The sequence below is a fragment of the Rosa rugosa genome, chromosome 4 (genome assembly GCF_958449725.1).
Source record: "Rosa rugosa chromosome 4, drRosRugo1.1, whole genome shotgun sequence".
Classification (NCBI taxonomy): domain Eukaryota; kingdom Viridiplantae; phylum Streptophyta; class Magnoliopsida; order Rosales; family Rosaceae; genus Rosa; species Rosa rugosa.
In genome coordinates this window covers 39194177-39264848 of record NC_084823.1, presented here as the reverse complement: position 1 = coordinate 39264848, position 70672 = coordinate 39194177, and the positions used below count along the sequence as shown (strand labels likewise).

Sequence of the window (70672 nt, the reverse complement as noted above, 5' to 3'; positions counted from 1 at the left end):
TCTTTTAAAAAAAAAAAAAAAAAATTATATTCACAAAGTGCTTTTTGTTTCTTATATATGTGAGCTATTTGATTGCCTCAAAATATTTTCTCTCACATATAATTGAGTGATTATAAGCTTTTAAGCATGAGCCTTGAATCTTAGAGAAGAAAGAGTGATATATCCATGTGAGGTTTGAATCATGACTTGTTTGAAATATGTTGAGCTCCACTCACCACCATTGTTTACTCCCAAGTCTTACATGCTTATATGTGGATTATATTTTGTAATTACCTCTTGAATATCTTGATGATGTGATTCTTGGTTAAGTGCTAATCTTGGTGTCTTGAAAGTATGAGATTTCTGAGACAATATGTTAAAGGGCAATAGAGGTCTTTGTGATGTCAACATCATGGTCTTTGTCTTTGAATTTACTCTTTTATGTGTGACGTTTTTTTTTTTTTTTTTTTTTTTTCTTTGTGTTTTGCTTTGTGTTTTACGTTTTTGGTTTCTTTGAGTCTTTGTGTTTTTGTTTCCATACTTAGTCAATTTTTTCGTTGGTTTCTTTGTTTTGTGTCATAGTCTTTTTGGTTTGTTAGTTTTTGATTTTGCTAAGGGACTAGCAAAAGCTAAGTGTGGGGGAATTTGATAGGAGCATTTTAATGTGGTATTTTAATAGTTAATTCCTCACATTTTGCTTAGTTAATTCCTTAACGAATCGATTTTTAATTCAATTTTTATTTTTAGGTACATTGGAGTAGATGATGATGAAATAAGTGTTAGGTCCATAAAATGATGGAGAAAAATGGAAATGCACTAAAAAGGTCAACTTTACACATTTTCCTACTCCGGCTAGGAGAAACCAAGCCAAGCAAGGAAGAAGGAGCGACCACCTGACCAAATGAACTTCAAATGAGCTGAAACCTTCCAGATCCATTCTAGACATCCTAAGAAACATTTCTTATGAAGAGTGCAAGAGCCAAAAAGAAGTGGAAGGCCTTCAAACAGTCAGCCCAATTTTCTGCAGAAGCAAAACTGGAAAACTGGACCTGTAAGGAGTCCAGCAGAAATTCCGGCCCAAACACATGGAGATAAATTCTGAAAATTTTACAGAATGATCTACACTCATGATGGATCATTTCATATGAAGAAGTCACGGGCAAAATCTGAAGTCTTGGTGGAGAATTAATTGAAGGAAAAATGAGTAGAAAGTGACTCAAACCTAACAAATTCCATTAGTGTTTAAATATTCAAACCTAACAAATTCCATTAGTGTTTAAATATTCAAACCTAATAAATTCCATTAATGTTTAAATGCTCAAACCTAACATATCATCATTTGTTTAAATCCAAATAGTTTTGCTTGGTAGCCTATAAATAGAGGCTACAACAAAGAAGAAAGGACATTCCTTCATCCATTCCATTTTCTTTGTCTCTCCATTTCCTTTCCATTTTCCTTTCCATCCTCTAGTTTCAAGTTTAGTCATCTCCACGAGTTCAAGCAAGGCCAAAGAAGAAGAAGAGAAGCCGTGAGCACTTCCATCCATAGCCATCCTTGAAGCTTGCTTTCGAGTTTCAAGAATCCACAACGTGAATCATCCATCTCATCTTCATCCACGGTGTAATCCTATTCTCCTTTGTAACCTTTGCTTTGAATTTCGTTGGTTATGAACTAGTTGACATATATGTTTGAACAAAGTATTATTTCTGGAATTTTTATGATTAATTGAGAATTTTCAGATTCATATATTGTGATTCGAGAGTTGCTTATGTGGGTTTGTTTAATTAAATTTGCGTTATAGATAACTTTTGTATTTTAATCTTATGTGGTTGCAAACACTTAGGGTTTCGATATGAATGGTGCTAGGTTTAAGAACATGAAATCGACTTTTCGTTTTGTGTAAACTTGAATCAAAGTAGTAAAGGTTTTGTACAAAGATCGAATTTAATTAAAGAGAATTGCAATTAGGTGGACTTTTCCATACTAAGTTGTACACTTGAGTTGATAGCCTTTCTCTATGTGTAATGCGTTAAACATGACATGATTGACTAGCTTTCTAGGGTTTGATTGCATGTTTGATAGGATTAATCTAGGTGCTTTCGCTTAGGTTAATTAGCATTGAAAAGTAAAAAATGGGAATTCATTTGCTTTCGAATGTTTCACATGATCAACTCCTTTCTCATGACTTAGATGAACAATATTAGGGTTTGAATCAATTTTAATCATAAGTTTCGGTTTTGATCTTTGTTCCTTCATTCCATTCGTATTTTTATGTTTTTGCATTTTAATTGTTTTTGTTAACTTAGTTTCATTTTCGAAAAAACCAAAAACAAAATCCCCCCTTTTCGTGTAAAATGTTTATATTTTGTGAATACATTTGTGAATATTATACTTTGTTTTAATTTTAATTGTTTAATTGTTTGACAATGACAGGTGTACCCTCAATCCCCGGAATAGAACGATCCCTATTTGCTTATACTACTAACGATCTTTTCAGGGTTAAATTATGCGCTTGCTTTGAGCGTATCATCTATCAATTTTAAAGGATTAAAAAGTTATAAAAAAACTCGGACTGGTTTTGGTCTAGGGTTTGCAAACTTCAGTTCTTGTCCGGCGGCTCCCATGGGTGGCGAGGCTTGCCTCACCGGCCAGTGGCTGCTGCTGGACGGGAATTTGATGACTAGAGGATTGGTGCTTCTTAGAGAGAGTTGCTGACTTTGGTGCGAACTGGGTGGTTGTTGGTGGCAAGCTCTAGACGAGGTCTTCGACTCGGTGGGCGGCGGTACAACGCGGGGTGAGCGTCGTCGAGGCACATCCACGATCGGCGACATGCTGGAGGGACTAGACGGTGGCGGTGGCGTGATGAATCCGACTGCTTCGGACTGGTTTCGGTTTCGGCGTGACTTGCTGGGATTTTGCTGAGGGTTTTGTGGCAGCGAGGTTTTCGGCGGGGCGTTGAGGCGGCAAGTTCTGGCGGTAGGTGGCAGCGACGGGGCTGGCGTCAGTTTTTGCAGCGGCGGCAGCAAGTTCCGGGTTGTGGCGATTGCACAGTTGAGGCTGGAGATGGGCTGGGCTTGGGTCAAGCCACCCTTTGTTGGGCCGGAGTTGGTTTCTTTCTTGGGGCTGCTAGACTACTTCTTTGGGCTAGGTTGTTTTGACTTTGGCCCAACTCTATGTTAGTAGCTTTGTTTACTTTCACTATTTCCTTTGTTTTAGGGTAACTATAGGTTTTTGGGGCTTGCTTATTTACTATGTTTTTTTCATAGTCTGTAGGCTTGGTTGAATAAGTGAGCATGGGTACCGTCAAATGATCGGACCTAATCTATGTATCGCTGTGATTTTTCACAAACTCTTTATCTACCTAGAGATGGTAGAGGGAGGATATGTAATGGTCCTTTCTGGCCTGAGTATTAATATATCCTTAAACAATTAAAAGGCTAAGTACACCTTCTTAATTTTACCAAAACACCCTTAAACAATTAAATCTATATCTCAATAATTTGTTGTTTTTTTTTTTTATCTATATCAATTCAACCACCAATAATTTTGTGAGAAACTATCTACATCTTTTAGTGTACTTTCAGTAACGGAACCAAAAAGTGATTCTTGGAGGGGCCGAACAAGTAGACAACTATAAAGTTTTTTCTTTTGTTAATCCAGATCATAGCTTTTTTTTGTTAGTTTTGCAATATGGATGGTTCTAAAAAAGACTTTGGTTCCCAAATAAATAATAAATCGATTAAATGTAATTAAAAGGAGTTGATCTTGGATCTTAGTTTTTTTTTTTAGGTAAAAACAGAGTAGGATTTCATTGAGTTAAGTGGGAGGAGGAAACTCCTTTTGTACAATGTCCCGGATACAATCTGGGGTTGTATGTAAGAGCAACTCCAACAGCTTCCCCATATCTTGATTTTTCTCAATTTTAGGAAAAAATTTGGTTGTTTTGCTCCAACAGATTCCCTATAATTATCCCTAAAATGGAGATAGTGATGAGAGAGAAAACAAAATTCCCTATATTTACAGCAACCTGTAAAATTTTAGGGAATGATTTAGGGAAGAATTATGAAAACTGTAAAATAGAGAATCTGTTGGAGTTGGAGCAGAATTTTTTTTGGAGATTTTAATTTTTGCTTCCCTATAATAGAGAAATTATAGGGAAGCTGTTGGAGATGCTCTAACTAGCAAACACTTTGCTCTGACTCATATGCTAACTACACCAAAATATTCAATGAATTTAGTTTAAGAAAAATTCAAATTAGATTATTTTGAATTTACTTTTATATTAAGTGATGGGGCCATATATAGAAATTAATTATTTTTACTTAATTTTTTTATGTAAATTATAATATTATATAGGTAATATAAGGAAATTTTGAAGGAAAGAAAAGTTTAATTGAATGTTGTATTAATGAGGGAGGTAAGAAGAGTATTTGCTTTATTTTATATATATATATATATATATATATATATATATATATATATATATATATTTGTCTCTCTTTTTTTTTTTTTTTTTTTGAAAACGTCTCTCTTTGTACTTATTTGTCTTTTTATATGAGTTGACAAAGTCTATTGACAATTAAAAAAAGATGAGGTCCAAATATCAAATTTGGAGGTCCAACTAGAAGTCTAGAACCACTCTTAATTACTCAATGGGTGGGTCTATTCAGACCTCCCAATTTACTATTTGGACCTCTCTTCATTTTTTTTGCCACTGAACTTCCTGATTTACCCTTATTTTTATCTATTTACACCTTTGTTATATATGCGATGTTCCAATAATAAAAGAAAAAAAAATTGCACCTCCAAACTCCAGTTAGCTTTCATGATCAACTAGGAGCACACCCAAAAAAAAAAAAAAAAATCTTTTAAGATTAACATTTTCTCTGTTTTTGATAATTACGATCGACTAATTTGAACTCTCAATTTCAAACCCCATTTTGTGTTCTTCAAACAATTTGACATTACTTGATGCAGTTGAAGTTGGATTTCCAGTGGAGCAATTTAAAGAACCTTATAATTCTTGATAGCTCAACTAGGTTTGATGAATCTTGGTCAATCCTTTTTGGGTTGAGAGAAAAGTCAGTGAAAGTAAGTCTTGACCCTGTTTTTGTTTTCTGATTTCAAAGATATATTGACATTGAAATTGCATAAATTTAAATTTAAAATTTTCAAATATCATTTAATCTATAATTTATAGAATCTAATAATAAACTTGAGATGAAACAATGAAGACATCTCAAGCTCCTAGAGCCAGTGACAACCAATTAGGTGATGAGTACGAGAAGAGAGAGAGGGAATGAGAAGAAAGACATGAAGGAATAGTGAGGAAGAGGGAAAGGAGAATAGAGAGAGAATTACAATAGAGAGTTGGAGAGAAAGAGAGATGTCTACTGCTCAGTGTAGAATCGCTGTAAATCTGTATGTAATTAGGATATCCTGTAATTATGGAAAGATTGTTTCCTATTAGAGTTAGACTACTCATTTGTACTTGTATATATACCCTCATTGTGGGATGAATAGAATTATCAAATTAACCCTGAATTGAAGTATTCTTTTCTACTTGGTATCAGAGCAGGTTCAATCCTTTGAACTTGCGCTGCATCCTTTGAATCCTGAAAAACACCACAAACCGCTGCGTACCACCACCATTGAAATCAAACCATCCTGAATTTCAAACCACCATCACCCTACCTTTTTTCGAAAAAAAAAAGAAAAAGAAAAAAAAAAAAAATTCTTTTCCAAAACATTCATATCCATCTTGAAACCCTTGAAAATCCAAACCTGCGAAAATCATGAATTCCTCAATGATGCAATCAGAGAAACAGGCTATTGGGCATTCGGTGACTACCGAATTTTTTGTTATGGCTCAACGCAAATAGGGTCCTCCTCCAAGCTTCTCAGGACCTTCTCCACGCCGTCTTCTGGGTAAACCAAATCCATATGCAAACAAAAGGTGCATTATTTGTGGGGAATTAGGTCATAGCAAGGAGCGGTGCTATGAAGTGATTGGTTACCCTGATTGGTGGGACTTCACCAAGAAACCGCGAAAGAATCTGGGCAAGGCCGCTGTTGCTACTACAGAGGAAGTTTACCTAGACAATGCCTCCGCTAATGTAGCGCAGTCAGGTATGAAGGGTAAGGTTACTTTTAATAGTACATGGATAATTGATACAGGTGCATCTGACCATATGACCAATGACCCAAGTCTTGTGAAAAACCTTAGACGTTCCCCTCAAGACGTTGTCTCTACTGCTGATGGTACTCCAACTCCGGTCACCGGAGAAGGTTCTATTGCTTTATCTGATACCTTAACCCTTGAATCTGTCCTAGTTGTTCCATCACTAGCCTATAATCTCCTGTCTGTTGGTCAAATTATTTTAGCTCTTGCATGTATTGTGACCTTCTATCCGTCTTTCTGTGTGTTTCAGGACATTCTGACTCGACGGATTCTTGGTTATGGTGTTAGAAGGGGGAAATTATACTATCTGGATCTGACAGAGACTGGAAAGAAACATAAGCATCTTTTGGGACAAGCTAATCAGATCAACGGGGTAGAGAATGCGAAGGCAGCTGTATGGTTATGGCATCGCCGTTTAGGTCATCTATCCTTTCGTTATCTTAAGAAGCTGCAACCTCAATTGTTTTCAGTTGTTAGTGATTTGGATTTCCACTGTGACATTTGTGAACTGGCCAAGAGTCACCGTATTTCATATTCACCAAGTCTTAATAAAAGTCATGTTCCTTTTATGAAGATTCACTCTGATGTCTGGGGTCCTGCGAAAATTTCTTCTCTTTCTGGAGCTCGGTATTTTGTAACGTTTATTGATGATTGCACTCGCATGACATGGGTGTCATTACTGAAGAATAAGAGTGATGTATTTGGAATGTTTACCAAATTTCACAAAATGGTGGCAACTCAGTATCAACAATCCATCAGAGTGTTTCAGTCTGACAATGGTGGAGAGTTTGTGAATGGCCCTATGATTGAGTTTTGCCGGTCACATGGAATTCGTCATCAAACCTCCAATTCTTATACTCCTCAACAGAATGGTTTAGCAGAACGGAAGAACAGGCAGTTGATGGAAGTTGTTCGTGCTTCCTTGTTTGGAATGAATGTACCTCGGTCCTATTGGGGAGAAGCAGTGAAATCAGCAGCATATCTTATCAACCGTACTCCTTCACGGGTGATTGAGTTTCAAAATCCTCATCAGAAGCTTCATACACTTTTGACCATCCCTTCTATGCCTAATTTGGAGCCCCGAGTGTTTGGGTGCACAGCTTATGTTCATATTCCCAAGCCTCAACGCAGCAAGCTTGATCCCCGTGCCCGTAAGTGTATATTTGTTGGTTATGCTGACTTCCAGAAGGGTTATCGATGTTATGATCCTCTTACTGGCACTTTACATGTCTCTCTTGATGTTGCTTTTCGTGAATCCGAGCCTTATTACTCAGGGGGAGCTTCTCAGTCTTCCCTTCATGGGGAGAGAGGTTGTGAAGGGAATCCTCGTTCTATTATTGATTTGATGTCTTTGAAGACTTGGAAAATTTGGAGGATACATTTGAGGGTAGAAATTTGGAAACAGAAAATGCAGTTGCCGAACAGAGCATTATGAATTCCGAAATAGACAATGCGACTGCCGAACGAAGTGTTGCGAGTTCCGAAACAAAAAATGCGACTGCCGAACAGAGTGTTGTGAATTCCGAAACAGAAAATGTAACTGCCGAACAGAGTGTTGTGAATTCCGAGACAGAAGAGACGACTTTTCTGGATAGTTTGAATCAAAATCAAGACGTATCTGAAGCTCACACACAAGATATTTCCCCTTCTGCATCACCAACTGAAGATCCCGGTCAGAATGATCCTCCTCAGGTACCCCTAAACTTTAATGAATCTTCTGGGTTAGAAAGTGTCGAACCTAGGAAATCACAAAGGGTTACCAAGGGAATTCCTAAGAAACAATATGAACCAGATATCAAAGCCAAAGCTAAATACCCTATAGCTAATTTTATGTCTAACCATAGGATTTCTGGGTCACATGCACTTGTTGTTGATCAATTATCTACTGTATATATTCCTAGTAACGTGCAGGATGCATTGACTGATCCAAAATGGACAAAGGCGATGAATGAAGAATTGGAAGCTCTTCAAAAGAATGCAACATGGGAGCTAGTACCTATACCGGTTGGAAAGAAGACTGTAGGGTGTCGTTGGGTATTTACTGTGAAGCTTAATGCAGATGGAACTATTAATAGATACAAGGCGAGGTTGGTTGCCAAAGGATATACACAACGCTATGGGATTGATTATGAGGAGACTTTTGCACCTGTGGCAAAGATTAATACTGTCCGGATTCTAATCTCACTTGCAGCAAACAAAGATTGGCCTTTGCACCAGTTTGATGTGAAGAATGCGTTTCTTAATGGGAATTTGGAGGAAGAAGTGTACATGGATGTGCCCCCAGGTGTTAAGAATTACCCAAGTGACGTTGGCAAGGTGTGTAAATTGAAGAAGTCTTTGTATGGCCTGAAGCAGTCTCCAAGAGCTTGGTTTGGAAGATTTTCAAAATCCATGAAAGCCTTTGGGTACAGACAGAGCAATTCTGACCATACCTTGTTTATCAAACGCAAGAATGGTAAGATTACAGCTCTTATTGTGTATGTTGATGACATGATTGTTACAGGGGATGATCCGAAAGAGAGGAATGAATTGCAAAAGTATCTGTCAAAGGAGTTTGAAATGAAGGATCTGGGACAACTGAAGTATTTTCTGGGTATTGAAGTTGCAAGGTCTAAGAAGGGGATTTTGCTTTCACAAAGGAAGTATGTCCTTGATTTACTTGCTGAAACAGGGATGCTGGACTGCAGACCAATGGAGACACCCATTGAGATGAATCACAGACTTGCTATTTATCCTGATCAAGTTCCAACTGACAAAGGGAGGTATCAACGTCTTGTAGGAAGGTTGATTTATCTTTCACATACTAGACCTGATATTGCTTATGCTGTGAGTGTTGTTAGTCAATTTATGCATTGTCCTAGTGAAGAGCATATGGATGCAGTCTTTCGTATTTTGAAGTACTTGAAGATGGCGCCAGGTAAAGGGTTACTGTTTCAGAAAAAAGATGAATTGGAAGTTGTTGGGTACACAGATGCAGATTGGGCTGGTGATAAAACTGACAGACGTTCTACATCTGGGTACTTCACTTTTGTTGGAGGTAACCTTGTCACTTGGCGTAGCAAAAAGCAGAAAGTTGTTGCCAGATCAAGTGCAGAAGCTGAGTTCCGAGGTATGGCACATGGAGTCTGTGAAATGTTGTGGATTCGTAATGTCTTGAAAGACTTGGGTTACAAGCTTAAAAAGCCTATGGATTTGCATTGTGATAATACAGCTGCCATTGAGATTGCACATAATCCAGTTCAGCATGATAGAACAAAGCATGTGGAGGTTGACCGTCATTTTATTAAAGAAAATCTTGACAGAAAGGTTATTCGCTTTCCATTTGTAAACTCAGAGGAGCAATTAGCTGATGTTCTTACTAAAGGAGTGTCCAAGAAGGTATTTGACAGCTCAGTTGACAAGTTGGGCATGATAGATATCTATGCACCAACTTGAGGGGGAGTGTAGAATCGCTGTAAATCTGTATGTAATTAGGATTTTATTTGATTAGGATATCCTGTAATTATGGAAAGATTGTTTCCTATTAGAGTTAGACTACTCATTTGTACTTGTATATATACCCTCATTGTGGGATGAATAGAATTATCAAATTAACCCTGAATTGAAGTATTCTTTTCTACTCTCAGATCATATGATACCTGTTTTTCTTTTTTTGTTTTTCAGTTTTGATCAAAACGTGTTTCTTCCTCTTCTTAATCTATGATTAGATGGTGATTTCAAATAAATAAGATGGAGTAGTTATTTCAAAGTTTGAATTTTAACTTTCTAAATTTTGTGAATAGGGATAGAATTGGAGAGAGAACTGCAAGATGTAAGAGGGGAGCTGCAGCTCCCACGATGTAGATGCAGGTTTTTTTTAAAATTATTTTTTATATATTTGTAGAGGGGTAAAATTGGTTTTAAAATTGTGCAAAAAATTAAGGATGTCCAAATAGCAAATTGGGAGGTCTGAATAGAACCACCCTTACTCAATTGAAAAAAAAAATATATATCTCACTTAATGTGGCTAAAAAATTATCTCGTCGCTATAAGTCCAAGATTCTTTTTTGTAATGTATTTTGACGTTGTGATAAGTTCATGCACCTAAATATTCACCAAGCCCTGGAGGCAAAAGTTAAGAAATCTTTGCATATTTATCTCTAATTACAGAAATGTTTTCCATTGTTATGTTAACCTTTTGTGCTTTTCCAGAATTCAAGTAGTAGCAATATTGTGAAATACGTAGCCTTGGCTTCTTCATCTTCTTCTTGTTTTTTTTGCCAAAGTGGCTGAATGAGTCTCAAAACCGGGGGCTTCTTACTACATTTGTACAATAATCGATTCTAAAGCCAGACCCGAAAATTCCTATCCTAATTTATTCTCTGTCTCCATATACATGTGTCTCTTTTGACCAAAAAAAGAAAAGAAATATACATGTGTCTCTCATCAAATTGCAAATCCTGATAAGAGTCCACCATCCTTTTTGGTTTGTTTTCGAATATCTAGTCTCTACATACTCATATTTTTTCTTTGCAGAATCGTTGTTGGCTAACTTAATCACTACGCATTAGGCTTAATGTTGATTAGCTTAATCTTGTCTTTTATGGTTTAACTAATTCACTAACGGGAACTTTGGTGTGGTAGTGATTTTTAATCTTTTGATACTCTAGTTGATAAAGTTGATTAGATAACTAATCTCGTAGCATCACGCTATGAGTAGTAATTACTTACTATAATATTATTCTTATGGAGAAATGTGAAGCCAAATTTTGTCACTTTTTTTTATGTAGGATTTATTTTGAGACGAAGAGAATGTGAGGGCCGGAGGGACACCATAGGGCATAGGCATAGGTCGGCATTCCTTATTTTCAATGTACCGATTATTATTAGGATTTTGTGGGGTCATTTTGTGGGGTCATTGTGACCGTCATACTAACAATAAATTTTAATATATTTTTGTTTCACAGTGAACGATGGATCCTTGATCTAGACGACTCTCGTTGACTACCATTCATGTAGATCTTGCTAGGTTTGTGAGAGCCAGCTTCTAAACTGATCCAAATTGGGGGTAGGAATTGAAGAGGTCGAGTGTTAAACAGCTTCATTGTCGACCGTAAGATAAGCCATTTTTGCTTCTATGGTGTACAATAAAGAATTTAAGGTCAAATTACTTTTTTTTTTTTAAAGTAAGATTGCATGGCAATACATTTAATACATTTAAAGTATATAAAACACAAAACAAAACTTATGTTCATACTTAGAATTAGTTCAAGGGTGATATCATGTGTGTATGTTCTTAATTTGAAAAATATACGAGGGACTTAAGTTTCCTAAATTTCAAGGGATTTTATCTAACAATAAATGTGAGATATTGAACTTTCTTCTATTTTTGTGGCTTTATGAGGGAAACAAATTATTCAATTAATATATTTGGTGGCTTAGAAAATAACAAGATAAGTGACCTCCTATGTAAATGCTTTTCTTTTTAATTTATTTATGGTAGGCTTCTTTCAATGAATAATACATCCGCAAATATATGCCCATTTTCATACTTTTTATTAGTGGATATTGTGGATGAAATATTCAGAGGTGAAGGTATGTCCATTTATATATTATTATTTTTATGGACACGTTGCCAATATATCATTTGTCAGTATAAGTGTGTCCCTTTTTATTTATTTTTTTATAATATTATTTTTGTTAAAAAATAATTCGTCGGCAAAGGTGTGTCTCCTTTTATTTTATTTTTAAATGGGAGCCTTGAGCAGTTAATTATTCGTTGGCAAAAATGCATCCCTTGTTATGGGAGGCTTTTTCAGACTAATCAATCATTGATAAATATGTGTTCATGAACACCTAATAATTGGGTTAACTCTGCACATTATTTTTTAGAATGGTCTCCCTCTTTTGGACTTTTCTAGGGTTTCTAGCCGTGGTGGTTCATGGCGGCTGTGCAATTTCAACCAGTTTGGACGGGCATCCCGTCCCTTCTGGCTTCCTTGACGATGGTGGCGCGGGAGTTAATCCTCACCTTCTCGTCCCGACTCTCGTAAGAGAGGACTCTCGACGGCAATCGATTCTAGTTGGTGGCCGTCTTGTACCTTGGAATCGGAAGGGAGGCGGCGCTCTCCTTTCTATTCCCCTTCTCGGCGGCGGCTGGTTTGACAAAGCCGATGGTGATGCTGGTAGATCTTGTGTTTTCGGGTCAAGATCGGAGTGGTGGAGCTATGTTATGGAGGGAAGCTTTTCTAATGGAGGCGGGGGTGCATCCAGATCTGGCTTAGGTCGGCTTCCTTTTCAGGAGATTTCTTCCTCTGACGTTGGCTGGGTGTCTAGCGGAGGCGCTGGCAGAGGTGGTTGGTTCGGTTCTCTGGTGGCGAAGACTGACTTTGCTAGTGGAGGTTCGGGCTCCGTAGATGGAGGCTCTCCCTTCGTTGTGTCGCTTTGTGGGGGCGGTGGTGGTAGGATCGATAATGATGGCGGCGGGTTGATGGCCGGATCGGATATCAAGGTGGGTGTTGGTGGATTTGATATTGCAGGCTGGGATTTGGGTCGGCGTGTTTTGCGGCGGGCCTTGGGAGTTGGCCAGGTGGACATGATTGGGTCTTACGACGGCGGTTGGGCTGCTGGGTGTCCTGACGGAATTCTGTCCGGCATCGGTGGCGCTGGCAGGATCCCTAGTGGCGGTTCTGCAGGAGCTGAGGCCGTGATGCCGGTTTGGAGAGATTGGGTTTTGGGCTGCTGCCTATGGTTTTGGGCCTTTCTGGTCTTTGATTTTTTATTTTAGGTTTGGGTCTGCATTCTTTTTCACGAAAGGGTGTTAGATCCGTGTTCTTTTTCTGAGTGGAAAAGATCGACGAGAGAATGGACTGCTTCTTGGGTACTTTATTTTTCTTGGGGTAGTTTGTTCTCTTGTATTTGCGCTTAATACTAAAAGGTGGGTGTGCTATGGGTGTGCGTAGTGGCATGCTCGTTTGGGGGTGTACTTTGATGTGTACTCTGAGTGATGGCTTTTTCTGACTGCCTTTACGGGCAAGTCATCATTGTACTGCTTGCTGAAGCTTAATGGATGACATTTTCAACTCAAAAAAAAAATCATTGATAAATATGTGTTCCTTATTATATATAATTTCTTTTGGGAGCCATATACCAAGGCCTAATTCGCCTAAGCACAGAGACAACCCTGCTAAAAAGTAAAAACATCGTGTCATTCGTGTGTGCCCTTGAATATGTGTTCTATAAAAGTAAGAATGATTATGAAATAGGAAAAGTAATCCTTACAAGTAGAAATTGGGCAAATGTCCCTATTCTAGATTTGTAGCAATTGAAGCATCTTTCAGATGTCTTAGATGAGTTCTGATAATCTTATACGGAAGTCAACTAAATAATGATTTTACACTGATTTGAAGAGGCTTGCTCATCCAATGGACAATTTTAAATAGGATTGCAAGGGACAAGTGAATCTAACGCCTACAAAAAAATACACAGTTTTAAACCGTTATAATTTCAGTTTTTTTATTTAATATATGTGGTTGAGATGCATTTTTCCCTCACAGTTTTTTAAAACTATCCCTTAGGTGAGCAAGCCTGCTGACTTAGAGTCCAACTTATTATGTGTCAAATAATTTTTTAAAATAAATTCCCGCATTTTTTTTCTTAATTTCTTTTGCATGGGTATTCAAAAAAAAGGTTTTAACTTTATTAGAATCGGTACCGCAATTATGTGATTACGAAAAAAGATTGGATTATAAGAAGGAATAAAAAAAGTCTAATTTTGAAGAGAAATATCGCTCTCACAACAAAAAAAAAAAAAACCAATATCCTTCACTGAGTCACTAATTACTTTTATCCATATTTGACTAATCAAACCAAAAAAGCGACAATTGCATTTTTGGTCCCTATATCTTTGGTTTTTTTTTTTTTTGGGACAAGCCCTATATCTTTGTTAAATAACTACTTTTATTATTGTGATACAAAAGTATTTGTCATTGGACGTCAAATACAAGGATACTTCTCATGGGCAAATACCATCAATCGAAAGGCGAGACATAAATTTGGCAGAAAGTTGAAACAAATACCATTTACGCAAGCCAATTAATATACTCAAAAATAAAAATTGCAAAGATTGTTAACATGAAATCAGATGTAAAAACATGTTTTTCTCTCTGTCCCTCGCCAGAGGGTTCTCTCGACGGCGGCGGTCTTGCATCTGCAATAGAGGAGGGGGTTTCTCCTCTCTTTCGTCTTTTCCTCGAGGGTGATAGCCGGCTTGCTCGGCGTTCCATCGTGTTTATAGGCTATGGTCTCTTGCTCTTGGTTGTTCTTGCAGATGGAGATTGCGGGATTGGAGATCGGAAGCCCGATTTGGTGTTGGATTGTTTCAAAATTTGTGATCCTCAGATTGGGAGGATTAGGGAAGGGTTGAAGCGGGGGACGGTTCGGTTGAAGATGTCCGGAGATAGTGGGCAGCCTGCCATTGGTGACGGGGACTGGTGGGATCCGGATTGGATGGATCTTTTTTCTCCATCCAATGGTGGCGAGGGACCTTTCGATGTGTTGGACGGCAGCGGTGCTGGTTCGGTGAATTGGTTATGGCAATCTTCTAGCGGAGGTGGAGACTGGTCGTGGTATTCTACTCTTGACGGCAGCAATGATCATGAGGGCTGAGACATGTTCTGGCCTGAGTCGACTTGTTTTGGAGGCTGGAAAGGCGGCTCTAGTTCTGGAAGTAGGTTGGGTGTTGATCATGGCGTTCGAGGTGGCGGCAGCGGTGATCAAGATGGCGGCAACGGAGGCGGAGGCGACCAAGTTGGCAGTAATTCTTCTAGGGTTTGTGTTGAATGGTTGTCTTGGGCTTGGGTCTGCTCTTGGTTGGGAGTCCTTGTTTGGGTTTCCTATTCCTGGGCTTGGTGGGCCTGCTGGGATTGTTTAATTTTGGAAGGGATGGAAGGTGACTTGTCATCTTCCATTCCTAGCATTTAGTTTCTTTAATGGGTCGCAAAGTTCACATTCTCTGAGGGTTCATTTTACTTTTGCTTTGGAGATTGTTGATATTTGTTTGAAATAAAGGTGCGTTATCTTCCTTAAAAGGTAGGTGTACTCGGGGTGGCCTGTAGCTTGTTCTTGTCATAGAATAGGTGTTTAGGGATCCCTAAGGAACGATTCTTTCTGTCGACCCCATAGAGGTGTTTCGTTTTTGTACTGCTTGCTGAATCTATATAATGGGTTGACCTCTTTTTATCAAAAAAAAAAAAACATGAAATCAGATTTGTAAATACATATATTAAACATGCCATATCACCAACAAAAAAAAAGTTATACTTGTCCCAAAAGAAAATCATATATATCCCCGACTACCTGTCCTTTTATAACTTGGAAGAAACATCACTTTAGATAAACAATGCAGTTTGGGTTGGCCACGCTCTGATAGGTAAGTGTGGACTGGCATGAAGCCATGAACCATGATGCAACCAAGCGCTATCAATGGCCTTTAGTCGGCTGGGGGAGGTTGGCAACTAGTGCCTCCCTATATATTCGGGGAAGAAAATATGGCCCTCCTTTAACCAACAGATGCCTTCCACGTGTCCTAGCTTTCATTGTTTTACCCAGTAGATTACTGGAAAATATGGGGTAAAGGAGGAACCAGTGACTGTGAGTGTGGACTTTGAAGCTTCAAAAGCTATGGATGGAGGAGTTTGAGTCACGAGCCCACTTGACTATTATTGAAACAGTAAAAAGAAGGATAGGAACCTTCAACTGCATGGTTTTAATTCAGAAATGAAAAGTAAGTAGGTCATGATCTAGCTTCCTAGTGCGCACAGGTCTTTAACAACCCACATTAGAAAAGCTATGTACTTCTGCATATGCCTAGCCAATCTGTATTGAGTCATTGAGTGTAAGTACTGTTGAATGTTGGGGGCGGTGGTGTGACAGGGGCCGGCCATCTGAGTCTATGGTGGAGCGTTGGTGTTTGGGTGAGTGTATTGGGCGGTGCCCACTGCATTTCGGCTAGGTTTAATAAGTCTCGATTCATTTGAGTTAGAGTGGAGTCAAGTTGCAATGCTATGGTCGTGGCATCATTCATTTGAGTTAGGTCTTTACTGTTGTTGTCATTTTCAATAATCAATATACTGACAAGCAATCATAAACGTGGTTTGTACGTTTGGGACGCGGTGCAAAAAACGATGTTTGTCTTCTCAAAAAATGATTATTAGATATTATCGAGACTCTTGAAATTATCTTTCATTAATAACTTTTGAAAATACGCAATTAGTGTGGTTAGAATTTTGAGCATTTTACCTCATGATGTCTGTAACCGTATTGTTTTGCTCTTTTGTTAACAAGTCTATAACTCTATATTTTTTGTTTGAGTTTGCTAGTTTGCAACGGTCACAATTTGTTTGGTGGGGTGCTGTGTGTTTTGCGGTCTACTCTTGCAATTCTCATCATGCAAGTTCAATATCGAGTGGGTTGTGGTGTATGGCTATATGGTGATGGCTTGGGGCTTCGGTTCTAGTTTGATCTTGACAATTTTAGCTCTCAAGAACTGTTTACTCATTCTGGTTAGTCTTTCTTCTCCATTTGGAGTTTGTCGACTGACGCCTGCGATTTAAGTTGAGTCCATAATTTTTTTTTTTTTTGGTTGTTGTTGTTATCAATCTCGGGTTTTGACTGTTGACAATGAATGCTATTGGGCGGTGAGTTAATGTGACTTTTGAGAATAAGTTTCGCTTTAGTCCGGTAGCATGATGGTGTAGATATGACTTTCTGGTATCAAAAGGGTTTGGATTTGTATCAACCTATTTTATACTAGATCTGAGCTCTAAATTGTTAGCCATTAATGAATTTGGCTAGGTCTATGGTTCTTGTTTGATCATAAACGATTATCCCCCAATATGACTACGTTTTGACACTCTTTTGGTCTGTCTTGATTTTTTGTTGAAAAGATTTTCTTAATTTTGGGTAGAATTGATTTCTTGAGTGAGTTATTGCTTCGATACTCAATATATAGTTATATTGTCTATTGCAATTTTGCATCTAGTCCTAATTTTATTTTATTATTTTCAGTTGTACTTGATTTTGCTCAAAAATGCAGCCTAAGTTCTTACTACTAAGAATTATCGTCCACAATTGATAAAAAAAAATGTTTAGTGGCATGATCATGAGTCACATCCACGTACATAAGGAAGCTGTGTAGCTCCTATGTAAGTTAACTTTGAGATCCCAAAGCAACAAATGGTTCTTAAATTGTGTAGTGCATGCTCCCATAATCTTCACCATCCTCTTTTCATGTTAACAACAATAATATGCAGGGGTTAAGCTTTCCAAAAAGGAAACAACTTAATTGTTTTCTTTCTCTCTTTTTTCATCATAAATTCCATAATTCAGACCAAAAGAAAAGGAAAATATATCATAAATGCCATAACGGTATTTTATTCAATCAGTCAAACTAGCATCTGCTTGAAAGTTAGGCTCCTCCACTCCAAATCTGCCTTTAGTTTTAGTTTTTAGAGGGATTCTTAGGTAGGGCCGATGTGCTTCGTGGCAGTATGTTCAACCAATCAGTGCCTATGTATGAGATTTTTTGGTATTTCATTTTAGGACTAAATTCAGTTTGCCCCTTCAACTTTGAACCAAACATCAGTTTGGTCCCTGATATTTTTTTTTAATCATGATGGTCCTTGAACTTTTAATTTCAATCACTCGAGTCCAAATTTCAAATTTGACTCAATTTGTGACGTCACTTGTTGAGTTGGAGCAGACATAAGCCCCTATTTTTCAGCTTTTGACCCTTAGTTTGGACGAAATGTCCAAACTATCCTTGTTCCAAATTTTTTTACTTCTTCAGATTTTTTTTCCCTTCGCCTCCACTACTCTCTCCCTCTCTCTCTCTCTCTCTAAATTATCTCAAACTCATCCGGCGACCGGCCATCTTCCAATCCACCAACTCAAACTCATGCTCTCCTCTTCCAAGATCGAAACATTATCATCCCCAACGACCACAACCACGTCAAGAATCTTTTTTTTCTCTGTCTCTCCCTTATCTTCTTCCTCCACCACCACCACTTGATGTCCCTGATCCAACCCGCCCTCTGTTTCCAACCTCGCAGGCCCGAAATCCCCAATCTTGGCATTGAAATCTGAGTCCAGTAGCACATTGCTGGGCTTCACGTCACCGTGAATCATCGGTCCAGCAAAGCCTCCTGAAAGCTCCGTTTCGGCATGAGCTCGTATGACCAGAAACAGTTTCTAGCCACGGTGGTCAGTGGAGAAGCCTCAGAGTCCATCACTTTCATGGCGAGGGATTGGCCTGAGGGGAGCGTGGCTTTATACACCAAGCTGAACCCGCCGTGGCCGAGCCGGTTCGAGGATAATGGGCTAGGATTGCGAAGGAGCAAGGAAAAATTAGGGAAAATTTGAGAGAAATTGAAGTTCTTCAGAGGCCAGATCCGTGATTTGATTCAAAAGAAGAAGAGAATTGGAGGAAAAAGTGACGAAATTTTAGGTAATGGGGATCTGGGTATTGGTGGTGAGGAGTGGTTTGGCAGTGGAAAATGGTGGTGGTGGAATGAACGAGTGTTGGTGATGAAATTGCCAAGCTTTTTGGTGAAGTGAGTGGTGGTGGTGGTGCAAGTGACCTAGGTAGGCCTGATGGTGGAGGTGTGAGTTTTAGGGTGGTGGAAATGGCAGAGGGGCTGAGATTGGTGGTGGCGGCAAGGTTTTAAGTTTCTCCAAAACTGTCGAAATTTTCGTAAATTTGAAGTACCGAAATGAAATTCATATGCTATATCATTTCCGTTAGGAGTTTCCCGAAATTTTCTGAAATTTTCCATACATTTCCTCGAAATTCTTAATTTCTGAAATATCTACACACAAAAATATATTTAAAAATTCACACCGAAATTTTGTCCGAAATTTCTCTAAAATTTCTGTGAAATTCGCTTGTCACTAACAAAATATGAAATTTTGATTTTTTTTTTTTTCCAATCAAGTTGAAATTGAATACAACAAAACCCTCTTTGCTTTTATCTGCTACCAATCGTGAGGCAAATTATGGAAATGACAGGGGGAGTGGCAAATCATGGCACTACAACCAATATAGTAGTGATGATCATACTTCTTATCCTGGTGTAAATCGTAAATACAATTCTAGAGCTAGGGATACACAAGGAAGACGCAATGGCCATTTGTCTCTAAATGAGTTTGAATCACTGTCTTCAAGTTTTGGCTCAATGGACATAGGAACTCAATATAATAATAACTCTAACCCATTCCATTCTCATTATCCTCATCATGAAATGAGTTCTACCTCAGAAAGTACTTACAGAATTGGATCAAGCTCACAAGGTGGAAGCACATATCGCCTTTTTGATCATTCGTCGTCCCAAATGCGGTATGTTTTATACAATGAAACACCATATTGGGTAATTCCACAATATCCAATATATGGATTGCATGTGAGAAGAGATTAACACACATACATTACCCATGTGATGAAATACCAAAATCATTTCTAAAATTCATGTACTTGGGAGCAGTATTGTATGATACTAAATGGAAGCAGTTCAACCACATGAATCGAACCACATCGTAGTAGTTCTTATTACTAATACTGTATATTGCTTTTGTTGTACTTGTTCATTTTCATTCACGGGGTTTTGGTATTACGTCCTCCCCGTTGTATTTTTCTAATTATTAGTGAAAAAGGCTTGATGGCTAAGCTTCCCTCCGGGTTCCAGTCATAAAATAAAAAATAAAAAAAATGTAAATCACATTTACATTTATAATTGCATATAGATAAAAACACTAGTTTAGCAACTTACTACCGTTTTAGTTTTTTTTTTTTTTTTTTTTTTTTTTTTTTGAGGAGAAGACGTCAGAGTATATATTGAAGAAGTCAATCAGTTTGTACACAAAGTGGCTAAGAAGCCACTGATTTCTGTGGGGACAAACCCACTCCAAGACAGATCAAAATCAGAACCTAATGCAAATCTAGCCATCATGTTGGCAACCTTATTTGTAGTCCGACTAATATAGCTGAAATAAGAGCCATGAAGGCTCCCCAGCATAGTGAAAATATCTTCATAAACTCTACCCAACAAAGAAGTATTCACACCTTGTGAGTTAATGGTAGTCACAACGTGCTGACAATCAGACTCAAAGGCAGTGGAGCAAGACCAAATCTATCCACCAAGTTGCATGCAGCTCGGCAAGCCAAAACTTCAACAGTTGGCAGATTTGACACCCAGCGCACCTTAGAGCAAACACCGCCTACTATTGAGCCAGAACTATCTTTAAGCACAACCCCAATACCACCAGAATGGCTTGAAGCATCATATATCCCAACACAATTAGCCTTAAGCCAACCCGGGGAAGGTGGAGTCCACTGTGAATTCCCTCTCCCCACAACCCGGCGTGAAGGAGCTTGAACTGACCTATGAAGATGATAAAAAGAAGTAACCTGAAAAGCTAGCTAATCAAGGGATGCAAACCTACCATTCCAAAGCCTCTTATTTCTCTCCTTCCACACAAACCAGACCGGCCAATATCAAGAATAAGGAAGCATCTGTTTTAGTTAGATTCCCCAAACACAAAGCCAACCAATCACGACAGAACCATGCACCATATGCAACGACTGCACTATACCCAATGAAGGAAAATAATTCAACAAGTCCTTCACAAAAGGACATTCACAGCTGACATGCATAATTGTCTCCTCCGCAGCATTACAAAAGAAACAACCATCCAAAATAGGTACTCGACGAGAACAGAGCTGTGAATTAGTGGGCAAAATGGAAGAACAAACTTTCCAAAAGTGAACCTTAATCTTCCCAGGAACATTTGCGAACCAAATAGACTTCCAAAACTCCGAAGTCCCCCCACCTTCAGAAGAAGAAGAACCCCCATGTAGTAAATCAAAAGCTTGAACCGTTTTAGTTAATTACTTGTCCATATTAAAATATTAAATATCACAATTCTATTATTTATGTATAATTTTAGAGAGGTTACATTGTAAATAGGTTTATTATAGGTTAGTTTAGTCTGTGTAAAAGTTTCATTCAAAAATATCATTTTATAAATGCAATTAATGTGATTTCTTTATTTTTAACTGAAATTTCCACCAAAATCGAAACTTTCTCCGAAATTTTCTTAAATTTGAAGTACCGAAATCGAAACTGAAACTAAAATTTGAAACCTTGGTGGTGAGTTTGGTGGTGTTCAAGCTTTTGGTCTTGAAGAAATTCAAGGTGGGTTTGGTGAGAAATTTCAGTTTGGTGGCGGTTTGGGTGGTCTAGATGGTAGTGGAGATTAAAGTAGAGGTGGTGCTCAAGGATGTGGGGCTAGAAAGTCGGGAAACAAGAGATGTAGAGGCCACCGCCAAATTCTCAGGAGAGAGTGAGTCAGAGATTAGGGGTGGAGAGAGATAAGTGTACCTGCTATTTTTTTTAAATCTTTTTATTGTTAAAATGTCCATTTTACCCTTTCTATGGGCCATGCTATCGGTGCCAAGTCATCTTGTGACGTTATGTTTGGAGTTAAATTTGAAATTTGAACTCGGTGATGGAAATTAAAAGTGCAAGGACCATCATGATTAAAAAAAAAAGATCAAGGACCAAACTGATGTTTGGCCCAAAGTTGAAGGAGGCAAACTTAATTTAGTCCTTCATTTTAATTAAACATGAGTAGTTTCAGAATACAATTAAAATACATAAAAACATGTTTAGTTAGGCGTACCAGCCACGTGACACGTCTGCCCTACTTAAAATTTTTTCTTTAAGAGATGAAATTTATGAAGAGAACTGGCAAATTAATGAAGAGAACATCGATCAAAAGCTCCAATTCATTTGTCAAATGTAGCATTGTGGAACAGATGACATCTATTTATAGTTTTGACAAACCATACCTCCAAACTAGACTTTTCAGCTCAAATTATAATTCTAAAAAAATAATAATAATTTTTATTTCAGACTTCACTCTTCCGAATTATCTCGTCATTAAATGGCGAAATACTATAGTTTTGTGTCTATATTCTAAGCTGAGAAATTTTATCATACATATGTTAACCTATAATCTACATACAACTACCACTTTTAAAACTTAAAGTAGAGATCATTTAATCATCAAAATATAAAAACAAATTTTCAACAAAAAAAATTATGCAAACAAATGAATTATGCATTAAATTATTTTTTTGCCAATAACTATGCATTAAATTGACATACTTTCAAAGAACTACTTTCAAATTTCAACCATGTCATATGGAAGCTCTTTTGGCGAAATGTATATGCGTTAAATTGTAATGCCTTCACTACTAGAGATTGAAAAGACTCTCCCCTTATCTTTGCTTGAGTCATTCTATACATGATAGCATTGCTTAGGTAGGTATGCGCTAAATTATAATGTGTTTAACTACATGACAGAAAAATGTTTCTTTTTTCTTTCAATTCGAATGCATTTTCTTTTATGTCTAATTTAGATGTAACATTATGATGATACGAATGAAATTGCTTTCTCTCTATGAATAGACCCAAACAAGAATACAAATCATGGCCATCAAACTTTGAAAGCCTACACACGACATATCAAATCCTAAAGGTAATTAAATAATTAAAATTACCACCACATCTTGATGTTTCATAAAACAAACAAGCATAAATCTCGTAAAAGCAGGAACGAAAAGATCGACCACAATGAAGCTAAAAACAAGGCTACAAGGTTCATGTAGCCAGCTAATATTATATGGACTTTCTTGTGTCACTATACTTTTGCTTAAAACAACACATTTGAGATCCCACCAACTGTTATCTTCTTGTATATTCGATTTGATGTTATTTTCCAAGTTTTGTCAACTCTCACCAGAGATTAATAAACGAAATCTTGCTCCTACTTTCTTTTCTCTTTCTCTTTTACTTTCTTCACTCCAATTTGGATTTCCACTAATCAATCTTAGAATGCCATGTGTGAAAATCTCATTGGGAATTAGAGCACTAAGAATCTTATCTTGGTGGTAACTCAAAAAGGGGTTTAGATGTACAAATCACAAAAATGCGCATGAAAATGAGAGTAAACTAATGCAAATTCTTCTCTCTAATGACAGCACTCTCACCAAGGTAGAACATTCAAACGTGGGTTGTTGGGTGAGGGCATCATAAGGTTTGGGAATAAATTGGAATTCCAGCCAATTTTGAGAAAGATTAGGGTACATAGTCTTCATATTATGCATTTCATTCAATAGAGATGTAAAATGCATGGGACACAATAAGCACGGCACAAGCACGACATTCTGACACGATACAAGTAAAAGTAAATAGATTAGGGGTATCCAATACAAGTTGAGAAATTTTGAAAAACGACTTTTTTTATTTATTTATTTAATTTTTTTTTTGTTACAAACGACTTTTTTATTTTTGTCACCAGATTGATTTCTAACCATGTTTTTTTAATTTAGTTGAAAAATGACTTTTCTAAGTCGTTTGTTTTTCTGTTTCCCTAAACTGAACTCAATAGTGTATACACCACATTTAGTATATGGCTTTCACTTTGTAGCCAAAAATGCCTCTTTTGGAGAAACAACTGGTAAAACACAACTGTCATCAGGATCATCATCATCATCATTAGGTGTATCCATTCAGCCAATGTCAATTTTTTCACCCCCTTCAAATGAGACGCCATTGGTAGGTGCAAGAAAAATATAAAAATTACTATAATTTTGTGTCTAACACTAAGCTGATGATGATTGTATTTATACAAATGTTATTCAATGCATATGCATGTAACATCTCGAGACATTTGATATTCTATGGAATTGTTTGTTGATTTTCGTATGTCTTGATCTGATGTGTGTACTTAATTCTCAGTATACTATGTATGTACATACTGACTTCGGTGTACTTCGAACATAATATTCTTCCTAAATTAATTCTTTATTATTTTATTGATAAATTAAAAATTATTAATTTATGGATTAAATAATAATACCGCTAAATTAATAATTTTTCGTTGTTCAAATCTTATTAATTTATCAAAGTTTTACTATATTATGCCAATTTCATATAAGGTCCTTGTTTCTTTTAAAGCCACTTACTTTTACTTAACAGAGCCACCAGAGAAACAAACATTTCGTGTCCACCAAATCCCTAGCCAACCCTAAGCGGTCTCTTTTGCCGCACCAAAACCCTAGCCAACGCCGACCTCCTTTGGCCGCCGTTTTCAGGCCAAATTTCGACCCCATTTCACCAATTGCAAATCCTATCCTACTGCACCATGTCCAACATTGATTCAGTCACCAAAAGTTTTGTTACCTCACTTGTGATTGCTACCAATAAGATGGTGGACATCTCGTCCATGTCTGATGGGGGAGCACAACGCAACTCCCAATCATATCTTCTGGCAGGACCTCTGACACCGAAACCACAACCGCTATGGACTTGAAGTGGCATTTCCGCCATATTTGGGTTATGAGCAAAGGTTTCAATGTTCAGCAACGCACTCCTGATCGTTTTCTATTCTCTTTTGATCTTCGAGGGGATAGAAAGAAGGTTTTAATGGGTGGCCCGTGGAGCTTCAATCGGGCTTTGATTGTGCTGCAGCCATATGATGGAGTTTCGTCTCTGCAATCTGTAGAGATGGAAGATTTATTTTTTGGGTTCGTATCAAGAATATGCCGCCGGCATTTGAGTAGAGGAAAACCATAGCGAATGTTGCTTCTGTTGCAGGTAAATTTCTTGATCTGGATCAGAAGTTATGTGATGCAACTGGAGAAATTAGGGTTAGGGTTTCTCATGCAATTTCGAAACCTTTCTTCATGAAAAAAACCCTAAAGTTTGCCAAAGGAGTTGAGCAAGAGGTCCTCTTCTTCTTTGAAAACCTAGTGGGCAAATGCAAAACATGCCAGCGTGTTTATCATGATGGGGAGGTCTGTAATATATAAGCTGCAAGACCGATGGCCACTGCTGCTCCACCAGCAGCAGCAAGAAAGCTAGAGCTCAAACACTTTTTTTTGGGTTTTCAGGGAAATCAATTCAAGGATGGAACATTTCATTTTCAGGGTATTACCACCCTAATCATGCCATCTGTTGGAAGGTCTCTATTTGGAGGAGCTGAGACAAGCAAGGTATGCAAACCTATTGTTATTCGTAGTGCAGAAAAAAGACTTGCTAGCGAGGATAATTCGTTGGCCCTGGTACCTGTGGACATCGAGCAGCAAACAAAGAGGGAGAGGCCCTTCCCCTCCCCAAAAAAAAAGCTACAATTCCTAATGTCTGATTTACTGGAAGGCAAGACAAGCCCTGTTGCACCCTCCAAGTAGGTAAAAATGCCTGAATTCCCTATCAAGTTTAGTGCAAAGTCTCTGGGATTAGTGGAGACACCAGGTAGTATGTTGGTGCTTGCAGAGATAATGATGCCCAAACCTGTGCAAGTAGAGTTTCCTGGTGGAAAAAAGAAGAGAGGAAGACCTTTGGGAGATAAAAAATAAAAATCCCCTTAAAGCAAAGAAAGCTCCTACTGAAGATGTCTTGAGTGTTCTATTTTCAGGTAAGCCTCCTAGCCCTAGTGTAAAGGGCAAGGAGAAGATATAGATTTTTTTTCTTCTTTTATGATTATAAAAGCCTATACACTATGTAACTGTTTGGCATAGTTATAAACTCGCTTTAAATAAGTGAGTGGTAAGTTCAAATATAGTTGGTATATCCTATGTACCATTGTGGCTCCCTCATGAAGCCTTGTTTTGTCCATTGTTATGTGACATCGGATGGGTATGTAATGGTCTTCTTGGCATGCGCAATTTATCATTACTTAAAAAAAAAAAAAACAGAGCCACCAGAAATATCAAAATATTGAATATTTACAAAAATGACATCGTATTTTTAATTTTGATTATTTATAAAGATGTCATTGCATCCGAAAAACTACCATTCTTTGGAAAAGCTATTAGCTTTCTCTAGAAAAACTATTGTCTTATTCAAAAAAAAAAAAAAAACTATTGTCATGCACAAGAAAAATTGTTACCATATTTCAAAAAACTATTGCCATCTTTTGAAAAAAAAAAAAATCAATGAAGGAAAAATGACTTTTCCTCGTCCAAAAAAAATAAAACTAAAATAATACAATTTCCAAACAATTGCGAGAGAAACAAAAAAGAAAAAAGAAAAAAAAAAAAAGTGATATCCTTCGATTATACCGGAGGAGATTGGATTAGGTCCTGATGCCCTATTATTTAAAGACAGCCTTTTTTTGTTCTTTCTTATTCACAGAGGGTCTTCCTGTGACTCATCCCATAGCTCCAAACATGCACCTCCCCTCTCGTCCTTACAAGTGGCATTACAGCGAAGTCACACTGCCGGACCCCACACAAAGCAGACTTGGATTTATGCGTAGGACCCACCGTGACTGGAAGTTTACAAGTGTGAGTGCTCACATCCTACGTTGCCCCCGTACCAAAATTAGCAGTTGTGTTAGTTTTCCCTTCTCGGGATCCACCAACGACTTTTAACTATATTTTTTATATTCCTTCTCTCTTTTATTTTTTATTTATTATTATCGTATATATGATGTAAAAATATATGCCACTATTTATCAACGGCGTGCCGAACACCAATGTGAGAGTGTGGCATGAAATGGTCAGTCTGCACTGTCCCATTTTTCTAGGATTTATCTTACCCAATACTTTATTTATATTATCATTTGGTGTTTTTCTATTGGTCATGCTAGGGTGCGTGGGTTTTTTTTTTTTTTTTTTTTTTTTTGAACGCGTGGATTAGGTAAAGTGTCTTTGTTAAGGCAAGGTATCTATCTGAACCACAAAAAAAAAAAAAAAAAAAAAAAAAAAGGGTGAAGACTACTGAGGAAGTGAGGACGCATTGTGTGGAAAAGGTTTATGTGATTGGGCCTTGATGAAAGGATCTAAACTAATGTATACGGCACTAAACCACTTTCTAAAGAGTTTATCGACGGTTCTAAAATGTTCATCTTATACTAAAATGATTACAAATTGTTCATATTTGAATTTTTGACAAAATGGTTTCAGAAACAAGCCCCATACCTGAAATTATGATCAAGGATTGCTCTATGAACCACCCTCGACTTCAGAGATCCCTCCTGAAATATTTTTCAAATATAAAAGTTTAGTATCTTCCCACGAATTAGTGAATTAGGCCGGATCCTTTTGGACTGATGTTCAAGGCCAAGACCTATAATCGACGTTCGGAGTTTGGTGTTCATAGTTGTTGACTATAGAAAATATAGAAAACACTGGAAAACAAGTTAGGGTAATTTTTGAAAAATTCATAATTATGGTAAAATAGATTAAAAGTACAAAAACATAAAATGTGGGAGGGATGACTTTTTAGTAGTGTAAATATTTTAGTCTAAACTTTGAGTATGAATATAATTATTAGTTATATGAAATTCATATCAATCAACGAAAGCAAGTCATGCACACATATGAAAGTTAGATATAATTTTCAATGGTTTTTTACTTGCAAGGAAAATGCACTTTTGTCACACAAATGAAAGGGTAATTCTTTATATGGGATGTAAAATTAATCCCAAGGATTTGAAGGGTTGAATTCATCTTTGATGGTCCTAAGCCGTGGAACAATGTTATGTCCGGTTGCGTATTGGTTGGTTACAGGTCAAAATCTATGGAGGAATGACCAGGCAATCCGATGGCTCAGACCAGAAGGTACACAAAATCGATGGCCAAAATTACCCGTAGTTATTATATTGCAGACCATCAAAGCTGCAAGTTTCATAGGTATGGTGGGCCATAAGATAGGCAAACTAAATACAATAATAATAGAAAATGAGGCCACATGGCACCAAATCAGTCAAATTCATGAGATACCCACTATGCATCATGGAGGTTTTCAATTTGTCCTCTTTTATTTTCATCAAACTTGCAAAATAATAACTCCAATTATTTAATAAAAAATCAATTTTACAGAACTGTTCACTTAAAAGATAGTTTTTGATGCCCAGTAAGATACAAATGTATCTGATGATTGGATAAATGTAAAGTTTTTAATTATTATAATTTCAATATTTAAATTTAATACATGTAGCTGAGATTTGCTTTATTTCTCACAGTCCCTTAAAATTGTCCCGTAAGCAAGTAAGGTTGCTTGTCATATGAGAAGGGATTGAAGTCTGGATCTAACCTTATTCTGTCCCAATTTACACGGTTGAATAGGGAAAATAAAAATAAAGGGAAAAGGGTGACTTTGTGAATAGAAATAGAAATTTCCCTTTCAATGGAGTGCTTTGCATTTTCTTGGTCTAGAAATTAGGATTACACGCTTTGTGATAATGCAACAGATGACAGCCCTCTTGATCACCGGAGGATCCACAATCATGCCACATGGCAAAATCCCAAGTGGGCCCACCTAAACATTCTTTTCCTAATTAAAGGTGGAGATTGGTATTGTGATTTAAGAATTGGTTTTGTAACAGGTGAGATTAGAATTGAACTGTTTTAAATAAAACCCACCAAGTATGATCAACATCATGTCATCATAGATATAAAATTTCATAAAGAAGGAAAAATTGTAAAAACTGAAAGAAAAAAATAATAATAATGGAGTGGGAAGAAAATGAGAAAGACCAAAACAAACCCCTGTTTGTTTCTTCTCCCCCATCTTTTGTTCCTATTGGCTATGGGAGGCTTATCTTTCTCCTTTAGCTCTCCCCCAAGTTTTAATTTCTAGTCAAAATCCTTCTCAAAATTTCAGTGCTTTGGAAAGAGAGGATTTTTATGGCTTCATTTGTGGGATTTGAAAATTGATATACAGAAAAGTCTGTAGTCAACACTCAACAGGATATATAGCAATAATATTCCTTTAACTTTACCCTCCCTCCTACTCACAATTTAGAGGTTAAAAAAAACAAAGAGGGTTTAATTTTTTGACATTAACATTAATATTAAAAAGGGGGATTGAGAAGAAATCTTTCAATGACATCAAAAATAAAGCAGAGGAGAAAGCTCAAACATTTACTTCATATACAATACAACAACACAGACACACAACAAAACCCCTCTCTCTCTCTCTCTCACATTTCACCTTCCCTTTTCACACAACCCCATTTATGAGATTCCTCCAATAATGGTCTTTTCTTCTCCATTGGATTGTACAAATACCCAGCTCAAAACCCATCTCAATCCCTCAAATTTCTTGTTGATGTTTGGCTGTTTTGTGTGATTTTTTTGGGACTGTAACACATAAAACTCTTCTGGGTCTTTTGGCTTTTGCTTTCTTCTGCAGACTCTCGCTCTTGGTTTGCAGCAGAAAAGCCTTGTATACTCATCAGTATATGTTTGCCATAAAAGAAAAGTTCTAAGAGAATAATCTTGTTTGGAGCATAAAAAAAAAATTTGTATTCCTTTTTCCACTTTTTGCAAAATACATCAGTCTCTTCTTTGTTCTTCTGCAAATTTTCGTTGAATTTTTTTTCTTTTCTTTTCTTTCACTTGAGGAAAAGAGATAGAGAGAGACATGGGCAAGCAAGGGCCCTGCTATCACTGTGGAGTTACAAGTGAGTTCTTGTTTCTCCATTTTTCTTTTTCTTTTTTTGACATATACAAGAATTGGGTTCTTGATTCCAGGACAAATAGATATTGCCCAGGAATGGATTTGAATCACAGTATAGAAGAGAATAACTGTGCAGAAGAGGAGTGACCAAAAAGTTAATAAATGAAAATTAGAAACATATGGGGATTTGCTCGATTCAATTTGCCTATGATTTGAGTGCTGCCAGCATCCTTGTATCATTGGATATCTGTAGTGGGTTGAGTTTGATTTTGTTTTGGTGAATTTTCTGGACCCTTTTAACTTGTGTTGATTGGTGTTGATCCCCTTTTGACTCTCAGTAGAAGTTGAACATGTGTCAACAATGCAACTTTGAGATTGATTTCTGTTGTGTTCTGGGCAAGTAAAGAGTAATGTTTGATCTGTATTACTTGCTCATTGCTCTTGTTTTTTAACTACAGCAACTCACTTCAGCTTGGGAAAATTTGATACTCACCCGGTTTGGTTCTGAAATACAATGATCATTGTTTTGTGACTGCAAATCATTCTTGAACTTTTTAAGCTCCCTTCTGTCAGCTTATTGAGGGAAACTTTGTGGGCTACTCATACATTGGTATTGGTGTTGAATAGAAATTCAAGGACAATGCCAACTCCTGGTATTGTTGATTGTGACTTAGTTGATGTGCCTTTGTTCTGGACTGCATCCTGTCTATCAGTGCCTTGGTTATTGTGTTGGATTGTTCCATTTTTAACTGTAACAGATACATGACTTTGTGGTGATTTGTTGATAACGGGTCTTCTTTCAGTTGCAGTAATCTTGACATAAGTTAAAATGACATGAGAATATTTCTGAGTATAGCTGATTGTTCTGTTCCGCTTATCTGCTTCTTCAAGTTGATGATTAGGAAGTTGTCGAGTATCTTCCATGTTCAATTGTGCTTATCTGCTTGCAGCATATTTCTTCTGGATTAAACTGTTCTTGGATTACACTGACAACCAAGCATTGTAACAGGCACCCCCCTTTGGCGCAATGGGCCACCTGAAAAGCCAGTACTTTGCAATGCATGTGGATCTCGATGGAGGACTAAGGGAACACTTGTAAATTATACCCCTCTACATGCTCGAGCAGAACCTGAGGATTATGAAGATCACAGAGTTTCCAGGATGAAGAGCATGTCTATAAATAAAAACAAAGAAGTGAAACTGGTTAAAAGAAAGCAGCATCCTGACAGTGTAGTGGTTGGTGCTGATTACTCCCATGGGTTTCGAAAGGTAGTTGATGAAGATACAAGTAATAGATCCAGTTCTGGGTCTGCTGTGTCTAACACTGAAAGCTGTGCACACTTTGGGAGTGCAGATGCAAGTGATTTGACAGGTCGGATACTCTGTGACGATTAATAATCAATTAGAGATACTTGAAATTTTCTATGCGTTTCCATTCATCAGAGAGTATACTTCATCATAGAAGTGATAGATGGATTGATAAGTTAGCTACACCAATAGCTGAAATTCCTGTTTATATGGCTTGTGTTTGTTCAAATTTGGAGATGCATTTGCTAGTCAGTCAGGAAATGGTCCATAGTTCCTATATATGTATATATATAACATATATATGCGGCTGTACCTCATGCACAGTTTTGTTTGCAGCACAATAAATATCTACAGATATCATGTTAGTAACATAAACGAATAAATATAGAAGGCACTTGGTCATGGGGGTTGATGAAACTCAGACACTGAGTGATATCCTTAGTTCCTCGAGTTTTTTAAAATCTCTTATTCAGGCAGTTGGCTGTCATACTGTCTATAAAAATCTGTTTCATTTCATATGATACAGGAATCAATAATTTATGACACTAGAGCAGTGAACTTTCAATTGATTTTCATGGACTTAAATGGATCATCAAGGCTTTACCTGTAACTTATTGCAAAAATAGCTGGTCAATTTACCGCTCTAGTATAATTGCAGTTGTTATCTTATGTGGCAGAACATTAGGGGAGTTAGATTTTAACTTTTGATATGCAGAATTTTAGTTCTTTGTCCATCGTTACTTGTATAAAGAATGCCTTGTTCATATGATCCAATAAAAATAGCGTCTGGAGGTCATACAGAAACCAAATAATTCTTACTTACTCTTTTGACTGCTTTTTTCCAGGTCCTGCTCAGTCAATGGTGTGGGACTCAACAGTACCTTCTAGGAAAAGGACCTGTGTCGGTCGTCCAAAGCAATCTCCTGTTGAAAAGCTCACAAAAGATCTATATACTATTTTACATGAACAACAGTCTTCTTACTTCTCTGGGTCTTCTGAAGAGGATCTACTTTTTGAGAGTGAAACACCTATGGTCTCTGTTGAGATAGGACATGGAAGTGTTCTCATAAGGCATCCCAGCTCAATAGCCCGAGAAGAGGAATCTGAAGCTAGCTCACTTTCAGTTGATAACAGGCAGTGCCATATAAATGAGGCTTATTCCCATTCTGCATCCCTTTTTGTACATAATAACAAGGGTGTAAATATGTCCAGCACTGTGATTGGAAAGATGAATAGCCCTGCAGGACAAGGGATGCAACAAGAGCCACTGAAAAGGTAAATATTCTCTAGATCCAGTAAAATAAAGTTTGATTTGCCCTCATCAGAGATTCAAAAAGACAAAGCCCGGTATTGAAGCTCAACTAATCTAGGCCTACATACCATCCAAAGCACAATAAGTTGTTTGTGTGGTTTTTATTCAAAATGATGGGGTTCCAAAGGGTTAGGAAGAAAATTAGGACCGTTATGGTATGTACCTATTGTAAACTACCAAATATCCAATGTTCATGTGAGCCCGAAATCATTTTAAATAGCTGGTAGCAGGATACAGCAGAACTTCTCTTTACTGTGATACTAAACTATATATCAAGTATGTCCTTGCAGGTAAACGTAACAGATAATATATGAGAAAGGAGAAGGAAAATATATTTCTGTCACCATAACTAATATTAAGTATTTCAAAATGCAGGGACAAGTCACAGCATGACAACTTCCAAATCTTGGGAAACCATAATTCACCACTTCGTCATATAGATTTGAATGTAAGTTGCAAAATCTATGTTATGACAAAATGCAGTTCCTTCAATTATGTCAAATCAGCCTTGTGACAAGATTCTCTATCTTTTACATATACCCAAAATCATGCATGGCAATCCAACAAGTTATAATGAAAGCTTAGCTAGTGTGTGAATTTTTCATGAATGTGGAAGTTGTCACTCCTATCCAACTCCTATTTTAGTGGACATTTTCATGGTGTGAGCTTTTTGATAGTTAATTTACAATTTTGTATTTCTTTTATTCTTATTGTTATCTTTAGGATTTTGTTTGTTCTACCCAACTTTTTGTTGCTCGAGTATTTTTTCATCCAAAATGCTGAGTGCTTAACATAGTTTGCAATCCTGTTTGGTGTAGGATATTGTAAATTATGAAGAGTTCATGAGGCAGTTGACAAATGAAGAGCAACAGCAATTACTGAAGCATCTATCTCCAGTGGATGTCAAGTTTCCTTATAGGTTAGAATCCTAGTGATTCTTTGTTAGCATATTTGGTTGACCACAGAATTTTCAAATGCCATGTGATATTTATATTGTGGCATGGAACCATACATCACCTCACGAGATGGTTTTTATTTCTAAATTTATGTATATATCAGTGGACCACTTGGAACATGTCACTGGTCTTTGCAATCTTGCTGCTACTGTAACTCCTGTTTTGCATGTCATACTTGAAATTGCTTGCACAAATACCTATCTTTCAGCATTGGGTCATCTTGTCACAAAGAACAATCACCTTATGTGATTAAGGAAATATAATAGAAACCATTTGGGATTTTAGACATGATATATATATAATTGATGATGGTTTGTTTTTTCTCATGTGCAGCCTCAGAAATATGTTTGATAGCCCTCAGTTCAGAGAGAACTTAACTTCCTTTCAGCAACTGCTTGCAGAAGGGGTCTTTGATATCTCCCTCCCAGGGGCAAAAACTGAAGACTGTAAGACTTTGAAAAGGCTTGCATTATCCAATTCTTCAAAATCTAAGTGGGTTGAACGCTATCATCTTATCAAGGTTTGAGCTACTCTAAAATATGTACCATTAAAAAATATTCAAAAGGAAACTACAATAGTTGACCTTTTTTTTTTGCCACAGAAGTGTAAAACTACCTCCGGAAAGTCTGTTGTCTCTGGATCTAACTTCACCACATCTAGTAATTTTCGACAAGTCAAGAGACTGCGGGATAGTGAGACTCGAAGCTTTCCAGGTTAGCAGAAAATTCTGTTTGCTTGTATGTTTGAATGATGGAGTTTATTCACTGTTTCCTTTTAAGACAGAAATCTACAGATGATCATACCATATTAAATTTCTGAGTCACAGCATCCTTTTGCTCTCAGCCCTTGTATGATGACAAATTAAGGGTATAAGTGGTCCATAATGTGCTCATGTATACAACACAGGCGCACGCGCACGTGTCTACATTAAGAGCTACAAATCTACTCAAACCTCTCACTCACGCAGTGGGATGCAGCATCTAAAATCTAACTTTCTTTTCTTCCTGAGTCCCACATCATGTGTTAAATTAACTGAGCAGCTTTAGCAATTGACGTTTACATGGACTTTATAATCATTTGGAAATAATCCTTCATATAATGCACATTCAAACTGTTCTTAACTGCTTTTCTTCTTTCAGATGTAAAGATTGTGATGAAGAGCCCCAAAAGGGTAATCATGAAGGGGGGCTATGAAAACAAGGATATCCTAGACTATGATGGTTCTTGCTTTAGTCCAAAAAGCCTCTTTGCTTTGCCTCCTGATGGTAGCTCTCTCATGCTGGATTCCATGAGTTTTGTCGAAGAAAATTCTGACCAGGTTCTTCTGCTGGATATTCCATCCAATGGATCCTACCCCCAAGCAGAGCTTCTTCACCCAGCCTTGAGTTTTGGTTCCCAACAAGCAAGCACTAGTAGTAGCTCAATATACCCACATCTACTCCATCCCTGACAAATTTCGAATGCTATGGTGGTCAATAGGATTATACAGCTCTATGCCTTCTACCAAAAGCCATGACAAGGGTTCATGTATTTTGCACGGTAAAACACGTATGTGAATGAGTGTTTGATGGTTGCAGTTTTTTTCCCTCTGGCTTTTTGAACCTGGAATTCCAAAGGGATGAATTTGAGGTGGGCTTTTTGTATAGGTTGACAACAGGTTGTAATATAAGCTATATATTTGCACAAACTGGTAAGTTCCATAGTTTTGTATGACTATGACTTCTAGTTTTTGTCTTTCATAATAAGTCAGATGCTCTTTTGGTGGATTCTTTGCTTCTTATTAGAGTTTTTTGACTGGGCAAAAAGGGTGGCTAGCTAAAAGAAAACAAATGACATTGGGATGCATGTGAAGGGAGACTTGATGCCTCTGGATAATGCTTCAATTGGTTGCTGCATCTTCACGATAAGATAAGATTTTTGTTCTTATTATAACCATCCACCAAAGTAATAGGGTTTGTGGGTTAACTATTTACTTTCAAAAGATTTAAATTTTTAAGCAACTGTTAGATTTCAAGGAGATGAGTGCAAGACGGTTCTAAAATAAAAAATAAAGCAAGATGTTCTACACAATATAATTGAAAAGTGAAAACCCCATCTACAAATTACAACTTCAAAAACCTGGGATTTTCAGTCGCTGCTGCTCTTCAAGACTGTCCTCAAAACCCAGCATTAGCAAACCAGCATTCCAACCCGAAATCCTTCCCTCATCTTCTTCGTTTCTTGTGAATACAGTTTCGTCCAATTCAGAAGAATCAAAACCCTTCTTCCGGCCGCCAATCTACAGCTGAGGGAAATTCATGCCGCGACGCTTAGCTATCTCCAAAAAGCTACATTTATCAACCTCATTTTTACAGTCTTGACGAGTTATTTCTCTCACACGTTTCAACATCTCCAACAGACTAGACCAGCTATGCCCCTCCTCGGCATGCCTCTCACTCGAGTCCGCTGGTGGGCAGAAGAAGGATAGAGGCAGCACTCGCAAATCTCCGGAATCAATTTCACCGCCTTCCTGATAGGAATACTCCACACCGGATGGGCTACCGCTTTCTTCAGTAACCTGTTGAGTCTCTTCAGTAGAATTCTCACTCTCGCTGTCTGAATACTCAGCATTCTTCTTTCCTGAGCTTTCCTCAACTGATTTGGCATCATCCCCTGCAATTTCGAGAGTTTGATCGGAATCAGAGCCGAGGTTGCTCAGACTGAGCCGCTCAGTCTCAAATTCCTCCTCTGATTTCCCCGATTCCTGCTCCGAAACCCTCAATTTCTTCGACGGCGGCGAAGACTCCTCCGAACTCCCTTCCATCGACAAATCCCTCTTTGAAACCCTAAATTCCACCGATTCCACCTCCGAAGTCACCAGATCAGCATCCCGCCCCAAATCCAAAGCGCCGTCACCTTCCTCACCGCAACCACCGACGGCCACGATGACGCCGCTCCCATCTCCTATATCTCCAACTCCCTCGAAATCACGATCATCGTCGTCGTTGTCATCGCCGATCTGATCAAGATCGAGCAAGGGAGTCTTCTCCTGGGAGGTTACGACGAGCGCGGACTCCGGCGGGGTCTCGAAAACGTCCTGGTCGGCGCTGCTCTTGTCCTCGGCTGCATCCTCATCGAAACTGTCCGGGAGAGAGAGCATGACGATTCCGGCGGAGGCTGCCGGAATAGTAGTACTGGAATCGGAAGACGAGTCGGTACTGGAGTAGTCGTCGTCGGCGTCGTCCATGAGGTCGGTGTTTAGGGAGTGAAAGGGGAAGCCAGACCGACCCTGCAGCTTATTTTTTGGTTTTATAGTGTTTAGGAATTTTTGATTTTTTGATTTTGTTGAATGGTTTTGAGTTTTGACTTTGGGAGGTTCCCGCCCATTTGGTAATCAACGGTGGATGATAACTTATAAATTTGGACTGGGCGGGCTTTTGCTCTTTTTGATATTCCCGCTCATTTTAAATTTTGGAGACTTCTAGCATACAAGTGGCATCTTTAACAAGTAGCCCGTCTAGCTCAGTTGGTAGAGCGCAAGGCTCTTAACCTTGTGGTCGTGGGTTCGAGCCCCACGGTGGGCGTTGAATTCTTTTTTTATATTTTTATCTTTTTATATATCGAACCGAACTTTGGAGTGAAGAAGCATCTAGCATATGTCTATTTACAGTATGCTTGAAGAGTTAACCTTTTTTTTTTTATGATGCCGACAAATTTTTCATTGACAAAATAGTGAAATACTCCCATGGAAAACAAAATAAAGACATCTATGTTGTAAATATCATTATGGACTAATTTCAGTTTATCCCCCCCCCTGAGGTTTGGGGTCGTCATCATGTTAGTCCTTCTAGTTTCAATTTAATCAGTAATTCATCAGCCGTGTCCAATTTTTGGACCTCCGTCCAAATTGGACATTTAATCCGTTATGTGGGCTCCCTTTAGGGGGGCAAAATGGTAATTTTTGCACATTCTAGCTCCAAAATTTTAAAAAATCTTTTTTTTTTTTTTTTTAATTATGTCTTCAATCTACACACCACAAGTTATAATAGGTTTATAAAAACAACAATTAATTTGGAGCATATATTAGGGTTTATCTCACATATCTATCGGAATTTTGAAAAAATTAGATATCGGAAATATAGGAGAAAATATATCGTTTTTGAAATAGTCAATTTATTGGAATTATATATGAATGTCAATGTTTTCTATTTTTTAGTTTTTTTAATCAGATTTTACAGATATTTCTTCACTTTATTGGAGATATATCTCAAAATTCAGATTTGCCTTGAGGGTATTTCTCCTCACATGGATTCACCTTGAGGGAATTTCTCCTCACCCAGATTTCCCTTGAGGAGATCTCTCTTCACATAGATTTACATTTAGAGAATTACTGAGTCTTTTCTAATTTTTTATTTTTTTAATCATATTTTACACAGGCACAAAGCCCGACTAGCCCTACACAGCAAACGTAGGGACTTATTACTCGCAAAATGCGCAACCAACCTAAACAACAAAAATAAATAACAACTAGAAATAAAAAATCAACTAGGGCAGGACCCAAGAGATGAGCCCATACCCAGCCTCCAGCCCAGATCAGGGCCACAGGCTGTATCCAGGCCCAAAAGGCCAAGGCAGCAAGGACACCATGTACATCCCTCAAAGCCCAAGGAAGAAACTTGACCAACCTGACCACCCCGCCTCCAAAACCACCGCCCCACCACCGGCTTCGGGCCAACACCTCCATCAAGTCTCTGTCACCATCAGAGACGACCTCAACCGTCATGGGTCCCACCCCAAGCCAGCCCCAAGATCGTAGCACTGCATCCTGATCCGAATTGGACCTCCGAGCGCCGCTGTCACCCAAACCACCGATCCAACGCCCATCGCCACAACTCAGCCCCAATGCCGATCCGACTCCGATCCCAACCCAATTCGACTCCGCTCCCCTTACACAACCATATGATTTCCTTTTTAAAATCACGAGGATGAGTACATACATATTGGGTGATGCAATTTTAAAAATCACCGAGAACTCTATGTCGTTTAATATCTATTTTTAGATTATGTTTTGTTATACGGGCATCTTGTTTCACAAACGTATTGATCCCAGATCATCTTTCCATGATATCCATTCATTTTTGTAAACAAGTAAATTGCGTGTTCTAATAGGTATGGTATTGATCATATTAAGAGGTATTTTTTATTTTCCCATATACAGATGCGAATATCTAGCATGCTTTACTAGCATGATAGACTGATAGTTTTTATGTTTTACTAGAACTCAATAACATATCAATCCCGTTTGGATTGTCATGATTTGTTTTTATCTCCTATACATCTAAAATCGGCATGTGACCGTAAATTGCAGTCTACATTTATTGATTAATTTTGTTTCCTGCAAAGAAGGTTTAGCATGTGTTGGTTCAGGCAAGGATGGTAAGTTACTTTAATGCCTGGTAAATTTTGATTAGTTATAATTGTACCGCTGAAGATATACATCCCTGATTTATGCTTCACAAATGTTATCCCATGGTCGGAGCATACATTTTTATGTTCGAAGAAGAAAGAGGGAGTACTTTTCTGGTATTTTGGATATATATAGTGGGTATATATACGGATGTATCTCCATGTATTGGCAAGCATATATCTGTTAATGCTCAAAGTCTGGCGGTAGACGAACCTTCGTTTAACGCGGGTCCGGTGGGCGGACCGCTACTCTGAGGACTTGGTGATCTTCGCTAGCTATCAAATGAAAGACAGGGCGTCAGAGGGAGACCGCGTTGGGCGGTCTTCACTTCTCCGATGTCTAAGTCAGTCGATGCATATAGACAGCATAACAATAAATGAGTAGTAAATGCGTAATTAATGAGGAGAGAGGAGAGAACCTTTTATAGATGAGGAGAATGCTGATCTTCTCCTTGTTTTCGATGTGGGATTGATGTGCTTCAATTCCCAGCGTCAGGAGCTTCTGATGTTATCTTGGCACGACTTGTGGCGGCGCGTCGGCGGTGATCTGGGGGCAATCCGAGGCTCAGGCGGTAGCTCGCCTGGCTGTATATCCGTAGGCCACTCCTTTGGTGGGAGTCAGTACCTCTGGCAGTACCATGAGCGTAGCTCATTGTAGCTAATTATGCTTGCAAATGCACATGTAGGTACAATATCAATGATAATTATTGAACTCCAGATCAAGACCTGAAGTTCTTTGGATCTGATTACATGAAGACCTAAAGTTATTCGGAATAGTATATAATAAAAACTAGATATGAAGTTTCTCAGAGTCTATACAATTAAAGAGGGCCAGAAGTTCCTCAGAGTTGTACAATGATCGAAACCACATGTTGTGATCCCTGGTCATATGGGGACCTGATCGAAGTTCCTCAAGGGTCATGATATCTAAATTGGAAAATTGTGATATGAAGCTCTTTAGAACTTATGAAATTACGAGGGCCAGAAGATCTTCAGAGCTAAATAATCAAGTATATGAACTCAAATGTTTCTTAATCCCCAATTATAAGAAGGCCTGAAGTTCCTCTAATTATTTTTTGATGCTAGGGTTCCTTCCTCCTTATGACTATTTATGAATTTGGAGTTTCAAACTACCTCTAGAAGATGTAGTTTGAGGTTGCACACTTGGTCAATGCCAGAAGCCACTTGGCTTTACATTTTTTTTTTAATATAAACAGAATCTGTCTAGAAGACAATATTATGTTCTTGTGCAATTAGAAGAGAAATAAAAGATTATCTTGAACCTCGAATTATCGAGTATGTCATTTTGGCCAGAAGTTCAAAATGCATTTGATGTTATTGATTTAATCAAACAACAATATAGTAATTGAACGTCAAATTTTACATATATAACACGGACCAGAAGCTTCATGTGTATCATATGAGATCCACTATTCAATTCTTACAAATTTGATTTGTGTCATCTTCAAACTTATGTTTTGAGTGACTTTCAGGCAATGCAATTTTACTCATGGTCTCTATACATCCATAAAACATTATTAAGCTTTATGCTTATGAGGCTAATATAACAATCATCTCAGATCTTGCATATTTGATTGATGGCTCCAGAAGAGCACATATTATTGTCTCTTTGAATTTTGTGCCTCCAATATTACTAGAGATTCTTATCAGGAGGAGCATCCAGAAGTATGCTACCTAGGACATATGGGCGTTGTACTCTTTTTCTCCTTCGACCAGGGTTATTTTTGTCCCACTGAGTTTTTGTTACCTAGCAAAGTTTTTGACGAGGCAACAACAAGCGCGTCCAATACCATCATTCATTAGTGGACATCCACTTATCCAAGGGGGAGTGTTGTAAATATTATTACCTATGTGGTTGTCCACGTAAATACTCATTAGTTATGTACTTTGATGTAAACTCTATCTCTATATAAAGGAGGCTAATGAGACTGAATGAGAACACTTCTACTTTCTGCCAACTATTCTTTCTTTATTTTTTCTCTACTCTATAACAATCTATGCATATGTTGACAATGAGGCTGCAATAAAAATCATTCATAGAAGAATGAAAAAATACACAAGCCGACATATTCGTCTTCGGCAAAGCCCTCCCATAAAAAACTAAGGAAAACATCACCAATGGTCACTGAGTTATGACTTATTCGACACTTAACTCACTGTATTTTCAACAATATCACTTAACTCACTCAGTTTTACATCCGTCTTTCACTTAACTCACTGTCGTTAATTTTGCCGTTAAAAGCTATTAAAATTGAGGGTATATTTGTCTAAACACTAAAAAAATGCATTTCTAATTTATTTTTTTTTTTAAAAAGACAATTTTTTTTTCAAATTATATTTAAGTTAAAAAAATCATTTTTTATTAGAAATCTCATATATTTAAAAAATTGAAAAAAGTCTAATAAATGTAAATTGAGGGTATATTTATCTAAACACTAAAAAAATGAATTTCTAACTTTTTTTTTTTTAAAAAAGACAATTATTTTCAAATTATATTTAAGTTAAAAAAAATCATTTTTTATTAGAAATTTCAGAAATTTAAAAAAATTGAAAAAAAGTCTAATAAATGTAGTTTTTTTAAGTTAAAAATGATTTTTAAGTGTTTTGACAAATATACCCTCAATTTTAACGGCTTCTAACGGTAGAATTAACGGCAGTGAGTTAAGTGAAAGACGGATGTAAAACTGAGTGAGTTAAGTGATATTGTTGAAAATACAGTGAGTTAAGTGTCGAATAAGTCATAACTCAGTGACCATTGATGATATTTCCCCAATAATAAAGGGGACAAACATACACAATTAGGCTTCAGTAAAAGCCAACTATCAAAAATAAATAAATAAATAAATAAATAATAAAACCCTTACAGTCGACTTGAGCCCCTGAATTTTCAAGTTCAGTCACTGTTGAAACTTGGGAGTACGGACAAAAATAAAGAATAAAAACAAATAGATACGGTGGAGTAATTATCTATACTAACGCTCTAGCCTCTATAAATAGTAACCTGTAATATTGATTTACCATTTTGCTCATCTCTCCCAATTAAATTACCCACAGACTCCAAACATATATTTTAGACCTTGATTAAATTAAAATTGAGAGTGAGACGAGGAAAAATTTTGATCCCATAACTCACACACCATATGAATGGTGTGTTGGCAGTTTCTAGTAATCTACTACCACTTGTAAACTTACATTTGTTTAAGGACAACTAAAATGAACTATGGACCCCATATATAGTTTGAGAACAACAAGAGGGAGCATTTGTCAAACCAATGAAAGAGCTAGTTGCGTATGATTAGTTCTTGGTATCTTACATATATATGCAACTCTTTTGCCTACCACGCAACTACCTCTTTATAAGAACAACGTTTTAAAACTTCAACGACACAAACAAGCACTAGTTCTACTTCAATCTAATGATTTGCACTACCTAATCGTCTTCTTATAGCGTCGGGATGATTTACAGTACTCGTTCAAGTCTTCGCAGAGTTTACCAAAATATAAATTATTGGAATCCACAATAACTCCTTCAACAAGCTTCTTAACAAGAGTGGAACCCTCGTTGTTCGCAAAAGTGGCGTCCACAATAACTCCATCAGTAGCAAGCTTGTTAATTACCACATTTTCGACAATTCCTTTCTTAACAAGAAACTCCACATCTTGAGCAGTGTTCACCAAACGATCCATGAACCAACATAATTACTCGTGTAATTTTCTGTTAAATCGCAATGACATTGTTCATAAGCAATGAGGTTTCTGATTATATATTCTGTTTCAGAACCTATTATTATCTTTGGAATTTCGAGAACACCATTAAGGAATCGTATGTCGAATAAGGTTTTGCTCGATCCCACATTAAACTTGACTCCATCCTCTTGCAGTTCTGTCATGCTGGGTAGAGCTTTGATCTTCCCTCCGCTTTGCAATTCGAGTAGTAGATATAAATTTCTTAAAAGATCAACAAAATGTTCTATGGATCCAGAAAAATACACTCTCTCCAAATTTCTTTGACATGTTCCTTCTCTATGCAATAGAATTTTGAAGAAATTGTAAGTGAGACTTATTATTGAAGGCCTCTCAGTCCCAACACAATTGATTATGTTTGGGTCAAAAGATCCTCAAGAATGAAGAACGGCAATTGATTTTCGAGCAACCCCAAGTCACAAGAAACACCTTGTAACCAATGGGGATCGATCTGTCAATATGTAGTCATTCTCATCCTGCAATTCGGGGAAATAATACCTCAAAAAGATCTCAATGATGAACGCATGCAGCATCCACTAGAATGATACTCACAAGTTCATCGCTGCTAAACTCAATAGCCTCCGAGTAACAGCTGCGCAGTCTTGCTTCTTGATCTTTTATTTTACTTGTATAGTAATCCTCTGATGCTCTTTCTGTCCCACAGAGATAATGTTGAAGATACCTATTTTTTTCCTCTTCCATGGCTCTCAAGCCTGCCTTGGCATGATGGAGTAGACCTATGGAGACTATCTTAGGTGTGTAGGCTTGTTCATTTACACGCCGAAGTCGCTCGGGAACTTTGTAGATACAATGTTCATAGTAATGGTACGTGAGACAACCTATCGGACTCTGGGGATGTTTCGCATGAATGGAATATGTTTTCTATATCGTTTTGAGCTTGCATATTGTTGCTTCCGGCTTCCGGCTTCCATCTTCATCTTGAAGCTTGTTCTGATCAATTAACTGTATTTGTAACAAAATAGTAATGAAGAAGATGAAATAGATAAGAGAGATGAAAGAAAATGTATCTGCACTTATTAGGTATAGTAAAGACGCCAACTCTTTCGGTGCCCTCTGGTAGAAGACTAGGAAAGAAGTAGAACTGGATGCAGATTGCTGTCTCCTCTGCTATCCATTGTATAACAAAATGAGGAGAGAAGTCTAAACGCTTACTCTTTCAGATATGGAAAAGCAACGTTTCTTTCGGCAGTTGGAAATCGGTTAGTATTATAGAGGGACCATCTTAATCTACCCTATTTCTTTGGTTAGCGAAATTTCTGGGAAAAGAAACAAGGTGTTTCTTAATGGTCCAAGGATTGCAATGATTTGGTTAACAAATAGTATAGAGAGACAAATCTGGCCAATCGGTATAGAATATATTCTAACAGTATAGTCTGAACCTGGACCATGACTCCACGAAGCAACCTCGATTGAGACAGTGATGAGATGACAGAACAGAATATAATAGCATGTGGTTGAATCTTATCGGATCAGCTTGACAATTTTGCCACTAATATCGAGTTCTTGATGACATTTCCCATCAAGATATTATACCAATGGAACAAAGACCGTCGACCGAAAGAATTTAAAATATCAAAAGAAAAGTGAAGAGCAGATGAACTTGACCACATAGCTTTCGCTACAAACAAGGTTTCATATTATGTTCCCAAAACAGCCATTACAAGTACAGAACTATATTGTAGAAAGTAACTACATCTAGTCAATCATACCAAAATTATCCGGCTTCATTGTTAAGAGGGAAACCACCACCGGTTAATAAGCTCCTTTTTCGACACATCCAACACCACTACCATCAATTGGAAAACAAAATTACTGAAAATAAGAGTTTAGTTCCAATTCCTAAAGAAAACAACATGAACTCCTCTTCAATGCAGAGATCGAATAGGAAACTATGATAAAGTTCACTCCTCTCTGGCAAAGATTCACTTCACAACCCCTCTACGTCGAAGTCAATCGATAAGAAGCACATCTTACTCCTCACCCTGACTTTCATCTTTGACTAGCCTGATCATGTCATCAATTCGGAGAATCGTGATGGCCGCTTCAGTTGCAAACTGTCAAAACAAAAAATTTGGTTTAATAAACACTTTAAAAATATATAAGACTTCCTAAACGTTACTGAATATGAACTTTTTGTATGATATTTACCTGAATCATCTTTATTTTGCTCATTGCAGGCTCAATGACTCCAGCCTCTAAGTTATTAACTACTACTCCTTTTACAAGATCCAAACCCCAGTTGCAATGCGACTGCTGCCTCCTGTCACCCGGAGCTTGTGCCTTGTGGTGGTAGGACCTCATCTTTGCAACCAAGTCTGTAGAGTCCTTGGCAGCATTGACAGCTAGCACCTACAACAGAACCAATCCAGAATATCTCATTATGAACAGAGGACAAGATCAGAAAATGTGAGAAATGCAATAAAAACCAAGAAATTAAAAACCTTTGGTATGATTGTCAAAGATTCAGCAAACTCTGCAATTGCCAACTGTTCACGAGATCCTAGTGTTATAGCAAAGCACTCCAAATACTCACACAAGGCAGTCTCAACTGCACCTCCACCAGGTACCACCTGTACAGCCAATAACAATAAACAAATTTTGAACCAAAACAAACAAAAACTGAAGAAAAACATTCCCATATTTTCACTAATTTTAGATAACTCAACATTCACGTATATGAGCCAAACTCATGCAGACAGAAACAAAGAAAGTTTCATTTCACACTCCCAGCAACTTATGTTAATAGCAAAGTGTGGCGAATAAAATGTATATGGTTTTGGAACCTTATCTCTATCTAATGCAACAACAAGAATAACTATGTGTTTGTGCAAAGCAAAGCTCAAGTATCAGGGAGGACGGGGAAGCATCTACCTTCTGGTTACTGATAAATAGTAAGGAATTGCCCGAATTTTTAAGCAAAACAACAAAAACCCAAGCTTAACTATGTTTCACAAAATCTCATGCAATTATAGCTGTGGACAGCTTATCACAGAACTGACCAAAACTACAAAAAGGAGGAAGGAAAAGCTTCCACCTTCTAGTTGCTGATAAAAAAAATTAAGGATATTTTTGAGCAAAATTACACCAAATCTCAAACCACAAGTATAGTATAAAAAATATTAAAAAAATTAACAAAGAACCCAATGAATTATCACCACATGAACCAACAAAACAATGCACTACAGTGCAGACAAGGTTTCAAGCCATTTTAGAAAGTGAAGAAGGCAATCAGGAAGCGCCAAAGTTTACCGTGTTCGATTCTAGAGTCCTCTTGACAATAGATAGAGCATCATGAAGAGCTCTCTCCATCTCGTCAAGCATGTAGTCATTTGCACCTCTAAGGATCAAGGAGACCTGAGTAATATATTAAGAAATATCAGACCATATCATCAGGGTTATGGGTTTATGAGGTTATAGTATAACACCATACAGACATAACATTATAGAAGGAATTTAATCAATTAGACAAATTCAAGAAGGTAAACTGTATAAATTTAACTAAAATCACTCACCGCACTATTAGTTTTGGTCCCTTTTATCAAAATAACATCATCATCAGAAACGCGCTCCTCTACAACTTCATCGGCAGATCCAAGAAGTGAAGAATCAAATGTTTCCTCTCCTTCCATATCAGCGAAAGTTGATACCTGCAGATCCAACAAACAGAATTCATAATCAATATAACAGGTCATACCAGTTATGCTGTTTATTACTGAAAACCATATGGCAATCAAAAGATGGACCAAAAAAGACACAGAATATGTAATTTAAAAAAGAATTATGGAAAGTCAACAGAAGAAAGCTAACATCATGAACCACCATCATTCTGGCAAAGTAAAATCGAATCATTTTTTAAACTGTTGGGCCAAATGCAAACTAAATTGTCCCTGTGGTACATCAAGTGGCAAATCCACTCACTTACTAGAGCTGAGTCCCCAATCAAGATTCAAGCCTTGGTGGTGACCGTTAATTCATGTAGCGAACAAAATCCCAATACAAGGGACCGTTGGATATTGATTTTTAGAGAAAACATAGAAGAGAAGAAACAAGATGACAGTGAAACGAGAGATGATAGAGGTGAGGGAGAGAGGAGAAATAATATAGAAGTGAGGAAGGAATCTGTCTAATAGAGTAGTGTTTGCAATTGAGTCTACAAGCTAATCATCACCACATGAATCATCCGAGAAACTGAAAGAACTTCCATCAGCCCAACATACAGATAATATTGCTAGACAATTTCCTTTGAAAATAAGCTATGGCTGAACTACACAATAACTCCAAAAATAAATCAAATAAGCCAGACTACATGATGAAGTTACCATTGTTGCACCCGTAGCCTTGGCAACATGGCGCATATCTTCTTTCTGAACACGTCTTACAGCGATAGCCCCTGCCTCCACAAAATACTGAAACAACAAGCAAGAATACAAAACTTAAGTAATGAAAAGTGAATTTAATAGTGAACTGACTACAAATTCATATTAACAGATTTTTGCAAGTCCCAGATCTCTGTAATAATAGTAACCCACACCATCAATATAAAAGGGAAATGTCTTCTACATCTTGATGGTTTATATCCAAAAATAACCAAAGTTTAAAAAAAATACAAAGATTGAGAGAGGGAGAGGGAGAGGGAGAGAGGGAAGGGGAGGAGGGGGAGGAGAGGGGGGGGGGGGGGGGGGGGGAATTAAACAACTGTTGCATTTCCAAACATGTTTCAGGACTGCCAACTTCTGCAAATTGTTGTTAAACTACAGAAAACCTAATTCGAAGTGTCTTAAAAAGGTGTCAAAGTGGATAATACAAGTAGCATTCCCAAGAAGATATACACATTTTGCAATCAGAAAAGACAAATAAAAAATCAGGAAAATATAACCAGAAGTCTTCAACCATGCATATTTTCTGCGTGCTCAAAACAGGTATGGCGAGACTAACAGAATCATACATATGCACAGGCAGGAGATTTGTTTAGCACCTTTTTCTTATATGATGCACCAACATGCACATCATAAAAGTATATATAAATAAAATAAAATAAAAAGGCAAAATTATATCTGTATTCTGAATTCCTGCTATGTCTGGAAACAGTAATCTGACATTCATTGCACCACTAGCCCCATCCTCTAAAGCCCAAGGGAAGATAAGTTCTTATTTCATACAGGTATCTAAATCTGGGTAATGTATGTATGTCAAATACAGCATGCAACAAACTCAAAAATACACAGAAGTCAGGTTTCACATGTTTATGCCTCCGACACAAAGACAATCACTGAAATTAAACTAATCTAGCCAAGAACCTGTAGCATCACATAAGGAAGAACTAGACCAAAATAGAAAGTGACCCACACATCGCCAAAAGGCTTAAACAGGTAGAGCAGCAGAGATACCACCTTAAATAAGAATATATATCTTTAAAAAATAAAAATAAAAATATTTAAAAACTAAGAACTTTATAATAGTCTGGTACTGCAATTTGAGTATCAGCCATGACTAGGCAATATCAGTAGGAGAATCTACAAAAGAATCTTGCCTTGAGTGCCATATCATCAATCCCTTTTGTAGTCAGAATAACATTTGCTCCAGCTTTAAGAAGTTTCTCTATACGTTCTTTCGTCATATCCGCTTCTCTGCACAAACATACACCATCAGCACATTAGCAAACTTACATGCACGCATTATCTGATCATCAATACATTGGATATCTGTTACAACCATAAGCAGCGACCAGTAACAGTAACCTCCTTACAAAACCTATCTATTTAAGGTTATTACGTTATTTGAGAACATTTTTAAGTGCATCACTGATGTATGACCATATCAATTTCACTGACTAAAGTACAGTTGAAAAAAGTCTTCTAGCTGTATGGAGAAGGGACATATCACATCAGCATCGCCTATTTTATATCACACTATGCTAACCCGTGTTCATACACTACATAATTCACCGTAAAAACTTATATTATAGATATGTCAAATTTAATGCATCCGGCAAAATCCGCATACAATCCTATGGCAACAGCAAGTTTGAAAAAAACAAATAATAACATAAAAAATTGAGATTCATCATCTAATCACCTTTGGCGGATTTTTTCAAGCTCCCTAGGAAAACTTATATTATAGATATGTCAAATTTAATGCATCCGGCAAAATCCGCATACAATCCTATGGCAACAGCAAGTTTGAAAAAACAAATAATAACATTAAAAATTGAGATTCATCATCTAATCACCTTTGGCGGATTTTTTCAAGCTCCCTAGGGTCGCTAACTAAAACTTGGACACCCATTTGCATTTTTGTCTTCTGAAGATTCAAGTCAAGGCAAGCAATCCTTGCAGGGGAGACTTTAAGTGGCATTCCTTGTGCAGCACGGCCTGTATTTAGTGCATATCCATTCAAGAGATAACTTTCTCTTGCACTTTTTCCATGAGCTTTCAAAATATTAATCCCCTGAAAATGAAAAGAGCAACTAAGACATCGTGCTAAACAATAACAAAAAAAAATTCAAACGAAGATATGCGCACATGACATAACCTTCTTGAAAAACATGAGAAGACATAACTACAAAGTACCAACCTTGATTGGGTACTTGATGTCCCCCCGAGCATTGGTCATCTTTACAGCTTGTACAGCATCTACAACCTAGAATCAAATGGTATACAAATAAAGAAGTTAAGGGTCTCTGCTTCAGTAGCCTAAATATGAGTCGACAAGACTACAAGTTTTATTGGAGTGCATGCCAATGAGAAATAAATGTTTGATTCACATAACATCTCATCACTATAATTCACATAACATCTCATCACTATAACAATAAGCTATTTATCCAATATAGGCATACCAAATTTGCAAAGAAATCACTGTCACCAGATATCAACTTCGAGGACATGCTTGTTTTTGCACAATTTACTAGGCAATCTTTTCCGAGCTTTTCAACCTGAGAAATCATAACAAAATATTAATCAAACTGGACCATTTTGCATTTAAACAAATTAACTGTTCAAAAATGTCAAAGCAGGAGGCATGGACATTTATCAACTATGACCTATAAGTTTCAGGGTAATAGCTGATTGACTATCCAAATTAACACTTGTCGACCATTTACCACAGTTGGAAACCTTTACAAGATTGGATAGAGTACGAGAAGCACAAAATTATACTATTGTCATTGTAAATGGAAATAATGAGTCTTTGGACAGCAAGTCTTTTGGGAATAATAAACCTATCATACTAAGGTTGACGTTTTGCACAATAATCCAAGACTACATTCCCATGTATTCTTTACCACACAAAAGCCATTCGTCCTCAGATATATTATCAAAGGAACCCTTTACTTTTCAACAAACTTTTAAAGAAGCACCCACTAAAGGAACCTTACCTTCACGGCTAACTTTTCCTCAACATATTTGCATGCTTCCCTCATAGCAAGCTGTACGCAATAAGACACATGTGAAACATATTGAAATCTCAGATGCAGTTGTCGGCAAATATTAGAACACAAACAATCAAGAAAATGCTTACCCTGTAACCACTGATAATGGATGTTGGGTGAATTTTGTGCTTCACTAGATCATTTGCTCGCTGCAAATTAAAGTCAAACCAAAAATTAAACAAGTACCCATCTTTTAGGCAATAGCTTCTAAAAAAACCAACACTGGATGAGAAGAAATCCCAGATTATCATTACCTTTAACAACTCTGCAGCAAGAATGACAACTGATGTCGTCCCATCTCCAACTTCTTTGTCTTGAAGCTCAGCCAGATCCACAAGTACCTGTACAGCTTAAGATAAGCTAAATGACTTATATGCTTATAACAAACATTTGGTGTAAACGCACTCATAGTAGCATATTATAGCAAGAAATAAGCAAACTTGTACCCACCTTGGCAGCAGGATGCTCCACTTCTAGCATCTTGAGTATGGTAGCTCCATCATTTGTAATAGTCACGTCACCAATATCATCGACAAGCATCTGATACAATCAATCAAAATACAAAATGGTGAATCAGTCGAAACCCTTGCACAAACAAATACTACTAATCTAAGAGGCTGGATTCCGCCCCCAATTACTCAAAACCCCAACTCCACTATCGCAATCGGAGATCAAGCATTCCAAAAGTGAAATACACCATACACCACTAGTCCAAAGTTGAAACAAAAAGTCCCCATACTCAAAACCATACAAGGAGTAATGAAGAACAACAAATCGAGCAGTAGTAGCAGTTCAACTTAAACCTAATGCACCCATTGCATCTCTCACACACTGATTCATACAACTATATATATAGAAAGAAGTTAATACCTTGTCGAGACCAACAGGGCCAAGTGAAGATTTGACGACATTGGCAATAGCTTGACAGGCCACCACTGCGTTCACCGAAACGAAGACACTGACAAATTAGCATTTCCGCACAAGACCGAAATTGAAACCCTAGAGAGAGAGAGAGAGAGAGAGTACCATTTTGAGTGCGAACGTCCTGACCGTACTGACGGTCGCCCATGATATCGGGCGTCTGGCCGGAAACAGCCATTAGTGGTGGGTAATATTAGAGAGACTGGGGTGAGAGAGAGAGAGAGAGAGAGAAGAACCCTAGATAAAACCCTAGATCGGTGAGGTCCGAGTAGGAAGAGAAGGCTTCAGTCTTGATTGTTTAGACTACAAAAAGTTGCAAACACTTCACTGCCCTTTGCTTCCGCAGCTTTTATATATGGCAAGGGTTTCCAGATAAAACGACGTCGGTTGCATTCTTTGGTATAAGACGGCAAATGAAGCCATTTTACCCGATGGCCCGCTTTCACTGCTAACCCGATATGAAAGCTTTTTAAAACGCAGCTAGGGTTCAAAAAATCGTTTACCTACTTTGGGGATAAATTGTTGTTATTTTCACCCCAAAAAAATTTGAATTCTTGTTATTTTCCGCTACAACAGCTGAAATAATAGTGTCTAGATACTTGTAAAATTTAGTACAAATAATAGTGTCTAGTAAATTTTGTTTTTATATTATTATGATCATAGAAATAATAGTGTCTAGATACTTGTAAAATTTAGTACAAAATTTCTTATAATATGCATAATGATTAATGACTAAAATGGACACAAATAGCAACATTGCTCTCCCAAGAGAAAACTAGTTTTTTTTTTTCTCGATTTGTATAGAAGCTGCTAGGATTGATTGATTAGCTTGATCTCCTCTACTTACGCTAGGGCTGGGCGTTTTGACCTGAAAACCCGAAAAACCGGACCAGACCGGTCTGGACCACCGGGTTTGGGCCGGGCTTTGAGAAAAAAAAAAGATGAAAATTTGAGGCCTGGACCGTTTATGAATAAAACGGGCCGGTCCCGGGCCTGGTATCTCTAATGCGTAAAAGCCCGGATTACAGCCCGTATAAGCCCCTAGTCTCATTACTGCCATATGTCCCTCTGTGATAGGTCATTTATTTGAGTATACCGTGAAATTGACCACAGGTGATCACAACCCCCACTCCTCATCTCTCGCACTCTCCGCCTCGAACCCTCATCTCTCACACTCTCTGCCTCTATTTTCTTCGAACCCTAAAACGAGAAAAACCCCCCACTTAGCTAAACAACCTCATCTCTCTCACTCTCTGGAAATTCTTTTCTTCGAAGAACCCTCATCTCTCTCACTCTCTGCCTCTCTTTTCTTCGAACCCTAATTTCAGATTTCCAATCCCAATTTCAATTTCAGATTTCCAATCCTACTGAAGCTTCTGGTCGTTCTATGCTTCTGGGCTCTTTGGTCGTTCTATGCTTCTGGGCTCTTATCCGACATCTTGGAGCATCGTTTGAGGTCCGGGGAAGCTCAGCTGGTCGTTCTATGCTTATGGGCTCTTATCCGACATCTTGGAGCATCGTCTGAGGTCCGGGGAAGCTCAGCTCATTGGGTTGGTTATCCGACATCTTGTAGCATCGTCTGAGGTCCGGGGAAGCTAAGCTCATTGGGTTGGTTGCATTGAGAAGTTTGGAGTGGGTGGAATGTGGAGGTGATCAATAATAGGACAAGGTTGCTTCGTAATGTGTTGAGTTCTCAAGGTTCGTTCTTGTTCGAAATGGCCACTTCTGGGAATCAGTTGGTGCTGGCGAATCCATCCACTGAGGGCGGTGCGGCGACTGGTGGCGGTGAGACGGCTTCCAGCCAGGCGGAGACAGCGAAGAGAAAGAGGGAGGATTCCGGTCGGACTTGAAACAGCAGTTGTCGGTCTAATGTTTGGGAGCATTTTGAGAAGTTTGACGAACCACTTACGAGTTCGGCGAATTCGGAACAGGATGGGAAGGAGGATGTAGTCGGACATTGCAGCAAAGCGAGATGTAAGTATTGTGATACTGTGTTCAAAGCTAATTCATCTTTTAATGGTACTTCAACTCTTAGACGTCATATAGAGAATGTGTGCAAAAAATATCCTGGTAGATTAGATTTGGAGGAAGGACAGAAGGTGTTGACTAGTGATGGGAGTGCCAATTCTGTAGTGATGAGACAGTGGAGTCCAGAAGCTTGTACAGAGGCCTGTGTGGTGATGATAGTTATGGACGAATTACCTTTTAGTCAGGTAGAAAAGGAGGGATTTAAGTACTTTTGTTCGGTTTCCATTCCTCGGTGCGAAATCCCTAGTAGAAGGGTCATTGTGAAGAAATTCTTAGCGATGTATGATGCCAAAAAAGAGGAGCTTAGGGCTGAGTTGTGCAAACACAGAGTGTGTCTGACCACCGATACATGGACATCAATACAGAATGTCAATTACATGGTGGTGACAGCGCATTTTATCGATGGAGGTTGGAATTTGCATAAAAGGATACTGAACTTCTGCTGCATTCCCAATCATTCGGGTGTCACCATTGGGAAGATTTTAGAAACGTGCTTGGTGCAGTGGAAGATAGATAAAGTATTGACCATTTCGGTTGATAATGCTGCTGCCAACAAACATGCAGTGGAGTATGTTCGGAAGAAGATGTTGAATTGGACAAGTCCCCCAGTTTTGGGAGGGAAGCATCTACATGTGAGGTGCTTGGCTCACATTTTGAACCTCGTAGTTAGATCCGGCTTGTCTATTATGGACAAGTCGGTTGATTCAATTAGAAATGCAGTGAGGTATGTGAGGTCTTCTTCTTCTAGGCTCGATGAATTCAAGTTGTGTGTTGAGAAGGAAATTTTGGATACCAACAGAGTTTGCATTCTTGATGTTCCGACTAGGTGGAACTCCACATTTCTAATGTTGGACACAGCAATTGCATTGAAAAAGGCCTTTGTTCGGTTAGGTGAAGAGAATGTGCATCAATATAATGGATATTTCGATGAAGAAGATGTGATAGATGAAGATTTAGAAGTGGTGGAGGAAGTGAAGTCCAAAACTCGTAGGAAGAGGGTCGGACCACCTAATGATGACGATTAGGAAAGGGCTGCCATTTTCTGCCAGTTTTTACGAGTTTTCTACGACGTTACATTAATGATAAGTGCAACTTTGAAGCCTACTGCCCAATCAGCTTTCCATGACATTGTGGCAATAGAGGGTGAGATTGATGGATTGTGGCAGCCTGGAATGGCTTATGAGAATGAAACAGCAACGTTGATGGGTCGGATGGTAGTGAGGATGAAGAATAAGTTTCAAAAATATTTTGGCAACATCAATGATGTCAATTAGCTTCTTTTGGTTGCCTTAGTTCTTGATCCTAGGTATAAACTTCGAAATTTCACTCATATTTGCAAGACGGAGTTGGGCATGGATGATGGTGAAGCTAAAGAGAGGGAAGAAAAGGTCAAAGATCTGCTAGTAGCCTTGACTGATACATATGCAGCTTCAATGAATTCAGCCTCAAACCAAAAGGAGAAGGTCACCAATGGATCGAGGCATTCTGGTATGAGAGGTGCTAGTGGCAAGATGGCCGCAATGATGGATAATTGGGCGAAAGAACTTGAGAACAGCGATGAAATTGTGGTGGAGTGTGAAGTTGATCGATACATTATTGATCCCTTCGAGAGGCCTAAAGTGGGGGAAACCTTTGAAATTTTAACTTGGTGGAAGCACAGTGGATCGAAATATCCAAACTTGCAAGCTGTGGCAAAAGATGTGCTAGCCATTCAAGTCTCCACAGTAGCTTCCGAGTCATGCTTTAGCACAGGCAAGCGAGTAATCGATCCACACAGGAGTTCCTTAACTCCTAGGAGTGTTGAAGCCCTTATATGCTTACAAAATGGCTTAAGAGTCCAGGAATAATGGGTCTAGAGTATGTTCCAACCATCGAGGAGGTGCTACTCTATGAAGACATTGAGAAAGGTAAGTTTTTAATTATTCAACTACTGATGTTCATTATCTACACAACTTATTCAGTTGGTAACCTTTTTTTTTTCTTTTAACTTGCAGAATATGAAGACAAAACCTCAACTCAGGCACCGTCTACAAGTACTGCTGCGAAGCCTCCAAAATCTGCAAAGTCTACTTCTAAAGGTGTGATTTGGTATTCGTGTTCTTTTGTTACTGATTTGGACATTTGGTTACTGATGGTGATAATTCGTGTTCTTTTGTTTGGGGGCATTTGGACATTTGGTTACTGATGGTTATAGTGTAAATGTGGTGTGATTTTGTTACTGATTTGGTGTGACTGTGCTACTGTTAATCTATTCAAATTGATTTGGTTACTGATGGTGATAACTAATGTGTAAATGTGGTGTGATTTTGTTACTGATTTGGTGGTGTGATTTTGTTACTGATTTGGTGTGTGCGCGCTACTGTTAATCTACTGTTTTGGTGTGCAACTTGCAGTTCAGAAAATCAGAAATTAGCTTATGTGTGATACTAGTTGCTGCCTACTGCCATGCTGGTTTTCAAGTTGGGGTGGCTGTTTGGAGATGGAGCTCAACTGCAATTTGGAGATGAGGTTGTTATTTGTTATTTGTTTGGTTTGGTTGTTAAGTTTGGTTTGGTTGGAACTCGGAACAATGGAACATTTGTTATGTTTGGAGTTTGGACAGTTTGGTTCTGATGTTGGTTGGCAGTGTGATTTGTTAAGTTGAGTTTAAGTTGAATGGGCAGTGTGATTTGTTAAGTTGAATGTTTGAATGGGCACTTGGGAAGTGTGATTTGTTAAGTTGAATGTGATTGTGATGGTGATGTCTTATGATGGCTTATATTTGATTATTTATGGCTTTTTCTGGAAGTTTTTACTGCTTTGTGATTTGATTTAACATCTTAACAAGTTCTCCATTCCAGAAATTCATAGTTTTTCCATAATTTCATAGTTGGGCCCGAAAAGCCTGAAGGACCGGCCCGTTTGTTAACGGTCCGGGCCTTCCCGGTCCCAGAATGTTGAAAACTTAATATGGGCCCGGCCCGAATTATTCGGGCTCGGTCCCGGGCCCAGTGAAATACGAAACGGGCTCGGCCCGTGCCCAGGCCTAACTTACGCCTTTGAGTTTAGGAACTAGGGCCAAAACTTCAAGAAGCTCTATAGCATCTTCCCCTAAGTTCTCCTGAGTAATGTTGGCCTGCTGCAGTGGCAGCTTCTTGAGACATATAGGCAGAAACTTCGTATGGTCTTTATAGATGAACAAAAGTACATGAAATGGCTTGCAAGAAGGCATGTGGCATGGGAGCTAGAAGTACATGAGTTGCAAAAGATGAGATGCTTGCTACGGTTAGAGGTTTGCTGTAGTGTAATCTACTGTGGTGAGGAAGGAATAGAATTTTGGTGGTGGTTGATGGGTTTAGAGCTTGAAATTGTTTTTGGATTGGACGTTAGAAATGCTTGGTTTGTTGCATGAGGTTTGTTACATATCAGAACATCAAAAGACCTCCAAAATGAGAAGGTTTCACATTCTGGTATGTAGGTTAAGACTAAAATAAGCTCCATATGGTCTCCATTCTCCATAAGCATTTATGACAAGGCTCATCGTTACTTCTAAAAAAAATTGTAGGGTTTGGTGGGAAAAAAATTAGGATCGTCTTTTGTAGAATTTACAACACAAGTCCATATATTTTAGCGTTCGCCACTTCTCTTCAAGGTTATTGTGGGTTTCTTCCACTCTTCCCTATTTTCATCTTCAGACGTGAATTTCTCTTGTTAGTTTGATTGAGTCATTCTCTAGTAGGCTAGTCGCCGAATGTCTCGTGTAATTTTAATTGACATTTTTTTTTATCAATTTTTTTTTTTTTTTTTTGAAAGAATTGTCAACTCATTGCATTGATCAACGAAATTACACATAATGACCCATCCCTGTGGGACTGTCAAAAGAGTCACTACCTAAGTAATTCAACATTTTTAAAGATCATGAAGCTCAGCCAAAACTACCCTAAAGCATCCATGAGAATCAAAGGGGCACAGATGCTACGGACATTTTTGGCGACATATTCTCAAAGAGACCCTATGAACTCCTTTCCCAGAGGAAACGGAGTCCTTATAACATAATAATAGTAAAAGATAAATAAAATCCAAGCCCACAGAAATAGGCCCAGACCTAAACAAAAAACCCTAGTAGATGGAAGCCCAAATGAGTACCAAGCCCAACTGGAATTGATGAGGCCACCCAACCACTTGGGCACCCCAGCCATCAGCTGCCAACCACCAGTCTTCCTCCCTTCAACAACGCCGGTCGACAACTGACCCAGCAGTCCACCGTAACCTTCGCCGCAGTCAACCCTAGTCCAAGGTAGTTGACGTCGCCATCTTTGGCGCAATCCTCTGCCAGCAACAGAGAACGAGAATCCACCCTAGGCCACCACCCGAAGCTCCAATCTGCCCCCCGCCCGGCCGCGACCACGACCACCAGATCTTCCTGCTCAGACCGCACCAAGCATCAAGACCCCTGGACCATCACTGATCCAGATTGCCCAGGAACACATCCTACCGCCGCTGCCTTATGCGGTCCAAAATTACCATCGCTGCTGCCAAAGCACACGACCCCGAACAAGAAAACAAGAAGCCAAATTTTGAGAAGCCGACAACGAGGAGCCCCGTCGCCTTCGATCCCCCGTCGACCAGATGAGAGGGAAATCCCATTTCCTCCAGCCCAATTTGCAGAGCCGCCGCCAAGAGGCCACGACCTCCACCCACCTCTCAGAGAGAGTAACCTAACCATCCTAACTTAAATTTTATTCTTTCCTTTTCTCCTACAAGTTATAGGTTTAGTTTTTCAGTTATGTTCAATTAACAGTGAGAAATCTTATTCACACAAGTTTAATTTGAAGGCTTCTGGTTGCTGCAGGGAGAGATCACACAACCTTCAAGTAATTACATATCATTTGAGGAGAGAATGAAAGTTATTACATCAATTCGATAAGTGAAATTTACTTTCTTCGTATGTTTTATCCCAAATTATGATAATTAAAGCATGGTAGCTTACGGGCAGCAATTCCTAACCATGTGTTACGTATCTCACTTCCACTCCAACATCTTTTCATTTTTCCTCAACATTTGTGCCTTCTCTTCTTCTTTCTCTAAGAAAAAAAACAAAGAACAACATCTATGCCATTCTTTCCTTCTTCCTTGTCAATCTCAATTCTCCATTGAATAAACAAACAAGAAAGTATGGACTATAAGGTTCTAAGAGATTATCTCAACTCTTCTAAAATTATTTTCTTCTCCCTTCCCATTCAAACAAGGATAATACTTGGCTAACCATACCTGGTTAGCCAAAGTTGACCAAATCCACTAATAAGACGCCGCATATGAGGTCGTAGCAGGTGGAGGAGGGGACATCGACGATTAGGGTTTGAGAGATTTGGCGGAGGAGAGGGGTAGGAGACGATGAGGAGAGGCGGAGGTCGATGCGACCATACTGAGTTATTATCTCCTGCTCTTCATGCTTTAGCCTCAGTTCCACTTCATACACGTGTCATTTTTTTAGTGGATTTGGTTAGCCAAGTATTATCCTTCAAACAACTAATAATTTGTTTCGATTAAAGTTGAAAGATTTAGGGTTTGAACATAAGACTTGTGATTGAATTGGTGTAGAGTAAAAGCAAAGCCACCAACCATGATTTCTTCTAAAATTGCTAAGTGTTCCTTACAAGAGCTAGATGAAGCCTTTCCTTTTTTGCCTGTAGAGAATATAAATGAACATATGGGGAAGAGGAAGAAGAAGAGAAGACACATATGATCAAGAAAATATGAACAGCTGTTGGACTGGGAGTGAGATACGTTATACATGGTCAAGAAGTATAAATGAACATATGGGGAAGAGGAAGAAGAAGAGAAGACACGTATGATCAAGAAAATATGAACAGCTGTGGACTGGGAGTGAGATACGTTACACATAGTCAAGAAGTGCTACCCATAGTTGGACAACTAAGTACAATACTTAATAAAGCCTCATTCAAATTTTCGCACTTAATTTCTAGAGTCTTAGGATCGTTAGTTCTAAAGTGGATAAACAATTTCATGTAGAACAAATAAAAAATAAAGATCAAACACACTAGAAAATTAAACAAAATATGTTAAAAAAAAAAAACTTACCTAGCAATTTAACAAAGATTATAAGAAAAAAACTTACCTAGCAATTGGGTTTTGCATGTTAACCCTAGGTCCGTAACCCAACTCGTTATTTTTACCCGATAAGGGTCGAACCTTTTTATCCGCGTCACGTGCGATCTTTTGTTGAGAAATTCCAAAAAGAAAAAGGGGTAGAGCAGTAACCCGTTGAAAAGTGAAACCCAGTTTGGCTCTCTCTGATAATTCGGTGCCGCTCGTCGTCTATAGCTCTCTCTCTATCTCTGTGTGAAGCTTAGCTAAAGATGAAGAAGAGGGGGACTCTGGGGTTCGAAGATTCCAAGGCCGTGTTTGGACTGCTCAGAGCAGAGCAACGACCACTCGAAGAGATCGTCTCCGACTTCACCTCTATTTTCTCTCACGCCTTCCATTTCATTCCTTGCTTCTCCCTCTCCCTCCTCTTACAGGTACCTCTCTCTCTCTCTCTCTCTATCTTATTCTTGAGGAACATTGAAATTCGCGTCTATCCATTTCTTCACACAATTGAACTAAAACCCTAGATCCCTTACTTGCAGAAAATTTGTGTAATTTACAAGGGAAGAGAACTAATTGAGTTTCTTGATAGCTGTATCATCTAATATGATGTACAATTATCAAAACCCAAGAGCCAAGACAATCAATTTTGGATAGTAACTTTCTTGGTGTTTGGAATTTTTTTTTTTTTTTTTTTTTTTTTTGTATTAGCTGTTGGATTCTGACTAGTTGGGATGCTGTGCTTTCAGGATAAGAAGATGCTGAGTTCCACCCAACGCTTGATTGCATTTGCTTTACTTCATCAGGCTCATGCTTCCCAGAAACCTTCCTCGAATCCGTTCATAAATTTGATTATAAGTGTAAGCATTGTTTGATGCCGTTCTTGCCTTAATAGTTCATTTCATCTTGATTGATTTTAGCTCACAAGGAACCCCAATCATCTTAAAAAAAAAAAGTTATTTGAATCGTTTATCATGCTATCAACATCATCCCGAGTCTTGTAATTACTCCTTTAAAGTTAAATTATAATATGACTGATTGAGGATATACTTATTTGACTGTTGGATCATTGTTTCTATATGCTATGTTGTACGCGTTTGCCCCTTTGTTTCATAATAAGTGCTATTTTAACTTGAAATCTAAAAAGAGATCAAACTGGAATAAATCCATTGCAGGTTTTTGTGCACTCTTGATAGTTGATAGTGACCAGAACATTTAATCTTCTTATCTTAAATCACCGGATTAGAGTCAAAATTGAAAAAGTAAATATGATCTGGTTTATAATTACCCATTGTTTTGTTTTAATCTTTACTAGTTGGATGGTCTATCACCAATTTAAAATAATAGTTAAGCAAATGACACTGCATTCTTTAACATGAAGAAGTTTGAACTTGCTGATAAGCTTGTTGTGAATCCTTTATCCTAAATAAATTTCTGAGTGTCTTCTGTTGGGGCTGGCTACTTGTTATTATTTATTATTGCGGGTTGTATGATTTGGCATGTAAATTGCATTCTTGATGTATAATAATTGCATCTCTTTTCTATATGCTTTCTTGCAGGCTGCATGCGATGTTGAAGCTGAAAAATGTGAGAGGGCATTTGTTCTGCAGCTATTACAACTATCCGGGTCTGATGGCTCTAATACTGGCAAAGAGGTTCCACATTCTTTGTTTAGCCTTTGAATTATCAAATTATGTTGTTGGTTTAGTTCTATAGAAAACAGCCAATCGTTGTATACCTGTTAATTCCCCCTGCAAATATGGTTGATCAGTAGTTCTAGGAGTCACTGAGGATACCTTGTAGAGCAATTCCATGCTTAAATGGACGAAAGCATTATTGAAGGCTTTAGTGCAATGCTATCTCCTTTACCTTTTTCTTGTCGGACTTGTTCTTCTGTATCTCTCTATTTAAAAAGTACTGCTATCCTAAATCCTCTTTTTTGGTAAACCTGTTACGTATACTAACCCACCATATTCACAGGCATAACCGCATAACATCTCCACTATCTTCCTTGTGTTGTCCTACATAACCTTAAATCATTTATATCGAATCATCCAATTTTGATATGACCTCACGTTGTTTGTATGCTTATTGTTGTAAGAAATTATTTTCTTTCTTTCTATGTCTATTTGTATGCTTCTCTTCAAGGTTACAAATATCTGAAAGAGGTTTCTCCATTGCAGCTTCTTAAACAGTCCGCGGCAGATTACATTAAAAATTTTGATTCTTCGATGCATGTAAGTGATGTATGCCTTTGTATATTTTACAATGCCGTTATGGATTAAAGTTTCTGCTATTTTTCATACAATGGATACTCATTATATGAGGATTTTATTGTCAAATAAGTGGTGAAATGTGGTTGGTCTCTGCACATAATGGACATTTTTGAATTGTTACTGTCAGGTCTTCCCGCAACAGGAACATCTGCAGCAGCAGTATGCAGATAAAGTCCATCCAGAACCATATAGTTCTCCATTCAAGGATGGTTCTATCAAAAATGTGGTAGCGGACCCTGATCTTCCTTCTGGTTGTGATACCAACTCATCAGAGTATGATCCATGACTATAGCTTATTTATTTCTTTTTTTGATTATTTTCCATCATGACATCAAGGATTATGTTTCAGGTTTGATCTACAACCTGGAGCAAAACCTAAAGTCGGTGCTGGAGATAAAGACGAGACGGTGCTTGGCTTGCTGTCCAATCTAGCGCTGGAAGGATTAGGTCCTCACTGGAGTAGGCCTATTCCTCCGAGACTTCCAGTTCAGGACGATGAAGTAAGACACAAGGGTATTTTTTTCAGATATATTTGTACAGGCACACTAGTTTATGTGAGTTATAATTGTAAACCCATTGCAGCTAGTGTGGCTCAACCCAGTTGACAATCATGAACTTTTATGGGATGATGGTATGTGTGTTGATACCAGCAGAGGTGCAGCTGTAAGGGACTTGATTGCTAAAGCTTTGAAGGGACCACTTGTGCCTGCACAACAAGAGGTGCTGATATTTATGATATATATATATATATAATTATATATCCAAGATATGAAATTCTATAAATGGCCGTAATATACTTAAGCATGTATACTTCTATGTCACTTCTGATACTGAATTAAGTAGTAATTCTGATTTTTAAGTAGTAGTAATGTGTCTGTATCCTTGACTGATGTAAATTTAAAGTTGAGTGGATGGAACATCTTCTGGTTGGTCCTTGTATGGTTTGGATGTGCTTAAGTGAAATAGTATAATATTTGTGAATGGGAAAGTAATTTCAATAGAAAGCTAAGGTAGCAGAGCATATTGATGCCCCATCTTTTTACTCCCTATGTGAGCTGATGTGGAAGACCGAGATACCTTAAAAGATTAGCACTGAGATGTTTTTTTAACAACAAAGGCCAAGTGTGTACCTCCCACCCTCTTGTTTAAAAATTAGTAACTATCCTCTTTTAGAAGTGGCTGGAAATCCTTGGACGAAGATAAAGTAATAAAGATAACTCACCATGACCTAATGTTTTTTGTTTGGGCAGTGTTGGGATATTTGAATAAGTATTTAGTTTTTGAGGAATTTTACAAGAATGGGGTTGCCTTATCTCAGCGGGTAGATTTCAGTGGAGTTCAGGGCTTTAGACATGTAAGTTTAGTCTGAAGTATATATAAGACAGGTTTCTCTTGTGTATCATTAATTGTTAAGAAGTGTTAGTCTTTCTGGAAGTATTAAGACAAAAGTTCTGTGGAAATGTTGTGTATTGACTGTCTTTTGAGTGCTTTGGTTAGAAAGGAGCACTAGAAATTTGGAAAAGAGGTGGAGTAGGAGGTGAAGGAGGATGTGAAGACAATATGGGATAGAGTATGGTCTTGGACTTCTTTCTGGGCATCAGTAGCTGCAAAACCTAGAAATTTCCCTCTCTTTATTCTTCATATTGATTGAGGAGCGTAAGTTTGCTAATTAATTGTATGTCTTATGTTAATACTAATGGTTTAGTGCAAAAGGCTGAGAAAGTTGATAATACTTTATTTCAGTAATAACAGGAGCTAAATTATCTTTGAAATTGTGAGTCCTGTTGTAGCTGGAGTGATAGTCACCGGTCAGTAGTCACACTTACCTTCTGAAGCAGAGGTCATAAGTTCAAATTCCCCCTTCCCAAAATACTACAGTGGATAAGATTAATCATTAGTGACATAGAATTTGTTGGGAGATTTATTGTCACGTCAAATTTCAAAGAAAAATTAAGAAATTCATGTTACTTCATTTTATATCGTGTTACATCAGTCATTTTGAAGGAAGAGATGACCCAATGCTTGCCCTTTCATTGTCCAGCAAGTCTTGATGGAGTTGACAAATGACCCGAAACTTGTATATCACTGTGGGCTGACACCAAGAAAGCTGCCGGTAAGTGTTGATGATAGCATTACTCTGTCAACAATGTAAGTATGCGTCGATGGACTATTGTATAATTCCATAATTCTTGTTTTCAGGAACTGGTGGAAAATAATCCCCTAATTGCAGTTGAAGTTCTCACCAAGTTGATAAACTCCCCTGAAATTGCAGAGTATGTCTTCAGTTCTGTGATTTATTTCCATCTCTAATTCTACAGCGATTTTGTTAAAGCCTGCGCTTCCTTTATTATCAGGATTTTTGTGCTTTATATACGTTTTAATTTTTCTCACAGATATTTTACAGTGCTCGTCAATATGGACATGAGTCTACACTCCATGGAAGTTGTGAACCGGCTTACGACAGCTGTTGAACTTCCTTCTGAGTTCATACATATGTACATAACCAATTGTATATCTTCGTGTGAGAACATCAAGGTACTTGCTCGTGCCTATGGATATTAAACTTTAATCACTAGTCAAATTCGTTAGTTTGATTTGGTTTTCGTCAAGCTACATACATGATACATCAAACATCAATATAATGTTGATGTTTTTTATATTGTGTTCTAACCACTTGGCATATCTCATCTGCCCAGGACAAGTACATGCAGAACAGACTTGTGAGGCTTGTTTGTGTATTTCTGCAGAGCCTTATCCGAAACAACATTATAAATGGTCAGTGCTCCTTTTTATTAGGGTCGTTCAACCATATTTATAGACATCAGCATATGCATTAAGTGCACTATTCATGACTACTTACATCTAACAAATGATAAGTTGCTGACTTTCTTCAACGGTCATATTTGCAGTTAAGGATCTTTTCATTGAAGTGCAAGCTTTTTGCATTGAGTTCTCCCGGATTAGAGAAGCAGCTGCACTCTTTAGGCTCCTAAAATCCTTGGAATGAAGAACTATACTCTTATTTGTCTGTAACTTTTTGTATTGCAAGATTGCTACCGTTTTGCAGTGAGCAATTATCTCTGTATGATTTTTCCTTGTTCTTGTAGATAATCTCTTCATTTAGAGGTCATTTAAATTGTTTCCCCATTTAATTTTCGATTACTACATAGTTTACTAGGTTCTTGATCTCCTATTAATGAAAAAGAATAAAATTAAAATTCATGATCTTAGTCAACCTGAGCTGAACCCTTGCGTATAATGTAAGCAAGACATTGACATGGTATAGAAATCTCATATCTGTTACATGTAGACGCAAGGAGATATATATAAGCAGAGTTACTTTTGTCCGACTCACACATTGTAAATCTCCATTTACTTGCACCATCGTTGTTGATTTCTCACCTTAAATCATCGACCGAATCAAAAGCTTGATGATTTCTGGTCGGGCAGCTCTTGAAATCAATAACCTTGTAGGTCGGGCACTAGTGCAACTTCATTATGCACTTAGGTGCGAGCTTAGGAACCTTGAGGCACCTGGTGAGTACAGAATCTAGGACCTTATGGGTTCAATACACACTGTATATGTAGACGCAAGGAGGAACCTTTTGGGCCTCCTTGTAGCCAAAAAAATTGGGCTGAAACTACCCCCGCCAGGCCCACATTTTAAAGCCCGCAGTTTAGACCATCATATAAATATCCTCACTTGCGTTACCACTTCCTCTACCGCTAGGGTTTTTCTTCACTTCCTCTCCAGAGAGCACAGCTGAAACCCTAACCATGGCGGCCGCTGTTCCAGCAAAGGAGTCCGTTCAGTGCTTCGGTCGCAAGAAGACCGCCGTGGCCGTCACCTACTGCAAGCGCGGCCGTGGCCTCATCAAGATCAACGGCTGCCCAATCGAGCTCGTCGAGCCGGAGATCCTCCGGTTCAAGGCCTACGAGCCCATCCTCCTCCTCGGACGACACCGTTTCGCCGACGTCGACATGCGCATCCGTGTGAAGGGCGGAGGCCACACTTCTCAGATCTACGCCATCCGTCAGAGCATCGCGAAGGCCCTGGTGGCTTTCTACCAGAAGTACGTGGATGAGCAGAGCAAGAAGGAGATTAAGGACATTCTGGTCAGGTACGACAGGACTCTCCTCGTCGCTGATCCCAGGCGCTGCGAGCCCAAGAAGTTCGGTGGCCGTGGTGCTCGTGCCAGGTTCCAGAAGTCTTACCGTTGATTTTGGGGGGGGGGGGCGTTTTGGGGAAGCCCGCAGGTTTTTGCTATGCTTATGCTTTTAAGCTTTACGTTTTTGGTTTTCGAGAACTTGGATTTGATGCCAATGGAGACTTTGTAGTTGTTTTAGTATGATGGAATTTGAAATGGTACCTTGTTTTTATTAAGTAATGAATGGTTTAGTTAATTTGTTAATGAGTGTTATGGTTTGGAAATGGTAGCTTCTATGCCTGAGGTTGTGTTCATGAGCTCGGTGGATTGGGTTGGTTGTTATGTAGCTCGATTTAGCAAGCTTAGAATGTTTGTGTTGTGCTGCCAGTTGTATGGTTACATTGTTTCGATTTTGCATGTATGGAATAGGTTTGTTCTAGGGTTGGTGTCTTCTGCCTGTTACATTCTTTGGACAATTTTCTGGGTGGTAGACTGGTAGGCTACATGTAAAGTAATATTCTCTTTTCTGAAAGAGACGCTTGTTTTTACAGAATAAGTTCAACTAGTTAAACAAACAGATGATTTTTGTTTGACTAGTTTCATGTGAATTCACCTCCTATCTCAACAGAGTAATGTGAGTTACATTTTTCTAGTGTAAAGATTTCCCCTTCTATTCTAAAGAGTATGTTACAAGTTATTTCTGTAATCAAGCGTTGCATATAAGCATTAAGTTGACATTCAGTAAAGATAGAGGATGGTTTTGGTTGACAATGTTAAATTGTTATTCCATCTCAGAGAAATGTTAAATTGTTATTCCATCTCAGAGAAATGGGAGTGTGCTCTGAAATGTTGATGAGTCAACACCTAATTCAATTTTTGTTGTAGGAAATGTTGTTTATCTGTTGTCTACTATCCCAAACCCTGGTCTTTTGAATGGTTGAGCTTTTTGAGCTTGTTTGATTTTTCACTAGTTTAGGGTTAAGGGGCTAACAAGTTACCATTTCGTCAAATATATTGTTCCTACGTCAAACTCATTCTCAATCACCGATTCCTATATACCAATTGTACTTCAATTACGGAATCGGATGTGATGGCTACAACAAATGACAAATAATTGTAAAAATAAACTCTTTCGGTCTTCATGAAAGCCATATTTCATTTAGGTCTTTTTGGAAAATATGTTTTATTTCATGCAGTTAAAATAGGAAATATTTCAACGTACAATTCTCAAGGTTCTTGAGGATCCAACAACTTTCCCCAAATTTTTGGGTTAACATTTGTCAAACGACCCAAAATTTACCATGGGAGTGGACTTAGACATGGCTATTGGGGATTTCAAAATAAGCTTCTCAAATAGTGATATTCCAGTTGATAAGCAAAGATTGATTTACAAAGGTTGTATTTTTAAGTTTCAGACCTCTACAAGTCATCTTATATGCTTTGGTCCATGCTTGTTTACTTTTCCCGGCTTGTGCTTTTTTGGCCGTTAATTTTTTACTGTCTGTAAATTTTATCTAATGCATAGTTCTAATTTTATTTGTTGAAGTCTCAGTCAAAAATAAAGATTTGCTCAAGTCTGTGATTAAATTAGCGATTAAAAAAAAGAGTGACGGCGATCCTGTGAGAAGAAAAAGAGTGTTTCATCCCTGTCTGGCGGCGATCTCTTTCATCGTCGTCGGACGGGTTATTGACGACTCCGTGTGTGTCTCTGTGAGGCTGAGTTACTCGATCAGGGGAGATTGCTGTGGATGTTTGCGAGATGAGGGAGGAGGAGATCGCTGCAGTTGGTTGGTTTTGGTCTGATTCTTATTGGCCAGGTCGGTGGATTGGATCACGGATTCGGTGGCGGCTGTTCGTAGCGGCATGGCTTGGGTCTGATCATTCTGGATTGGTTCTTATGGAGCAAATTTGGGATGGCAATTCATGGCGCTTCTCAATGGTGCGATGGCGATGACGCTTATCCGTGGCTTGGATCTGAACTGGGGTGACGCTCCTCCTTGGTGCGAAGGAGGTGGTTGAGCGATGATGGCGGTCCGGTGATGGGGCAGGGTGGCGTCACTGGCGTGGTGGAGGGTCTGTCGGCGATGTTTAGGGTGGTTTTGGGCCAGACTCGACCGCCAGCTTCCTGGCTTTTTCTTTTCTGGATGGTTGCTTCGGCTTGGGCTCTCTTTTTGGGCCCTGCCTAGGCTATCTGTTTTATTTATGTTTTCTGTTTAATTACTTAGTTATTTAGTTTGTCACGTCTTTGGCGTATAATAAGTCGCTGCATGATTATTGTAGGGTCAGTCGGACTAAATGCCTGTGTGTGTACTCTAAGTGTCTTATCTGGCCTAGTGAGGCGACGGTCCATGGTTAAATGGGCACAACCTCCTAGTGGCAGAATGAAACTAAGTGTCATCAGATTTATTCTCTGGCGGCAACTTAGCAGGATGTCACCGCTCTGTCAAAGCAAATGGAGTACCCAGTAGAGCATTTTTTGCTAATTGCTGCATGCTTGTGATGCAGAACGGATGACAGTCCAGTTCGAAGAGCAACTTGATCATGCAAAAGGAAGTAAACGAAAAGGTACTAGTAGCCACAAAATAGCTCGGAGTCCGATTGGGACGTGCCATAGCTTTCCGGAAAGGGAATTGCGCCAGGTATCAAACTCGTCACTACGCCACGACGTATGGCCTTTTTCGAGCTTTCGGGGTCGTTTAGGGCCTCAAAACGCAGTTTTTCTATTTTTCCATAATTTTGGTTTTCTAGTTTAATTTGGATTGTTTTCGTTTTTACCCATGGGCTTTAGGGTTTCATTGTTAGTCGCCCTAGAGTTTCTTTTCCCATATATAAGCAACCTTAAACGGCTGCAGAACTATCTTTTATCATATTATCAATCAAATTGAGATTATTCTCTTTTATCTCTGGTGGACTCCAGAAACTTTGTTTTAGGTTTATTGCTTGTAAACCTAGGTGATCTTTCCGATTGCGTCAGCTTGAATACATTTATTTTGTTGAGATTTCTGATACTATTTCGGGAAGTTCTCTAAATGTTATTGTAATAAGGGGTTTAGGCTCAATGTTTCCCCCTTATATTCGACATTTTTTTTTTCATTAATCAATGCTTGAGGACAGCCACATCAACCCTTTATTTAAAAAAAAAAAAAATGAAGGACCAAAGTATAGGCCTGTTTCCTATATCTAATTTTTTTAGTAGAAGTTCATCTAATGGTATATTATGTTGTGTTGCTTTTAGGTGAGAAATGAATTTATTTTTAACGATCATGGAGATCACAAAGTGACTACGTGCATGAACAGAGGTTAAATATTAATGCCTATTTGGCTTGACGACGGGTATAAATATTACAATAAAATAAACAGTCACATTTTATGATAAAATAAAAGGGAAATCAATTTACCTAAATTTGAGTTACACTAATCCCATTTACCCAAACAGTTTATAAGATTGTCCACTTACCCAGTAAATTATATATTTTTTACCTTAATACCCAATTAAGTTTTTTAATTGTTTATTTATTTATTTTTGAGATAGTTTTGCCCTCTCTCTCTTTGTCACTTGGAGAGAGAAAGAGAAATCATTGGAGACTTTGTCGGTCTCCGAATACCAGCCGCGGGAATCCGGCGACCTGTAATCGAAGTCCAGCGATCGGTGACTGGAGTCTGATTTTATTGCCTCCAAATAATACCCAATAAACTTTTATTGCTACCTAATAAAATTTTTTGGGGTGGGGAGTAATAAAAGTCTCCGGCAACCTTTTCGTGGGGCGGTGGGACTGTTATGGGAAGTCGGTGGTGTGGCTTTATTTGGAGATGAAGATGGCAGCATGGCTGTGATGGCCTTGGATTGGAGGCTAGGTCCTTTTTCTCATGGGGTGGTTGTCGGGTCTAGTGACAGCGGCAATCCTCTTGGTGGCGATGGCTATCAGGTCTGCGATTGCATGCATGGTGATGTAGGCACTGATTGTGTTCATAGCAGCGGCAATATTAGTTTTTTCGATCATAGCCTTCGATGGTGCCTACGGCATTGGTGGGCATGCTGACGGAGTCTACTGGCTGGGTGATGGTGGGTAGGGCTGGGCACCTAAAACCGAAGTCCCGGTCCCGTTTCGAAACCGTCCCGAAATTTGCCGGTACGGGCCGGGATCAAAATCTGAAATTTACTATTTGGGCCCGTCCCGTCCCGTCCCGTGGAAACGGGCCCGGTACCGGTACTAGCCTAGTTGAAACCGATTGATCCCGTCCCGTCCCGTTTAAATTAATTAAATTAAATCTTTAATTTTTTATATTACTTGGTTGGTTTTGATTGGGTAATTTAATGTGGGAACACAAAGGAATGACCACACCTGATCAAAACCTTTTGACCTAAACGACCTAAGTCCCTAAGCCGCTAAACGAAGTCTGATCCCCAATTCACTTCTCTTCTCTTCTCTTCTCAGTCTTCTGATCTAAATCTCTGATCTTGGTGGAGACGACGATGTCGGAGCGCTTCCAGCCCAGATCGCGTATGGCCTGGCCCATGATCTCCTCGGCGTGGCCGCTCGCGTAGACCTCCGCGTTGTCGAAGAAGTTAACGCCGTGGTCGCGGCAGCACTGGAGCAGCGACTTTGCCTCCTTCACGTCCAGCGACTTCAACTTCGCCATATGACAGCTGGCTCACCTTCAGCCCCGATCCGCTGCCTTAATTGTAAGCCTTTGATTTTTCAAGACTAAAAAGAAAGTTAAATCGTTCGATGATAGCTGCTGATTCATAATCAATTGGCAGCCAACCAAACATTTGCTGGGAAGCTTGTTATTCTGGATATGTTATAATCTCTTAGGTTGAATTTGCTAGAATTGGTCTATTTAGTTGCTAAAATGGAATTATGGCTGGCTTGTTCTTTAATCAATCCTCTGTAGCAATCTGTTCAAGTTTTGAAGGTTCGCGGCCAGCAATATTTACTCTCTTTTGATTGTTGTGGAACATTAACATGATAATCTAATTCACTATAAGGAAAATCTTAAATCAAATTATTGTAGTTTATAATGAATTTTAGTTGGTCTTATATGCCCTCTGTTTGTTGATTTTGTTATGCAGATTTGAGCAGTATGTTGATTATGCTCTTGATGTTCCCATGTACTTTGCTCCAGGTCAGTTATTCACTTATTTGATTCAAATCGTTCGATGGCTAGAGCGAAGAAGGTAGCTGCTCGGCCTCATCCAACCGCTTCGGGACTTTGAATTCATAATCTGCAATTTGCAGTTTTGCACATATTGTATTATTGTCCATCTTCACTAGTTCATTTCTTCTTTTCAAGAATTCTTCAATTC

General features: G+C 38.3%; 6 protein-coding genes, 1 long non-coding RNA gene, 1 other non-coding gene and 1 pseudogene across 9 annotated transcripts in view; 6 read left to right on the top strand and 3 right to left on the bottom strand.

Annotated features, from left to right (window-relative positions):
- Positions 1–12033: 12033 nt before the first annotated feature.
- On the top strand, positions 12034–12927 carry LOC133744800 (uncharacterized). The gene has a single exon (XM_062172841.1). It carries the CDS (start codon positions 12034–12036, stop codon positions 12925–12927), a length of 894 nt encoding a protein of 297 aa, XP_062028825.1.
- A 16207-nt stretch (positions 12928–29134) lies between these two features.
- LOC133743469 (GATA transcription factor 26) lies at positions 29135–35010 on the top strand. Its single transcript, XM_062171418.1, has 8 exons — positions 29135–29672; positions 30678–31040; positions 31822–32251; positions 32664–32736; positions 33107–33207; positions 33578–33764; positions 33846–33957; positions 34384–35010. The coding sequence occupies exons 1-8, from the start codon at positions 29633–29635 to the stop codon at positions 34692–34694; spliced, it is 1617 nt and encodes a 538-aa protein (XP_062027402.1). The 5' UTR covers positions 29135–29632; the 3' UTR covers positions 34695–35010.
- Positions 35011–35522: 512 nt separating this feature from the next.
- On the bottom strand, positions 35523–36470 carry LOC133744799 (uncharacterized). The gene has a single exon (XM_062172840.1). It carries the CDS (start codon positions 36468–36470, stop codon positions 35523–35525), a length of 948 nt encoding a protein of 315 aa, XP_062028824.1.
- Positions 36471–36734: 264 nt separating this feature from the next.
- On the top strand, positions 36735–36807 carry TRNAK-CUU (transfer RNA lysine (anticodon CUU)). The gene has a single exon. It is a non-coding gene; the product is annotated as a tRNA-Lys (tRNA).
- A 5152-nt stretch (positions 36808–41959) lies between these two features.
- Positions 41960–43863, bottom strand: LOC133744798 (UPF0481 protein At3g47200-like; annotated as a pseudogene).
- A 207-nt stretch (positions 43864–44070) lies between these two features.
- On the bottom strand, positions 44071–51198 carry LOC133745373 (T-complex protein 1 subunit alpha). The gene is made up of 16 exons (XM_062173434.1): positions 50931–51198; positions 50775–50839; positions 50355–50444; positions 50159–50245; positions 49994–50053; positions 49851–49901; positions 49314–49409; positions 49049–49114; positions 48705–48922; positions 48006–48102; positions 46795–46881; positions 45988–46122; positions 45725–45829; positions 44917–45045; positions 44624–44824; positions 44071–44529 (listed from the first exon to the last, which is right to left on the bottom strand). The coding sequence occupies exons 1-16, from the start codon at positions 51001–51003 to the stop codon at positions 44446–44448; spliced, it is 1644 nt and encodes a 547-aa protein (XP_062029418.1). The 5' UTR covers positions 51004–51198; the 3' UTR covers positions 44071–44445.
- Positions 51199–59098: 7900 nt separating this feature from the next.
- LOC133743089 (uncharacterized) lies at positions 59099–64378 on the top strand. 2 transcript variants are annotated; one of them, XM_062170870.1, is made up of 12 exons: positions 59099–59374; positions 59690–59800; positions 60500–60595; positions 61124–61177; positions 61344–61489; positions 61566–61716; positions 61799–61936; positions 63258–63329; positions 63416–63489; positions 63610–63751; positions 63913–63991; positions 64126–64378. In XM_062170870.1, exons 1-12 carry the CDS (start codon positions 59213–59215, stop codon positions 64221–64223), a joined length of 1323 nt encoding a protein of 440 aa, XP_062026854.1. In that variant the 5' UTR covers positions 59099–59212; the 3' UTR covers positions 64224–64378. The 2 variants fall into 2 exon arrangements, 1 of the variants encoding a protein (XP_062026854.1); XR_009862933.1 differs by lacking the exon at positions 64126–64378 and having other exon boundaries at positions 63621–63751.
- A 549-nt stretch (positions 64379–64927) lies between these two features.
- LOC133743090 (small ribosomal subunit protein uS9) lies at positions 64928–65628 on the top strand. Its single transcript, XM_062170871.1, has one exon. It carries the CDS (start codon positions 64994–64996, stop codon positions 65435–65437), a length of 444 nt encoding a protein of 147 aa, XP_062026855.1. The 5' UTR covers positions 64928–64993; the 3' UTR covers positions 65438–65628.
- A 4145-nt stretch (positions 65629–69773) lies between these two features.
- LOC133707392 (uncharacterized) overlaps positions 69774–70672 on the top strand; it is a 966-nt gene continuing 67 nt past the window's right edge. The window contains exons 1-2 of the long non-coding RNA XR_009845098.1: positions 69774–70048; positions 70439–70672. The exon at positions 70439–70672 is cut by the window's right edge and continues 67 nt beyond it. This is a non-coding gene — a long non-coding RNA (uncharacterized LOC133707392). The remainder of the gene's footprint in view (positions 70049–70438) is intronic.

What these genes read in the sequence shown, in the direction of transcription:
- LOC133744800 (XM_062172841.1), top strand. Translation starts at nt 12,034, where the DNA reads ATGGTCTCCCTCTTTTGGACTTTTCTAGGGTTTCTAGCCGTGGTGGTT.
- LOC133744799 (XM_062172840.1), bottom strand. Translation starts at nt 36,470, where the DNA reads ATGGACGACGCCGACGACGACTACTCCAGTACCGACTCGTCTTCCGAT.
- LOC133743089 (XM_062170870.1), top strand. Translation starts at nt 59,213, where the DNA reads ATGAAGAAGAGGGGGACTCTGGGGTTCGAAGATTCCAAGGCCGTGTTT. An exon ending in GCTCTAATACTGGCAAAGAG is followed by an intron (nt 60,596 to 61,123) that starts GTTCCACATTCT and finishes TCTCCATTGCAG; the next exon opens with CTTCTTAAACAGTCCGCGGC. An exon ending in TGACACCAAGAAAGCTGCCG is followed by an intron (nt 63,330 to 63,415) that starts GTAAGTGTTGAT and finishes TCTTGTTTTCAG; the next exon opens with GAACTGGTGGAAAATAATCC.
- LOC133743090 (XM_062170871.1), top strand. Translation starts at nt 64,994, where the DNA reads ATGGCGGCCGCTGTTCCAGCAAAGGAGTCCGTTCAGTGCTTCGGTCGC.
- LOC133745373 (XM_062173434.1), bottom strand. Translation starts at nt 51,003, where the DNA reads ATGGCTGTTTCCGGCCAGACGCCCGATATCATGGGCGACCGTCAGTAC. An exon ending in GCCCTGTTGGTCTCGACAAG is followed by an intron (nt 50,445 to 50,774) that starts GTATTAACTTCT and finishes TGATTGTATCAG; the next exon opens with ATGCTTGTCGATGATATTGG. An exon ending in CCATTATCAGTGGTTACAGG is followed by an intron (nt 49,902 to 49,993) that starts GTAAGCATTTTC and finishes TATTGCGTACAG; the next exon opens with CTTGCTATGAGGGAAGCATG.
- LOC133743469 (XM_062171418.1), top strand. Translation starts at nt 29,633, where the DNA reads ATGGGCAAGCAAGGGCCCTGCTATCACTGTGGAGTTACAA. An exon ending in TTCGTCATATAGATTTGAAT is followed by an intron (nt 32,737 to 33,106) that starts GTAAGTTGCAAA and finishes TGTTTGGTGTAG; the next exon opens with GATATTGTAAATTATGAAGA. An exon ending in TGAGACTCGAAGCTTTCCAG is followed by an intron (nt 33,958 to 34,383) that starts GTTAGCAGAAAA and finishes TTCTTCTTTCAG; the next exon opens with ATGTAAAGATTGTGATGAAG.